This window comes from Carassius auratus, chromosome 22 (genome assembly GCF_003368295.1).
Source record: "Carassius auratus strain Wakin chromosome 22, ASM336829v1, whole genome shotgun sequence".
Lineage (NCBI taxonomy): Eukaryota > Metazoa > Chordata > Actinopteri > Cypriniformes > Cyprinidae > Carassius > Carassius auratus.
The window spans coordinates 34126967-34199055 of NC_039264.1; the positions used below are offsets into that span (position 1 = coordinate 34126967).

Below are 72089 nucleotides of genomic sequence, written 5' to 3' on the forward strand. Positions count from 1 at the left end.
CCGGATCAATAAGCCTTTATATCTGATCTTTAATAATGATAAAAAAAGAGTTATTAATGTATAACATCACTCACTTAATTTTCTCCAGTTTGCTATGAGAGTCTGTCAAAAGAGCAGATAGTTTCTCCGAATCCAGATCTCCAATTTTATCTTTGCTCAGATCCAGTTCTTTCAGTAGTAATGGACTTGTACCTAGAACTTTAATGAGATAATCACATGCTTCCTGTGCAGCAGGATTTTTTAGAAACCTACAGGAAGAAAATAATAATGAAGATGATTTATGTTTTTGCATAATGTAGTCACAGCTTCTGTTGTGTGCCTGTTGAATATCTCTGAATTGCAATTTAATTCAATGTATGATATTCCTATTAAATAAAAATACCTCATGCAACATTGTTTGAAATAGTTCACTGTTTATTACCTGATGATCTTTAATTTACAGGAATCATCCTGTAGTAAGTCATTGAGTTCCTTCACTCCTGATTGTCCAGGATCATTTCCTCTGAGATCCAGCTCTATCAGGTGTGAAGGGTTTGATCTCAGAGCTGAAGCCAGAGCTTTATAACCTTCTTCAGAGATACTGCAGTCTGAAAGACTACCAATATATAAAAAAATAATAATAATTAAAATAAATAAATTTGAATTAATATTATGGTTCAAATTCATGACTGTTTTATAGTTTCAACTTATATGTGTGTGTGTGTTTTTAGTACTTTAGGGCTAGATCACATATCAACAGATTATTAATATGTTTCAGGAATTACAATTATTATTATTATTATTATTATTATTATTATTATTATTATTATTATTTTAATATTATTTTAATATTATCCATATAACCTTCTTCACTGCAGTTTGAAAGTCTACCAATATAAAAAATTATGCTTCAAATTCATGACTGTGTTATAGACCGATTATTATGTTATAATAACAGATTATTAAATGTTTCAGAATTACAATTTGTATTATTTTATAAATTTGTATATTAAATTGATCTCCCTTGTTATTTTATTAAGAGATAAAAAGAAAACAGGTTATTTACTATATACAGCCTAATACTGTATATTACCTACTTTAATAACTTTACATTTGTATTGCATTAAACACACTTTTGTATTATTCTTCATGTTTAATTGAAGCAAGATGCTCAAAACTCAGCATCACAAATTTGTCTTTGCAGTGCAGAGGAGACTGTATTTAAAGTGACATTTACATATTTACAAAATAAATAACGTATAATAATAGAGTGTAGGCCTTCTAATAGTGTGATGAATTAATAGACATATAATACTATAATGCAATAAAGATATTAGAAAACAGCATGCAAATAGTTTAATCTTTTCTAGAAATTGTGTATATAGACCTTAAAACATAAAAAAACCTTTACTTTAGAGTGTTCAAGAGACTAAGTATTTTAATTCTTGTATTTGTATGTTTCTCACCTCAATCTCTTCAGTTTACAGTGTGAATCCTTCAGTACGTCACATAAGTGATTCACTCCTGTGTTTTTTAGTTCATTCTCACTCAGGTTCAGTTCTCTCAGATGTGATGGGTTTAATTTCAAAGCTGAAGTCAGGATGTGACACTGTTTCTCTGTAATACTGCATCTACACAAACTGAAGGGAGAAAGAAAAAGAAAATAGGTAAGTTTAATGATAATCATTCAAGTTTTTGGAGGATTTGCCTGTCATGTCCTACAGTGATTTGGCATTTTAAATTGACTCAGAAATTACTACTAGATGTGCATTATATACCACAAAGTTTACATTTACATAAAAACTGTACCTATACATAACTAACCAACTGACAACTATGAATATACTAGATATAAATGTTTACCTATACATAAACTGAAAAATACAGACTATACGAATGCTTCACATAATACTGTACATGTGCAAAGAGAAACATCATAAGTCAAGCAGCTGGCTGGGCAACAGTGCAGGATGATTTGTAGTGCATGAGCATGTAAACACATTACTTTTGAGTCTTTTGTCAGATTATGTACACAGCAGTGTGTGTGTGAAAAGTGTCTAAACCTGGATTTTGTTTAAAAAAATCATCTCTAGTAGACATTAATTATTCTTTCTTGTTATTGTAAAAAATATTGACATTATCTAAATATAATTAGTTGTTTGAACTTTTCAGACGAAATTTTGAATTGCAGTTATTATGTCAAGTAGAGATAGCTTAACATGATGAGATTTTGCAAGGGGAGGAGCCCCGTTTGAACATGTTTGAGCAGTGAGCGCGCGATCTTTTGAAGATTCCGGCTGATGATGTACACAATGGACTGGAAAGCAGTATGTAATGGTGAGTGTGTTAACTTATATATCTTTATCTTTCTGGGAAAATTGATGATCCAAAAGACCGGCTTGATGACAGCGTTACTGTAGTAAAATCTAAAGTAGTCTTAATGTGCAGATCGACAGCTTCCCCTGTCGGTTCACAGTTTAGCTGTAATGCTAATATTCAAATCGGTGTTTCTTTTGATTCACAGTTTAGCTATAATGCTAATATTCAAATAGATGTTTCTTTCGGTTCACAGTTAAGATAAGTTCAGCAAATGTGTTTGCATGTTCATTTTAGATGTAACATTTACATTTCATTACCATTAGCTTCAACATTAGCATGTGTGCATCAATTAGCTTTTTGTTAAAACTAAGTTAGCTTGTCTTTTGATATATTATCGTGTCTAGTATTTATAGTAACTGCAACTGAGTTGTTGAGCTTAAAGGATTATGCTTTGATGCTAAAAGTTTATGCTGAAAGTTTCAGTTAACGTTAGTCTTGTAACGTAACACTTCTCCCCCCTCTGTTTTAGGTGTTTGTCTGCAAGAATCTAAAGCATGAAATCATTGACTGACTTAGTCTAACTGAGATATTTCAGTCTAGGAGAAATTGGGCAGCTGCTGACAGCTTTCACATAAAATCAAGGTTGGTCCATATTCATGAAAGACTTGCATTGCATAGTTTTTAACAGCATAAGTACTGAAAATGTATCACAAAACGTTTACAATTGGTTGTGTAATGCAATGTAATGCAAAATTGTGCTTAATTGGTTCTGCTTTCTTGTAATAATTTCTTTCTTTTTATGATTAATTTTACTCCCTAACAGACTAAAGAGCCAACTGATGTCTCTGGTGCTCAGAGGACTCCCGATCGTCTTTGGCCACAAACCTACAGATATCTACAAAGTATTCTTTGTAAGTAACCTCTTTTTTTTCTCTCAGAATATCTAAAAGAACATAAAAACACAATCATTTAGTCCCTGTGTTTTATAAAACCTCTGAAATGTAAACTTTAAAGTTTTTTGCTGAAACTGTGGTCCTTGTAGTTACAGTAACATCATAAGTTTCTATTCCTGCATTAAAGGTCCATGTTACCAAAATTGTAAAAAATCGTGAAGACATAACTCCAGCAGTCGTGACAAATTGCTTAACATTATTGATGGTTATGTAATGAGAAATTCCATGATTGTGCTCTGTTTTTAGGACTCTGATGACATTGGAATCCTCCTCATTGAGCATAAAGGCTCTCATCTTCTCTCCATCTCAATCCAGCCTTATTGAAGACCATCACTGAAGGAGAAGCTGTGATGGAAAATATTGACGATTTGCCAAAAGCTACGAGCATTCTGTATGGACTTGAATACACACTGCATCTCAACTTCCCTAAATCTGTACAAAACTCATTCCAGTTCATCCAACAGGTACTTTTCATGAAAAATCACCTTACAATGTAAGTAAATGCGTGAAGCTGCCATGAGAATCCACTTGTGTTTGTTGTATAAGACATTAATTGTGTTCTGTCACTGCATATTAGTGCTGTTAGTGCTCAGTTAATGTGTCACACAATTTTTCAAAGGATATAGCATATTTTGTTGAATACTGTGTGCTCACGTTTCTTCCACAAACAAGTTACAATTTTTTAGTAAATGCTTTCAAAGCTTATTTTTACTTGTCCTGTGGCTGAGTTTAATGCATTGTCATGTTACCATTTATTTGGTAAACAAAAAAACAAACAAAAAAAATGTGCATTGAAATCTGTTTTCCTTTATTGTTTTTCAATTTATTTAAAAAAATGTTTCATAGAAAAAAAATCTCAATCTATGTCTAATTACATTGACATTACATAAATATAACATTTATCATTACTTAAAAACATTTGTTAAAGTTATTTGCTAATATATATTTTTGTATTTGTAACTTAAAATAGTTATTTATGCAACCTACAATATACTCCAAATAATAATTGATATGAACTTAAGATTTTGAGTAATGACTACTAATGTAAACTTGATTTGTCTACTGCATAAACTTAAAGTTCTATGTTATTTCAACAAAGGGCTGTTTAGTTTCAATTTGGGTCAAAACTTAAAAAGTTTCGTGCAACGGGTTTCCGCGCAATGATCTAGTAAAGTCAACTAATTTGGGCTAAGAGTGTAGTGCACATAGAGGAGAGTGTATTACTACTACAGGATGTTTGTACAGTCATTGATGAGTCATGTTCTCATTGATGGAATATGACCACCTCAGAGTTACGGACCAGGCTTCACTTCCTCAAAAGAGGCAGTGTTCCAGTGCCTCTGCTTTGATCGAGTTCTAGCTATGCTTGCCTGGGTTGTCAAGAGGGTAGGGCTCCAGTGGAAACCTCCACCATGTCCTGAGCCCTCGAGGTTGGACAACTGGTTTCTCGGGGTGGCTCGTGCTGGTTCTCAGCACCCTGCGCCAATGCCTTTCTTCCCAGAGGTGCATAAGGAGTTCACTAGATTGTGGACAGCACCTTTTACTGCCAGAAACCGGCCTGTGTTCTCCTACTCCCTCAACACTCTCGACATTGGTGCAGCTTGGGGGTATACAGAGATCCCCTGTAGTGGAGCGGTTTGTAGAGATGCAGTTGTGTCATAATACCACCACCATCTCCCCTCCTGGGCCTGTAGATACTCGTCTAATCTGACTGGCACTGCTTATGCGGCTTGTGGAGAAGCTGCCTCCACCCTACATGCTATGGCGTTAGTGCAGGTCCACCAGGCTAAAGTACTGAATGACCTGCATGAGTGGGTGGTCATGATCCAGAAGTTTTGAAAGAGCTCCAAACTGCAACTGACCTTGCGCTTCAAGCAACGAAGGTCACCATGAGTTCTCTGGGTCATGCAACGTCCACGTTTGTGGTCCAGGAGCGCCATCTCTGGCTGTGTCTGGGTCCCAAGAGAGCACAGAGAGTTGTGGACATTCTGAGAGAATAAAAAAGAGAATAACATTACAGAGGAACGTGCTCAGTCAGTGTTGAACTGCTTAAATTCATTCAAAGGCAGGACAGCAGTCCCTCTAAAACAAAGGCTCCTGGGTGATATGGAAGCTGCGGCGGTGATCACACCACTGGGGCTGCTTCATCTAAAACCCCTTTAGCACTGGCTCCATGGCCGAGTCCCATAGGGGGTGTAGTAGCACGGCACTGGCTTGTCACACAGGGCCCCTGGAGTAGGTAAGCCATGTTGTGTAACACATGGATTCCTCCACCACTGGCTGGGATGCCTTGTACAATGGGCATGTAGTCTTAGGGTGTTGACAGACCCTTAACTGCAGCAGCATATCAATTGCCTAGGGTTGTTAGCAGTGTGCCTTGCCTTGAACTGTTTGAAAGGGTGCATATGAGGCAAACACGGTCCATATGGACAACACTGTGACCATTGTGTACATCAACCTGCAAGGTGGTATGCACTCCAGTCGCATGTCGCAACTCGGTCACCACCTCCTCCTTTGGAGTCAAGTTTTCTTTATCTACTCCCCGAATGAGTGAACACTCAGCATGGATGCACTGGCACACAGCTGGCAGGGGGCCTGCGCAAATATGTGTTTCCCCCAGTAAGGGGGGAAATAAACTGTGCAATGTCAGGGAGGGTGACAAGGAAGTCTTGCTCTGGCACAACTGGACCTGGTTCCTGGAACTGATGCTCCTCATGACAGCCCCCACTTGGCGGATTCCTCTGAGGAGAAACTTAGCTGGTAAAATAAATGTTGTAAATTCAAATTAGAGCGTCTTCCGTGACTGGAATGGATGTATTCTTTAGTCTATAAAGTAACAATAATATAATAAGATATACTTGTTTGAAATGGGTTTGGCTAAAATGAAAATTTTGGTTCGGTCAATACCACTAGGTATTTATACTATATTGACTGGTTTAATAATGATATTTTACTGGGTTAAATATAATTTCATTACTAAAAAGAGACTTAAATACAATCTTCATTGACAAACTAGACTAAAATATCATCAGTTTTCGTCGACTAAAACTAGACAAAAATAGTCATGGATAATTCTGACTAAAATAAGACTAAAATGCTCAGACTTTTAGTTGACTGAAACTTGACTAGACTAAAAAGAGTATGAATGTGATTAAATCGAATAAAAACTAAAATGACAGGTTCACACAAAGACTAGACTTGTAACTAGCAACGTACTACAAAAAAGACCTATCTGACCTGTAGTAAATCACAATGAGCAATACAAGCTTTACAATTTGACACTGTTATTTTGCATGTTAAAAGTAAGTTTAGCACGTCAATGTTTTCTACTTATTAAATTTGCAGCAAAAATACACCTATGTGGTTTTTAACTCCTTTATGTCAATTTAAAATAGTTACATACTGTTAAACTACACTCTAAAACTTGTTGGGGTAACCCGTTTAATCCCCAAATTTTCCAAGACACGTTAATATCCAAATGATGTGCCATTAGTAACCCTTTTAAATAAACGTTGCGAGCTCTGCCCCGCAGAGCGGGTATTATAAGAAGCAGCGCGAGCAACTCGCACTCAAGCTTTTGCTTCGGAACCGAGCACATCGCTTGCTGCTTTCACTGGAGTGTTTTCAAGCCAGTCAGCTGGTGTTGGTGTGACAGCTGTGTCATGTGTCTGCTTAACAAAAACAAATTAAGTTTTTAAGGTGATCTACAGGTGCTTCTCAAGAAATTAGAATGTTGTGGAAAAGTTAATTTATTTCAGTAATTCAACTCATATTGTGAAACTTGTGTATTAAATAAATTCAATGCAGACAGACTGAAGTCTTTGTTTCTTTTAATTGTGATGATTTTGGCTCACATTAAAAAAAAACACCAATATCTACACATAAACATACACATACTACACATAAACACCTATCTCAACAAATTTGAATACTATATATATATACATTTTTTAGTGAATTGTTCACCTTCTGGAAAGTACGTTAATTTACTGTACATGTACTGAATACTCTGTAGGGGCTTATTTTGCTTTAATTACTGCCTCAATTCGGCATGGCATGGAGGTGATCAGTTTGTGGCACTGCTGAGGTGGTATGGAAGCCCAGGCTTCTTTGCCAATGCCTTCAGCTCATCTGTAATTTTTGGTCTGTTGTTTCTCATTTTCCTCTTGACAATACCCCATAGAGTTTGCTGGCCAGTCAAGCACACCAACACCAAGGTCATTTAACCAACTTTTGGTGCTTTTGGCAGTGTGGGCAGGTGCCAAATCCTGCTGGAAAATGAAATCAGCATCTTCAAAAAGCTGGTCAGGAGAAGGAAGCATGAAGTGCTCCACAAATCTTGGTAAACGGGTGCAGTGACTTTGGTTTTCAAAAAACACAACGGACCAACACCAGCAGATGATATTGCACCCCAAATCATCACAGACTGTGGCAGCTTAACACTGGACTTCATTCAAATTGGGCTATGAGCTTCTCAACCCTTACTCCAAAGTCTAGTACCTTGGTTTCCAAATGAAATACAAAACTTGTTCTCTTCTGAAAAGAGGACTTTGGACCACTGGGCAACAGTCCAGTTCTTATTCTCCTTAGCCCAGGTAAGACGCCTCAGGACTGGTGGCTCTTGATGCCTTGAACCCAGCCACAGTCCATTCCTTGTGAAGTTCACTCAAACTCTTCAATCGATTTTGGTTGACAATCCTCACAAGGCTGCGTTTCTCTCGGTTGGTTGTGCATCTTTTTCTTCCACCCTTTTTCATTCCACTTAACTTTCTGTTAACATGCTTGGATACAGCAGTGAAGGGTGTTAATGATTGCCTTCTGGACAATTGTAAGATTAGTAGTCTTCCCCATTATTGCGTAGCCTAGTGAACCAACCTGATAGACCATTTTGAAGGCTCAGGAAACCATTGCAGGTGTTTTGAGTTGATTAGCTGATTGGCATGTAACCAAATTCTAATTTGCTGAGATAATGAATTGGTGGGTTTTTGTTAAATGTGACTTAACGTAAATGACTTAAACTACTTCAGTCTGTGTGCATTGAATTTATTTAATAAACGAGTTTCACAATTTGAGTTGAATTACTGAAATAAATGAACTTTTCCACAACATTCTAATTTATTGAAAAGCACCTGTATTTCACTTTCATACTAGTTATTTGAGTTTAGTTCAAATTTTTGAGTTGTGTTTACTTTTATTTTAGTGCAGTTAACAAATGATCTTCTTTCATTTTAGTTTTACTTATAAAACTGGTAATTTCACATTCTGCCAACGTCTACAGGAGATTTAAAAAAAAAAAAATTAATATTCACATAATCAGCCAATGTGCAACATTAATATCATTGCTGTGGCATTTGATGTAGCTTTTGGTGAAATGTACTTACTTGAGTATCTTCAGCTCACACACAGGAGTCAAAGAGATCTGTGAGGGACTGAAGAATCCTGAGTCCAGCAGACAACTGTTGTTCAGGTTTATCTCTTTCAGGGTGGTTTTGGAGGAGAGAACAGTAGCTAGAACTGAACAGCTTTTCTCCGTCAGCCTATAATTATTCAGCCTGAACAGAATAAAGTAGCATTAGTTAATTTTCAGCATATATTTAACACACATCAGATAAACAGCTCTTCATATCTGAAGAATCCTTATCCGGATTGATGTCGCCAAAGATGTCGCCATGTTGCCAGTTCTGTCACAACATTGCACTACTTTGTTTTGTCACAATTGTTTTTGTTTTTCACACTGGAATTTGTCAGGCTCATTACTTACAACAGACAAACACTTCTGGACATTCTGGACTTACAACAGACAAACACTTCTGGACATTCTGGCCTGGTTCCTACATCGCAAGTCATCGTAAACCGGATTTTGAGTTCTTCAACACCGATGCTCTGTTTACCGACGCAGCATCTGAGCCCTTTGTCGGGAACGCACAGTCGCACAAATGCAAATGGAAAAGAGGAAGGAGAGCTGGCATCCTAGTCAGACTTAAGGCCCTTTCACACACGATGAAGTGCATGAACAGCTGTGTGTGTGTGTGTGTGTGTGGGGGGGGGGGGGGATTTCCTAAGCTAAACAATGCAACGTTTGCATTTTTACAAGCCATTTTTCCTCCTCCACTATTTCGATGGAATAAAGCTCTGTTGTTATTGAAAAATGTGATGTTATAAATACACATTGAAAACCATTATAACAGTTTGTAATGTGGTGAGCTGCAAAGTAAACATGAAACTGCAAAATAAGCATGAATTGTACGGTCCACACAGACTTATTTCATATTACAACATCACATGATAGGAACAACTGTCCCATAGACAGAGAGAGATTTACATTCTTTAGGTGCTGCGTAAATTGACGGCCACTCCCAAGCATTTTACTGGTAAATGTACAGCCGTTGGACAACAAATTTTGTGAACTGAGGGCACAAATCTCCTTCCAATGAGAGATGCGGAACTGCTGCATTATCCGCCTTACAGAGACATGGATGTTGGCTGAGGTTCCTAATTCAGCTATTGAGCCAAACAGGTTCTCCGCTTAAAAGTAGAGGTTGAGGTGTAATGTTTTATGATTAACAATGCCTGGTGTGATCAAAGAAAAAGTGCACTCTATCAAGACTTTCTGCTTCCCCAACCTGGAATACCTCAGGCTCCTGTGTCGACCATTCTGGCTACCAAGGGAGTTCACTGCAGTCATTATTACAGCTGTGCACATTACCCCTCAAGCTGACACATAAAAGGCAGTCATTGATCTGTATACAAACATAAGTGAACAGGAAACGACACATCCCCAATTTCCACACTCATTGTTACTGGGGACTTCAACAAAGCCAACTTCTGGACAATAACACCACGATAATTTCGTGTGATAATGATAATGTGTTCTTGAACACTGCTACTCCCCCTTCAGCAATGCCTTCAAATCCCTCCCCTGCCCACCTTTTGGCAAATCAGACTACTATTCTGTTCTGTTTCTGCCAGCTTACAGGCAGAAACTCAAACATGAAGCTCCCTCCATCCAAACGATCCAGTGCTGGTTAGACCAATTGGATTTTATGCTTCAAGACTGGTTTGATCACGTGGACTGGGAGAGGTTCCGGTTCGCCTCCGACGATGAAATAAAGATCTATGCAGACACATGAAATGCTTCATCAGGAAGTGTTTAGAGGACTTGGTGCCGACCAAAACAATTAGGATCTTCCCCAACCATAAACCATGGATTAACGGCGATGTTCACACATTGCTCAATGCCTGAATCACCACTTTTAAATCCGTAAATGCAGAGTAGCAAAAACATTCCTGCTACCTCCTCCATAAAGCTCTCAGAACAGCCAAACGCCAGTATGAAATTAAAGTGGAATCATAAGTCAACTCCACTGACACCAGAAGCTTATGCCAGGGAATTAACAACACCACAGAAGAAAACGAACATCAATTTTAACACCCCTGTCTCTCTTCTGGACGAGCTAAATAAATTTGTCGCTTGTTTTTAGGGTAACAACACTGCTCTCGTGAAGAAAGCTACCGGATGATGCTATAGAGGCTAGTTTACTCTCTGTCTTTGTTGCAAATGTAACCCGATCCCTCAAACGTGTGAATATTCCGGAGAGATCCAGATGGCATCCTGGGCCGCGTTCTCAAAACATGCGAAACCCAACTTGTGGGTGTTTTCACATACATTTTCGATCTCTCCCTCTCCCTGTCTACAGTCCTCACATGCTTCAAAATGTCCACCATAGTACCTATACCAAAGCAACCAAAACTATCCTGCTTCAATGTCTGGTACCCCATTGCCCTGACACCAATCATTAAGAAATGTTTTGAAAGAATCATTAGAGATAACATCTGCTCTGTACTGCCTGCCTCCCTAGACCCAATGCAGTTTGCTTACAAAGGCAACCGATTCACTGATGACGTAATTTCACACACATTACAGACTGCTCTCTCTCATCTAGAAAAAAAAAAACATATATATGAGAATGCTGTTTGTAGACTTCAGTTCAGATTCAATACCATAGTGCCATCCAAGCTTGTTGTGAAACTTTAGGTTCTGGGTCTGAACAGTTCATTGTGCAGCTGGATACTGGACTTTGTCAGGTGGATATCAAATGGTCAAAATGGGAAATATTATCTCCTCTTCACTGATCCCATGACTGTGTACCTGTCCGTGCTCATTACCCACATTGGTGACCCAATTGCAGTCCCAGCTGCAGCTCCTGCCAGTTTTTAGACCACCTAGGGGGAAGTCATGACTTAGTGGTCAGAGAATTTGACTCCTAACCCTAAGGTTGTGTGTTTGAGTCGGCATACCTCCAACTGCTCCCCGGGCGCCACAGCATAAATGGCAGCCCACTGCTCCGGGTGTGTGTGTGTGTGTGTGTGTGTGTGTACACTTTGGATGGGTTATAAAAGAGCACATATTCTGAGTATGGGTCACCATAATTGGCTGTACGTCATGTCACTTTCACTTTTTTGTCACTTTCATCTGCAGACAACCCAACAGTGTTAGGTCTGATCATGAATGATGACGAGACAGCTTACAGAGAAGAAGTGAACTCCCTAACACATTGGTGCCAGGAGAAAATCCTCTCTATCAAAGTCTTTAAGATCAAGGAGATCGTTGTGGACTTCGGGAGGCAGAATAGAGAACACATCCCAATCACCATCAATGGAACTCCAGTAGAGCCAAAAGTTTTACATTTCTTGGCGTCCACATCAGCAATGACCTCACATGGTCAGAACAAACCCGAGTATTTGTAAAGAAAGCCCAGCAGCGCCTATTCTTCTTGAGACGACTGAGGAAATTTGGAATGGGCTCCAGCACCCTCAGATTATTCTACCCAATGCACTGTAGAAAGCATACTGTCTGGCTCCATCACCACCTGGTTCGGAAACAGCACTGCTAAGAGTAATACGAACGGCCCAACACATTACTGGAGATGAGCTTCCCTCCCCACAGGCGATCTACAACATTTGTTGTGTGAGGAAAGCCCGGAAGATAATCAAAGACCTTAGCCACCCCATTCACAGTCTCCTCTAATGCCATCAGGCAGACGCTACAAAAGTATCAGGGCCTGCGCCAGTCGACTGCAGGACAGCTTCTTCCCTCAGGCCATAAGACTGCTAAACTACAACTGACGCATTACAACTGTTACAGAAATATATCATTAATATAACAATACAACACACATATACACATTATATATATATTATGTATATGCCTACCATAACTAAATTTCCAGTTGTTATGTATATTATATTTTATGTATTGTATTGTCGGCACTAATGACAGTACTGTCTGTGTATCTGTTTATATATACACACAACACTGCATATTTAGTGGTGGAGTTAACGAATTACAACTGCTCACGTTACTGTAAGTAGCTTTTTCGGTTACTTGTACTTTTTGAGTATATTTTTAAAGCTGTAATTTTTCTTGTACTTAAGTACAAATTAAGCAAAATAATCTCCTTCATTATTTTTAAATCATAGTTTGTAACCGAGTACTACATTCAATTTGAATTACTATTCAAGCCTTTGACGGCACTTCAGTAATCAATAAAAAAGGGACCAATAAAAGCCCTGATATCTGGACCAGGAAAAGCGCCGCTGCAGCAGGTGAAGAGCTGATTAGACAGTGATGGAGCTTAGCGCAGGGACGTCACTAGGATTGGAAGACAGAGGGGGCTTAGCCCCCAGAGTATTTGTAACTTGCGTTTGCAAAATCTTTGCACTCACATACAAGCATGTGTGTGTATTTATGTATATATAATAATTATACACAGTGAAAGTACACACACATTATGTAAATACAAACTTTTATTTTGGATGTGATTAATCACGATTACAATCGTCCCAGCCCTAGAGATTATAGCTAACATATATAATAAATATAATGAAATAATTTAGTTTAGTTTAGGCTATACATAGTGTCTAGACCTGCCAACAAATGCTTATTGTTAGAAGAAAACAAAACAATCCTTAGACCATTACTGACCTCAATCACACCGGCTCCCTCAGAATCAACTGGCCTGCCAATCTCCTGCGGCTGCTTCTCTTTCGCTCTGCTAAAATATCTTTGAATATCCATCTCATCTGCTCAATGAATTGAAGGATACAACGGTAATAACATTAACAGGGACCCTATGACATTTAGATTTTAGTGACAATAACAATCTATGGGGATTGATATTGTTTTAGAATATGCCTATTATAGAGATAGGTTATATTATTGGCAAAGAACAAAGAGTTGTGATAAGCTTACTAAGTTAACCATTTCTTCTATTTTGCTTGTTCACTCTAGCTAGACTACAGTTATGGCCAACCGCAAGAACTCCTCGTCTGTGCGTCCTGAGCACAGCAGCCAAAAGGTGAGGAAACGGACACACAGCACAATTTCAATGACAACACAAAATCTACTGACAACAAGGGACAGACACAGCAGGGAATATAAGGGAGAATGGGAACAAGCGACAGGTGAGGGCAATCAGCTCGCGATCTGCATACACCAGCGCCAATGTATCAGCGCTGATTGCCTAGGTCACGAGCTGCAGAAATTGACAGGACACAGACAACAGGGAAGTCGGTGAAGCACCCTGAACCATGACAAGTTTTCCATAGCAAACCAAAATATCCCCTTTCCTTTACCTCAAGAAAACGTATCTAAAGGTAAGCAGGTAATTAAAAACAACGTACAATTTCACTCTATATTAGCATATTCATGACGTAAGTGCATCACATTGTATGGCCTCCCTGTGCTCACATACTGCATTTTAATGCATCCAAATTCTCAATAAAAATGTTTTTAATTCTATATTTTAATGTTTCTGTTGTCAGACAATGGAATGAATATAATAATGATTGAAATGCTGTCTTTTTTTAACTGAGAGTGCTGCTCTTCTCTGCCCTCGCTGAGCAGATGCAGATAGGTGTGTGCGCTGGGAGAGAGAGAGTACTGAAGAGTCTCAGAGACTAAATAATGTTTGTCCAAGAAAGTTGCTAATAACTATTTTGGAAAAAAGTCGCTAAAGGGGTCTCAAAAGTCACTAAATCTAGTGTAAAATTAAGTTTCTAAGTTGGCAACACTGGGCGGGAGGGTGCATAGCGAGTTTAGACCAAACTAGAGTAACAATGAGACGAGAGGTTACTTGCTGGAATCCTCCAGTTACTTGCAACGCTCCGGTCTGCAATGCTCTGAAAGCTGCCAGTTCACACCAATGCAACGAGACGCTGCGGTGCATTATCTTGATAGCACAACAACTCTTTGTACTTCTGTCCAACCTCCGACTTTTTGGCTATTTTTTGTAGCTGAATATATTTAATTTGTTGCATCTAAATATGAGTGAGGGTATGGTTATTGAAAAACGGAATTGTTATTGACTGTTGTTCTTATTATCATTTAGGGTGGCTTCAGCCACCCTAAAATAGACCTAACGACATCCCTGGCTTAATTTATTGACTCAAAGTTTGGAGAAACAAACTACATGGTAGTGTTATCATAAATATCTATATTTTGATACCGATACTGAAATATCTGACGGTTCCATTATTCATTTTCCACAGAATACACTGATATAAGCTGCGTCTCTCTCTTCTCTCCGACAGTGAGTTTGACACGCATCCGCCTTCTGTCAATTACAGAGTGTATGTCTGCACTGGATTGCAGGTATTCCACATAATTTAAATCAAAGCGCTTTACAGTAACATGAGAACACAGTCATGTAATCACAGAAACTTGATGCAATCCCTCAAATAGACCTAACTAAAACAAATGAACTGCATGTCCTCTCACTACGATATTGCTTGTGTGCAGACTGTGTGCAATTACAATTTCTCCATACTTTTAATGTAGAAATTATGTATCTTTGCTCATGGATTAAATTTTGTCAAAAGTTATCAACCATTCAGAATAGATCCACAACTGACCACTGAAAATCCTACTGGAAATGTTATTGGGTTTAAGTGAAATGCACCAGGAAGTCTTTAAAAATCAAAGATGGAACTTTTATTTCTTTACAAAGTATGCTAGAAATGTTTAAGAATGGGATATTTATATGATTTGTACATATAAATATCCTAGTTTGTAGGGCTGTAGTACTCGAGTCCGGTCTTGGACTCGAGTCCGGACTCGAGACATTTTTCTGTCGTCTCGGACTTGTCTCGGACTCGTTGAATTTGCACTCGGACTTGTCTCGGACTTGGCCATTGGACTCGCCAAGTCTTCTAGTTGGTCTCGACCGAGTCCAGCAAAAAAATAAAATAAAAAATGTCTCCTTCAAAACAAAACCACATTTGCATGATGTCGCGACTGAAAACGTGTGGAAAACACTAGGCGCGCCGCTCTCCTTATTTCCGAAGCACTGTAGCCTGCGCTTCCGCTCCAGTGGCGTCTGCTGTTGCTGGGCAACCATGACCCGCTCTCCATGATGACGCAGAAGTTTCAGCAAAGAATAAATGGATTTCCAGCACTAAACATCCCTTGCAGTAGCTCTGCTAATAGATTCATTTAAAAAATGGCTATCCTTGAACAACTATGATCATCTGTTTCTCCATCTTAGCTTTCAGTATTGTTCCGGGAAAGGATGTGCATGACCAGTGGTGCATTTACTGCGACCTGAAAAGTTTAGATGTTTCTAATTTAATTTTCTACCTGTTAGATTGTGTTTTACCTACACCTAGATAGCCTTTTTTTTAATCAATAAACGCGTATTAATGTATAGCCTTATGCAACAATTAGTACATATGTACATTTTAAAAACTTTATATATGACATTACATATTTACATTTTCATGTAACAGCCAGTATTTGTATCTGTAACAATCACAATTTTTTTCCTATCTGCATTCGGATACAACATCGTACAGTTACTTGATAAGACTGTTATGACTTTTTATATATTTTTTCGTAGTTATCACTGAACAAGTATGTCGTGTTAAACTGAAATAATTATTAATTTCATGACATGTCATGACAAACGTTTAGTGATCATTTGAACACGACTGAATCCATTCAATGCACACATTCTCATTACGCAGAACACTTTGAGCGAGTCTTAATGTTAATGAACTTCACTAAACAGATGTGTGTGTTCCGCGCAAACCAGCAAAAGGTAAATATGCAAACATGTAGGACAAGTAGACAATGTATCCGTATCGAAGCTGATTATTAGCCTACTCTTGAGAGAGAACTGATTTGGTTTTTGAGAGACTGAGATGCGCAGCGCGGCTGTTTGATTGGCGAGCGCGCTGTGCTTATTCCATTCATTCGTATCATGGAAGCCTAAGCTTTCAATATTTGCCTTTTAAATATATACAAATAATATAACGTGTAGCTATGATGTATTATTATAGGTAAAATTACTCTTGCAACGCTCTGATTTCTGAGAGATAAACAGAGAGGTGACAACAATGCGGTGTTTGATTTGCACTCTTTTCACTCATAAAGTTTACATTCATTCACTTCTGGCGCTGATGCCCTGGCTCACCTGTTATCTAGCAAACACCAGACTCTGTCAGCTTTAGCCGAGTATTCAGGCAGAATTATTCCTTGAGCGTTATTCGTTTTTTAAGCCATTATCCGTGCCATTCCGAATAAGGTATTCGGCTTCAGGCACAACCCTAATTATTACATTACATATTTTATTTTTACATGCAACATAAATAAGGTCATATAGTAACAGCTCCACGCAATATTGTAATTCTAAAATTCACGTGGTACTTGCAATCACTTTGTATTCATTATGGTTAATGCATGCTGGAGTAGTCGATTGTTTCCGACAGTGCTCGACTAGTCTATGCAAGCACTAGTATAGTATGACAAAAATTTCGCTGTATTTATGTGCGCATGTCCAGTAGAGCCAAACGTATCCCTTCTAGCCTTGCTGCGCGCATTTGTCATATCCCGAGCTTTGCGTGTGTCTGTGCACTGTGCCAAGGCATCTGTCATATACATTTTTGACCACAGATATAATGTCAACAAAAAATAAAGTAGCCTACATAAAAATTATTTGACCTTACAGTTCCAAACTTTGTTCTTTTATCCAAGTTTAGCTCCCAGGGTCAGACTGGGGGTAAAACCAGTACTCATTAGCAAGGCCCCAAAGGAAGAGAGGGCCCTTGAAAAGTATGAATCTGAAATATATATTTTTTACCTGGATATTTTCATGGGTGGGGGCCATGGGGGCCCATCAGGACTGCCTATGCATAGGGCCCAGGATCTTGTTTAACGCCCCTGTTAGCTTTAACCCTAATTATACACACTTGAACCTAATCAAGCTCTTACTAGACACACTAATCTTCCAGGTGTTTTAAGGCCAGTTGGAGCTAAACTTTTCAGGACATTGGCCATCCAGGATGTAGTTTGGAGACCCCTGTCCTACAGAGTTGTTACTTTGCACATGCTTTTTGATCATTACAAATAATAATGTAAAATTATTTTCTTAGAATAGGAGATATGCTTTCTCTCGCATCACAAACATTATCAGTAGTTAAGTATGTGGTCTTGAAGAGGACCCTTTTTTCTTTCATTTGGACTCGGTCTTGGACTTGGACTCGAAACTTTTGGACTTGGACTTGACTTGGACTCGAACCTCTTTGGACTCGGTCTTGACTCGGTCTCGACTAGTCCTGGACTTGGACTTGACTTGGACTCGACAAAGCCGGACTTGACTACAGCTCTACTAGTTTGTCTAACTGCATCACTACATTGTACAGACACAGGTCAAAGCCATCCTACTTTCCATTAATCTAAACAAACAACATGTATGGCTCTTAAAACACTGCCTATGAAAATTATGTATTGTCATATTTCGAGTATCTCAGCTGAATTGAGGTAATTTGTTTTAGAATTTTATTACTGACTGTATACATGTCCCTTTTTTGTAAATTCAATTCCATTTGAAATCAATTTTGACATCATGCTTACAAAAGGTTACCCTATTTTAAAAACATAAATAGACAGAATGACCAAATGTTTAAAACTGAGATTTTTATAATGGTAATTGATCAGTGTGATGTGACATACAGCCAAGTATGGTGACCCTTACTCAGAATTCGTGCTCTGCATTTAACCCTTCCAAGTGCACACACACAGCAGTAAACACACACACACCATGAACACACAACCTTCGCAGTGGGCAGCCATTTATGATGTGCTGCCCGGGAGCAGTTGGGGGTTCGGTGCCTTGCTCAAGGGCACCTAAGTCGAACCCACAACCTTAGGGTTAGGAGTCAAACTCTCTAACCATTAGGCCACGACTATCCCTCAATGTTTATATGTACGTACATAAAAAGCCTACATTATCTGTTCATCATATAAAGTGAACATTTTTAGAAGACTTGGATTAAACCACTTAAAGCTTGAAATAATGATTGCCCTTGAAAAAAAATGGAAGAAAAAAATAATATTAAAATATCAATATGGCAGTATACAGCATGTGTTATTGAACATGATTCATCAGTCGTCATGAAATCAAAAATAACCCTACTCACTTTTTTACTGCACATTACTAGTCTTGTGGTGAACAATTAAACTGTGACGTCACTTCTTGTTTGCTGCTCCTGTGTGTATTGAGTTTGATCTCTGTCACATAATTTTTTATAGACTATTTTTTATCTTAAAAATCTATTTTATACACCATCATTTTCGTTCTATAACGTGAATATATCCTCTATTCTACAAAAAAAAAAAAAAAAAAATCAGAGTGCCTATCCGCTATTTAGCTTATAGCCTGTTACCATCGCCAGTGTGGTTGCCGCTAATCCCGCTTGCATTGCTAATCTCCTTCACTCCGGCGCCGGGACACCATGGACTCTGTGCTTCACGCCGGGGTTAACGACACCACACTGCGGCAGATGGAGATACTGAAGAGGGACTTCGGGAGCTTTATCGAGACGGTGCGCAGCACGATGCCCGCGGCGACGATCATCGTGTCAGGACCACTGCCCACGTATCGACGAGGACACAAAAGGTTCGGTAGAATTTTTGCTTTAAATAAATGGTTATTGGTGTCATGGTGTAAAGGACAGAAACTGCCATTTGTTAATAATTGGAATCTTTTCTGGGAGTGTCCTAGACTTTTTCGCACTGACGGCCTGCACCCCAGCAGAGTCAGGGTGGAACTCCTCTCGGACAACATCTCCAGGACACTTCACTCCATTTGACTAGTAAGCCAATTCTCAAATATCTACTATGAAGGCTTTTGTTCTACCCGTTTAAATGATAGAAGTACTTGCACTGTCCAATCTATTAAGACTGTGTCTGTTCCCCGAATAGTGGGGTCAAAATATAAATTTAATGTAGGATCTAGAAAAAAAATCTTATCTTGGTCATAACAGAAAAATGTCAAATAAATGAACAAAAACTATTTTTTAAGTTTTGGCTCATAAACATTAGATCACTCACTCCCAAAGCAGTTATTGTAAATTAAATGATCACAGATAATAGCTTTGATGTACTCTGCTTGACTGAAACTTGGCTAAAACCAAATGATTATATTGGTCTAAATGAGTCTACTCCACCAAACTACTGTTATAAGCATGAGCCCCGTCAGACTGGTCATGGGGGAGGTGTTGCAACAATATATAGTGATATTTGTCAATGTTACCCAAAAAACAGGATACAGGTTTAACTCATTCAAAGTACTTCTGCTTAATGTTTCTATTGTATCTCTTGCTCTGGCTAATGTGTATAGACCACCAGGGCCGTATACAGAATTCCTAAAATAATATGAAGATTTCCTCTCAGACCTTTTGGTTACCGTTGATAAAGCGCTAATCGTCTGAGATTTTAATTTTCACGTTGATAATCCAAATGATGCATTTGGACTTGCGTTTACTGACCTAATAAACTCTTTTGGAGTCAAGCAAAATGTCACTGGGCCCACTCATCATTTTAATCATACACTAGATTTAATTATATCGCATGGAATCAATCTTACTGATATAGATATCGTACCTCAAAGTGATGATGTTACTGACCATTTCCTTGTATCGTGCATGCTGCGTATCACTGATATTAACTATATGGCTCAGCGTTACCGTCTGGGCAGAACTATTGTTCCAGCCAGCAAAGACAGATTCGCAAATAACCTGCCTGATTTATCTGAACTGCTATGTGTACCCAAAAATTCAAATGAACTAGACGAAATAACTGGCAACATGGGCACTATTTTCTCTTATACATTAGAAGCTGTTGCCCCCATCAGATTTAAAAAGGTTAGAGAAAAACGTACTGTGCCAATGTACAACAGCAATACCCACTCTCTCAAGAAAGAAACTCATAGTGTGGAGTGCAAATGAAGAAAAACTAACTTGAAAGTTTTTAGAATTGCTTGGGAAAACAGTATGTCCAGCTATAGACAGGCCCTAAAAACTGCCAGGGCCGAGCATATCCACAAATTCATTGAATTTACCAAAACAATCAAAGGTTTTTATTTAGTTGCTAGATTAACAAATAACCAGACGCCACCTGATTTAAATATTCCATCAACATTTAATAGTAATGACTTTATGAATTTCTTCACTGATAAAATCGATAACATCAGAAATACAATAACAAATGTAGATTCTACAGTATCTAATACTTCAGTTTCATCCATCGCACCCAAAGATAAACTGCAGTGCTTTACAACTATAGGACAGGAAGAGCTAAATAAACTTATGACTGCATCTAAACCAACAAGTTTATTAGATCCTGTACCCACTAAATTACTGAAATAGTTGTTACCTGTAGCCGAAGAAACGCTTATCAACATTATTAACTCGTTATCTTTAGTTCACGTCCCAAAACCATTCAAGCTGGCGGTTATTAAGCCTCTTATTAAGAAACCACAACTAGATCCTAGTGAACTGGCAAATTATAAGCCCATTTCAAATCTTCCACTTATGTCTAAAATTTTTTACAAATTTGTGTATGCTCAATTGTGCTCCTTCCTGCAAAAATATTATCTGTATGAAGAATTTCAGTCAGGTGTCAGGCCACACCGCACAGAAACTGCACTTGTTAAAATGACAAATTACTTGCTTCTTGCATTATATCAAGGCTGCGTCTCATTGCTAGTTTTACTTGATCTTAGTGCTGCGTTTGACACCATAGATCATGACATACTCCTAGATCGATTACGAAACTATACAGGTATTCAAGGGCAGGTTCTAAGATGGTTTAGATCCTACATGCACGATTGCCACCATTTTGTTTATTTAAATGGGGAGTCATATTTTTTTTTCATTTATCACCAGTAAAATATGGAGTGCCACAAGGATCTGTCCTAGGTCCTCTTCTATTTTCAATATACATGTTGCCCCTTGGTGATATTATTAGAAAATATAGGATTTGCTTCGACTGTTATGCTGATGATACTCAACTATATATCTCAACGAGACTAGATGATACTTCTAAATTATCTAAGCTAACAGAGTGTATAGAAAATGTAAACGATTGGATGATCAATAATTTTCTCCTATAAAATTTGGATAAGACAGAGATAATACTTATTGGTCCAAAATACAGTACACAGAATCTAGAAGACTACAGTTTCCAACTAGACGGATGTACTGTTACTTCCTCTACAGTCAAAAATCTGGGTGTTATATTAGACAGCAACTTGTCTTTTGAAAATTGCATTTCCCATGTTACAGAAACAGCATTCTTCCATCTTAGAAACATTGCAAAGCTACGAAACATGTTACCTGTTTCTGATGCAGAAAAGCTAGTTCATGCATTCATGATCTCTAGACTGGACTGTTGTAATGCACTGCTAGGTGGTTGTCCTGCATCTTCAATAAACAAGCCATAGGTAGTCAAAAATGCAGTGGCTAGAGTTCTTACCAGGTCAAGAAAATATTATCATATTACCCCAATTTCTGCACTGTCTATTAAGTTACCTGTCAGTTACAAATTATTATTACTTACATATAAGGCCCTAAATGGTTTAGCTCCTGCATACCTAACTAGCCTTATACCATGCTACAATCCATCACGCTTCTGTGACGACTGGGTGAAGGAGGAACTGGAAACAGTGAGACAAACAAACAAGAGTACAGTGACAATGCTGGGAAGACGACAATCCAAGATGGTGGGGAGACGGTGAGTAATCCAGGTGTTGATGGTGAGATGGCAGCAGGAGAGGACGGCACAGGAACTGCGGGGAATAGAGCCGAAGGTAAGTCTGATGCTGAGTGATAGTGCGGAGAGTGGATGAGGTTCCAGGGAAGACACGGACATCCAAACGCATACAACACAGAAGCAAACAGACAGAGGTAGCAACATATAACAACGTTCTCACAAACACAAGACGTGAGACAAGCCAATATACTGAAGCTGCTGATGACCATTAACGGAGACGCCCACAAACTAATTAGTGTAGACGCGAAACACACAGACTTCTCCACAAAGTGCAAAAACCCAGAGATCACGGTTTACCAACCGTGACAGCTTCCTAAGGTCACAAAACACTGGACTTTTGGTAGTTTTGCACACTACAGTCTCCGTGCTTACAGTGTCTCAGACATTAATATTTTAGCTGTATCACTGTCTGGCCATCTGAAATTTCAGTATGGAGATAAAGGGGTTATAATTGTTCAGTATTACATGACATCCTGGGTGTATATTAGCACAGTTTGGTGTTTTCTGGGGCGTCTGGCAGAGCGTTAGGACCCAGAAGTGGTGAAGCATGATGTCAGACATAACAACATAGCAGATATTCTTAACCCATATCTAACTGTGAATCTGTTACGAGCAAGAGGTGGAGTGGAGGTGCAACACAAAGCCTTGCCCTTTATTCAATTTTCTGTTTCAATTGGGTTCAAGCTAGAAGGGATACATATGTCGCTACTGGGCATGCGCACACTGTACAACAAAAATAATATATATATTTTTTTTGCATTATTGTAAGGGGTAGGTTTAGGGTTGGGGTAGGTGTAGGTGTAGATCTTAATAAAAATTAAGTATAGAAATAAAAATTAGTTTATCATTGTTAGTTTCCTGTAGGAGCAGTTTTCCTTCTAGTCACAACCTATAACTTGGAAATGTATCATAACACTGAAGTCAGAGGCAGCTTCTGATTCACGGGTACTTTTCCATTGATAATTTTCAAGGCATTGAAGTTAGAGATGCCTGTATCATGATCACTAATTCAAGTATTTTGTCAATTAAATAAAACAGTGTTTTATTCAAAGTAGCTATTATCCACAGATCTTTGATGTGAATTCATATTTTTAGATAATTCATTAAATATCACTTGCTAAAACGTAACTAGTACTCTTAAGTAGTTTTTGAGAAGAGTACTTTGTAATTTTACTTAAGTACTGTTTTGGCACCAGTACTTTTACTTGTAATTGAGTATTATTTCAGCAATGTAATAGTACTTGTATTTAAGTAAAAATTTTCAGTACTCTTTCCACCACTGTGCATATCTGTACACGTGTACATTGTGTATATGTATACTGTATACCACTGTTAATTGTTTTGTTCTCATATGTGCAATGTCTGGAACATGTACCTAAGCTTTTCATGTCATTTACTTGTAAATGCTGCAGTGACAATAAAAGTTGAGTTGAGTTGCTCACACATATGACTAACAGTCTTTTATCATTATAAACAAGAGTTATACATGTATAATATCACTCACTTAATTTTCTCCAGTTTGCTATGTGAGTCTAGCAAAAGAGCAGAGAATTTCCCCCCATCCAGGTCTCCAAATTTATCTTCACTCAGATCCAGTTCTTTCAGTAATAATGGACTTGTACCTAGAACTTCGGTGAGATAATCACATGCTTCCTGTGCAGCAGGACTTTTCAGAAATCTACAGGAAGTAGATTAGAATTTTAGACCATGTATGTTTTTTGCATTATTTTTGCCACAAAATCTGTTGCCTGTTGAATTTCTCTGATTTGCAATTTAATCAGTTTATGTCATTCCTATTCCACACTGGTCCAATTTCTGTTGATATACAACTGATTTCACATCTGTGGTTCAGTTTGAAATATTTCAAGGTTTATTACCTGATGACCTTTAATTTACAGGAATCATCCAGTAGTAAATCACTGAGCTGCTTCACTCCTGATTGTCCAGGATCATTTCCTCTGAGATCCAGCTCTATCAGGTGTGAAGGGTTTGATCTCAGAGCTGACGCCAGAGCTGTATAACCTTCTTCAGTGATACTGCAGTCTGAAAGTCTAGAAAATATGTTATTCTTGCTTATAACATTAGTTATAATACAAATACACACACACACGAAAGAAAAAAATCTCAAATGAATTACATTGTTTTGGAATCTCTGTGGTTTCCAGAGGTTTTAATATCAAGCAGCCAGTTAGATGACTAGTTAAAAATCTATGCAACTATTGTAAAAACAAGATGCAACCACTGCAGCAACTTCAGTATGCAAACAAGATATATACAGTGAGTGATGTAACCACACAAAGGCAAATGATGCCAAATTGTCATTTACTGCAAAATTCAACCTGACAGCTCAATTTATAAATCACTATTAGAAGACTACTAGTGTGGATCAAGGTAAGACACAGTTCATGTACTTGCTGACATTTTTACATACTTGCTCAATAACGTTTGTCATTACTTAAAATGTACCTTTACAAATTATTATTAACTTGTATTTTTAGTTATCTACGTTTCTACACTTCAGTTTTTACACCCTGCATTGTGAATTTTCCAACAGGAAACAGATATTCCCTATTCCTGTCCTGTCCTATCTACAATTCTTATACCTTCTCTATATTCCTGAGTTTCTTAGTTTATCCAAACTCAATAAACTTAGTACCAGTACAGTCAAATACTCACATCAGTGTGTTAATTGTACAATGCTTATCCTGCAGTAGTGGAACAAGCTGTTTCAGGTCTCCTAGTTCAAGTTCACTCAGATTCAGCTCTTTCAGGAATAATGGGTTTTTACCCACAATTCCAGTCACATACTGAAAGGCTTTATTAGCAGCAGGACCCAAAAACCTGCAGATGTAAAGATCTAGTGAGATTCAATATAGATTTGAACAAAACATGATGATTCTCAAACTATGTTAAATAATTTTTCTTGAATTAACTTTATTGCAACAGTGAAATACAATTTCGATAAACAATTTAACTGCATATAACTTATTTTGAATTGTCTCACCTCAGTGTCTTTAGCTGACAGTTTGGATTCTGTAGTAAATCACTGAGCTGCTTCACTCCTGATTTTCCAGGATCATTTCCTGTGAGATCCAGCTCTATCAGGTGTGAAGGGTTTGATCTCAGAGCTGAAGCCAGAGATTTATAACCTTCTTCATTGATACTGCAGTCTGAAAGTCTAGAAAAGGAATGAAACAGTCTGATTATTCTAGAAATTACTTCTACATTATTTGCCCATAAAGTAAATCATATTTTTGTTACTTGAACAGTAAATTGCAAAGCAAACTGAGAACTGAATAGAAAAGTAACCTTTAATATTTTAATATCAACACACATGATAATCTGTATTATCTGGACTGTAATACATTTTTTTAAATATTTTTATTTGACAAATTTGTCTATGAAACTGGTTTATATGGGTTTGTATCTAATATGGACTTGTATCTTCTATTCTTGTTTGACTCCTCAAGCATAGCTCTTTTGTCTTTCAAATATAAAGATATAAAAAACTACTATCAAAACACACCAATTAATGATAATGATATACTCAAAATATGAAAGGCTAATAATTTCTTCCTGAGAGAAAACCAGTGCCTTATCATCAGCATACTTTATGATGGTGAAATTATCATCATCACACTGCAGTTCATTGATGTATACAGATAATAATATTGGAGATAATACACATCCCTGAGGTAGCCCCGTATTTAAAACCAAGCAGTCAGACATGACATTGTTGATACAAACACGCTGTGCTCATTTTATTTTATTTTTTATTTATTTTATTTATTTCACCTAAATTGTGAAGACGCTTTAAAAGAAGGTTAGGTTGGACAGTATTAAAAGCAGATGAGAAATCCATGAAAATTATTCTAACATACATATTTGACAATTCTAAATGATGTTGAACTTTATAAAAAAAAAGAAAAAAAAAGTAAGAGAGGCATGCACAGTGCTCCGATCGGCCGGGTAACCAAACTTCAGGGGATCAATAAACCTTGCGTTATACACACTATGCGTTGCAAACATTTGCAGAGAACTGATGGGAGTGCAATTGGACAAAAGTCATTTAACAATTTTGCATGAGGAATTTTGGGTACAGGGATAACAATAGAATTCTTCCTGGCCAATGGTACAAAGCCATTTTCTAGAAAGACTTGAAACATTTTCTTTTGAAAACATATCTCCTGGGCCGGGAATTAACTCTCTGTATGGACCGCACGCCCCTGCAGCGGCTCCACCACATGAAAGATATCAACGCGTGTATCACTTGTTCATATTCATGTGAAGATGAGTTGGGTGGTGGGGTTTGTGTCGAGGGGGGCATGGTTTAGTAGGGTTTGTAGTGGGAGAAAGCGATCGGAAACGAGCAGTGAGTAAGTAGTTGAAGTGCAAGTACATTCACTTGTTTCTCTTTACAGTGATTGACGTGGGGAGACTGTAAAAGGCCGCTGGGAAATGGAAGTGGCACAGAGAGAGACAGACCGAGGACTCATGGCTGGTGGTCTGTGGAGCGGTAGAAAATATTGCCTTAGTGCTGTGAATTTATGTTTACTTTATGCGTGTGGATGCATCGTTGTTTGAAACAGTGAATTCCTGATTAAATTATCATGAGCCTCAGTCCCGCCGTCTCCGACTTTTTTCTTTTTCTTAAATAACTTTATCACAACTATATAAAGCCTAATATTGTATATTACCTACTTTTTTATCGTTTCATTTGTATTGCTTTAAACACGTTTGTACATTCTTCACATTTAATTGAAGTAAGATAAATATTTTAAATAATTATACTATACTGCTTAGGAAAAACAAATTATTATTATTATTTTTTTTTTTTACTTGTTTTTAAGTCATCCATATATATTTCACTTTCATACTATTTATTGGAATTTAGTTCAGTTTTTCGATGTGTTTGCATTTATTTAAGTATAGTTAATGAATTTCCATTTTAATTTTAGTTATAAACTGCTTATCTTAAATGTTCCTATTTCGGAGGTGAAAATAAAAAAAATATTTATTATTTCCATAATCTGCCAATGTGCAATACTGATCACACTGCTGTGGTGTTGAGAGTAGCTGATGGTAAAATGTACTCACTTGAGTATCTTCAGCTCACACACAGGATTCTTCAGTCCCTCACAGATCTCTTTGATTCCTGAGTCCAGCAGATAGCTGTTGTTCAGGTTTATCTCTTTCAGGGTGGTTTTGGAGGAGAGAACAGTAGCTAGAACTGAACAGCTTTTCTCTGTTTGCTTACAACTACTCACCCTGAACAGAATAACATAGAATTAATTACTATTCAGGACATATTCAACACACACCGGATCAATAGGCCTTTATATCTGATCTTTAATAATGATAAACAAGAGTTATTAATGTATAACATCACTCACTTAATTTTCTCCAGTTTGCTATGAGAGTCTATCAAAAGAGCAGAGAGTTTCTCCCAATCCAGATCTCCAATTTTATCTTCACTCAGATCCAGTTCTTTCAGTACTAATGGACTTGTACCTTGAACTTTAATGAGATAATCACATGCTTCCTGTGCAGCAGGACTTTTTAGAAACCTACAGGAAGAAGATAATAATGTAGATAATTTATGCTTTTACATAATGTAGTCACAACTTCAGTTGTGTGTCTGTTGAATTTCTCTGAATTGCATTTTAATTCAATTCATGATATTCTGTCACAGTTCATGAATTCACTGTCTCTCTCTCTTGTCTATGTTTGTGTTGATGTGGGTGGAGCCGCCAATCACCGGGCTGATCAGCTCTGCAATCAGGACTAATCAGTACACCAGCTGCAGAGGATCTGCGCTGACTATTTAGTCTCTCTGTTTTCACCTTGTCTCTTGTCAGATCGTTGTTTGGATGTTCCTGTCTGTTCCCGCCTGTCCAGTTTCCTCACTGCCTGTTCGTTTGTTCCTGCACGTCTGCCTTCAGGTCATCTTCGTCTCTCGGATTATCACCGCCGTCTACTTCCGGATTGTCATTTGTCTTCACTCACTTCACTGGATCGTCACGCCGGACTGGGCTGTACCACAGCATCCCTGTGTCACTAAGTGTTGGCTTCCTTGGACTTTGTTTACATCATCATCATCATCATCATCATCATCATCCCTGTTCCACATTTATTAATAAACTCTCTTTACTTGCATTTGAATCCATCTCATCAATTCATTACATATTCTTATTCCACATGGTCTATTTGACCCCTCTATTGTCATACAGCTGATTTCACATCTGTGGTTCAGTTTTAAATATTTCACTGTTTATTACCTGATGATCTTTAATTTACAGGAATCATCCTGTATTAAGTCATTGAGCTCCTTCACTCCTGATTGTCCAGGATCATTTCCTCTGAGATCCAGCTCTATCAGGTGTGAAGGGTTTGATCTCAGAGCTGAAGCCAGAGCTTTATAACCTTCTTCAGTGATACTGCAGTTTGAAAGTCTAACAACATTAATAAAAAAAAACATTTGGATTAATATTATGGTTCAAATTCATGACTGTTTTATAGTTTCAACTAATGGTTTTTTGTTGTTGTTGTTGTTGTTGTTTTTTTAGTACTTTAGTGCTACAGAAATTGTTTATGAATTTGATCTCCCTTGTTATTTTATTAAGAGATAAACAGGATAAAAAGAAAACAGGTTATTTACTATATACAGCCTAATATTGTATATTACCTACTTTAATAACTTTACATTTGTATTGCATTAAACACACTTTTGTATTATTTTTCATGTTTAATGGAAGCAAGATGCTCAGAACTCAGCACTCAGCATCACAAATTTGTCTTTGCAGTGCAGAGAAGACTGTATTTAAAGTGACATTTACATATTTACAGGCCTGCTAATAGTGTGATGCATTAATAGACATATAATATTATAATGCAATAAAGATATTAGAAAACAGCATGTAAATAGTTTAATCTTTTCTATAAATTGTGTATATAAATATTAAAACATCAAAAAAAAAAAAAGTTCAAGTTCATGTTCAAGTTACTAAGTATGTTGATTCTTGTATTTGAAGGTTCCTCACCTCAATCTCTCCAGTTTACAGTGTGAATCCTTCAGTACGTCACATAAGTGATCCACTCCTGCGTTTTTTAGTTCATTCTCACTCAGGTTCAGTTCTCTTAGGTGTGATGGGTTTAATTTCAGAGCTGAAGTTAGGATGTGACACTGTTTCCCTGTAATACTGCATCTACACAGACTGAAAGGAGAAAGAAAAAGAAAATAGGTAAATTTTATAATAATCATTCAGTTTTTAGAGGATTTGCCCTGTCATGTCAGACAGTAATTGGGCATTTTAAATTGACTCAGAAATTACCACTAGAAATTCATTACAAATACCACAAAGTTTACATTTACATAAAAACTGTACCTATACATAACTAAACAACTGACAGCTTTTGACTATGAATATACTAGATATAAATGATTACCTATAAATAAATTGAAAACTACAGACTATACGAATGCTTCACATAATACTGTACATGTGCAAAGAGAAACATCGTAAGTTAAGCAGCTGCAAGGGGAACAGTGCAGGTTGATTTTTAGTGCATGAGTCTTTTGTCGGATTATGTTCACACAACAATTGTGTGTGAAAAGTGTCTAGTGCACATAGAGGAGAGAGTGTTACTACTACAAGTTGTTTGTACATGCCCTGTAGCACATTTCAAATTGCACAAAAAAGAGAGAAAATTTCTGATGGTCTTTCTGTGATGTGGTAAGGTTGGGGGGTGAAGAAGTGAGATGGTCCATATTTCATATTTGTATAAATATTGTTCCACCCATATGTTTCTGGATGCGTTTGTTACCTTGTCCCGGGTGATGGTCATGATTGCTGCCTCACGTGCCTGAGCATTAACGTCTGTTTCACACATACTCCGTCTGCAGTGCGTATGCAGTCCGTGTGCATTACTTATGTGGTGCAGAAGCAGCACGGACTCATTGTGCTTTCACACAGGACGCGTTTGCAGTCTGCTACTGATCCGTGGCTGTTTAAGCCACAAACACAACATTTGTTAATTGTTTAGATTTAAAATAATGTAAAATTTAAAAAAAAATAATAATAAAAAATAAACGTTTTAAGCATTTTGACTCTTTTATCAAAGTACATTAACAATCTTTCATAGACAGTTTAAACTCAATAAATATAAACAACGTATTATTCATGCATTTGACTTCTAGGTTTGTATAATAAGCTGCTCAAGCAAGTGGCAAAACATTTAAACACAACATTTAGCCTTTTCTTGTTAGGTTATCGCAAATATTTAAAATTAAAACACCACTGACACAAACAATTGACTCTGGTATATTTTGCACTGCACTGCTGCAGATGCACCGCTCCTGGACCGCAGCCGCGTACAGTGTGAACACTGGAATCTGTGAATATAGGTGCGAGTAAAACAATACGCAATGCATACGCACTGCAGACGGAGTATATGTGAAACAGGCGTAGTGAAGAACACAGCACTGTAACTGGCGAGCGCACTCCAGCACAAGTTTATTGAACACTGCGGTCAAGCAAGCCGCGCTTTGAAAATACACGGTTAAAGGGGGGGTGAAATGCTTGTTTTCACTCAATATCCTGTTAATCTTGAGTACCTATAGAGTAGTACTGCATCCTTCATAACTCCAAAAAGTCTTTAGTTTTATTATATTCATAAGAGAAAGATAGTCTGTACCGATTTTTCCCGGAAAAACACGAGCGCCTGGAGGCGTGACGTGTGGGCGGAGCTAAAGAATCATGAGCGCGAGTAGGCTTTTGCGTTGAGAGCGTTTGGAAGCTGTGACATTACCATGAGGAAAAAAACATCCAAAACAAACCATGGCTAACAGTCAGATTCAGCGTATATTTATGATCCAGAATCAGATCCAGAGGCTGAAATTTAACAAGAGCAGCATCACCTCTATGTGGTATGTACTGAAACTGTGTATATTTGCTTAGCGGTTTTGGAAAATGACTAAGTTCCACTTTATGTCGTCTATTTTCTTTTAAGCTGTACATGTGGAAAGTGCAGTTTGATGACAGCATCGCATGTTGTTTACTTGATGTGCTTACGCGCCGACAGCTAAGTTAACAACACAGAGATATTTGAAGCAGTTTTACTCACCACATGCGGTTCCAACACACGATCGTGACCCTTTTTCGTTGGGACTGCATTATCCTTAAGAAATAAACGATGTGCAAATCCGGCGTCAAACTGGGCCTTGTTTGTAAAACAAGCATCTTTGAAATGCAGGGAACAAACAAAAACACTTGCACAACTCCGTTGATGCTCTGTAAAAATAAACTCCTTCCACTGGTCCCTTAATGCTGTTTTTTCTTTGGTAATCTGTGCAGGGTTGTCTTGCCCTGGCAACCAAAAACACACTTCTTTTGTGACAATTCGGTCTCTCGCTCTGATCAGTGAATGTCTGTTGTGCTCTCAGTGCTCTGCTTTACGGGAGCGCGCTTTCCGAAACTTGTGACAAACCGGAAGGAGTATTTTTGGAACAAAAATACTCCTTCAAACGTACAACTTAATTTTTTAAACTTTGTCCATGTTTAGCATGAGAATCCAACTCTTTAACAGTGTAAAAAACTCAGTATGCATGAAATAGCATTTCACCCCCCCTTTAAGCCAGTCACACTTTTTTTTCCTCTTGCGCGTGTAATCATGCACTTATGGTATGGGTGCTGAGAGCAGTCAAAATGCATGTAAAGAAGCTGTCACACACGTTTCCTTTATACTTTTGCTTATTTTAACTAATTAAAATTTTTTTGTTTTTAAATACATAATTTTTGTATTTAAACGTTTGTATTGTACATTAATACGTTTCTTAATGTTTATAAATGTTAATAATTATTATTTTCATTGTTTTTTTATTTCAAGTTTGAGTGTGTATGTGTGTGTATGTATGTGTATATATATATATATATATATATATATATATATATATATATATATATATATATTATGTGTGTTTGTGTGTGTGTATAACAAAAAAAAATGCATCCTTGCAATTGCACTGTCCCATTTTCCTACACACATAAGAGGTGTTCCTTTATATGTTAGCTCATTCTTTCAATGGACGTGTATTCAGAGTGACCCTGACTATCACTGTATTCATTTTCAAGGCATTTTACTGTATAGTTTTTGAGAAAACTAAAAGCAAATTCACCCAAACCAACAAAATGCATCTTAGCAAGTGCACTGTGTCCCATTTTCCAACACTCATAATCAGAAGATCAGAATCAGAATGAGCTTTATTGCCAGGTATGTTTACACATACTAGGAATTTGTTTTCATGACAGAAGCTCCACAGTACAACAGAATGACAGCGACAGAACAAAAAAAAAAAAGAATTTACAGGTATATTATGTGTAAAAAATAAGTGTACACTAAGTATGTGTGTTAGATAAATAAGTGTAGGTGTATATGAATATAAAGTGTAGTGTGTTCCACAGTTATTATCAAGTGTTCATTAGATGGATTGCCTGAGGGAAGAAACTGTTCCTGTGTCTGGTCATTCTGGTGCTCAGAGCTCTGTAGCGTCGACCAGATGGCAACAGTTCAAAGAGGCAGTGTGCTGGATGTGAGAGGTCCAGAGTGATTTTGCCAGCCCTTTTGCTCACTCAATAAGTACAGTTCTTGAAAAGAAGGGAAGGTTGTACCGATTATTCGTTCAGCAGTTCGGACTACCCTTTGTAGTCTCCTGAGGTCAGATTTAGAAGCTGAGCTGAACCAGACAGTTACTGAAGTGCAGAGGATGGATTTAATGATGGTGGAGTAGAACTGTTTCAGCAGCTCCTGTGGCAGGTTAAACTTCCGCAGCTGTAGAAGGAAGTAAAACCACTGCTTTCAGTGCTTTCAGATCCTCTTCTGACTGTTATTAATTCCTCATTGTCATTAGGATATGTCCCCAAAACCTTCAAACTGGCTGTTATTAAGCCTCTCATCAAAAAATACACAACTTGACCCCAAAGAACTAGTTAATTATAGACCGATCTCGAATCTCCCTTTTCTGTCCAAGATACTAGAAAAGGTAGTAGCCTCACAATTATATTCCTTCTTAGAGAATGGTTTAGCAACTCAGTATTTGAATGAGCTCTTGTTACATTATAATTAGGGTTGTAACGGTATGAGATTTTCACGGTATGATAATCGTCTCAGAAAATCCCACAGTATTATGGTTTCACGGTATACGGTATTAAACAATCAAAACGGGTTTTGTTTTAGTTTTTTTTTTTTTTGGGGGGGGGGGGGGTGGTGACCAAATGTTTGAAAGCATGTGTTTATTCAAATTTCATTAATCAAAAACAAGAAAATTTTACCATTGATTATTTATTAGTTGAATAACTTATATTTATCATTAATAATTCATACAAATTCATAAATTATGGTTTGATTTAATTTTTCAGGAATCTGTACTTATATGATTTAATAAAAGTGAAAAAAAAGTAATACATGTGAGATTCTGTTATTTTCTCTCAATACCGTAGATAAGCAAATGTACACGGTATGATAATCATACATGTCTATATCACGGTATATCGTCATACCGGTATATCGTTACAACCCTAATTCTAATCCTCCACGTCTGCTGCGTTCTCAAAACTCAGGCAATTTGATAATAGCTAGAATATCAAAATCAACGGCAGGCGGCAGATCCTTTTCCTATTTGGCGCCTAACCTCTGGCATAACCTATCTAACATTGTTCGGGAGGCAAACACACTCTTGCAGTTTAAATCTAGATTAAAGACCCATCTCTTTAACCTGGCTTACACATAACATACTTATATTCTCTAATATCCAAATCTGTTAAAGGATTTTTAGGCTGCATTAATTAGGTAAACCGGAACCGGGAACACTTCCCATAACACCCGATGTACTATAAATGCTACATCATTAGAAGAATGGCATCTACGCGAATTAATATACATTGTATTAATATACATTTACATTGTATTAATATACAAATATACTACCAAAAAGGTGGTAATGAAAATATATACAAATGTAACAATTTAATTGATGTTTTAAAACCTTTATTCTTTTATGTTTTCACAACAGAGATTTACTAAAATAAGCATTCGTCTTTTCTATACAAAAAGTATTCCCATACCAGTGCCAATTTTAACTCATATTTTGACGTGGGATATAGATTAGAGATAACAGCATCTGTCTCTGATGTTGTCTCTGCTGTACGTGTGGGTGGAGCAAGAGAACAGTTAGAGGCCGTTCACATATTGCGTCTTTTGCACGCTCAAGTTTGTTATTTCAAATGTAGGTGCGCGGTATGCACGCTCATAATGGAAGCGACGCATTCGCGATACGCTCGTTTTTTCCAGACGCGTCCACACCACATCGAGTTAAAACCACACCACATAGAGTTAAAAACATCTCAACTTTCAGAATGCCGCAAGCGCACCAGGTCATGTAGCATCCTCATATTTTCTGCTGTGTTCTCAAAACTCAGGCAATTTGATAATACCTAGAATATCAAAATCAACTGCGTGCAGCAGATCCTTTTCCTATTTGGCGTCTAAACTCTGGAATAACCTGAATAACATTGTTCGGGAGGCAAACACACTCGCAGTTTAAATCTAGATTAAAGACCCATCACATAACATACTAATATGCTTCTAATATCCAAATCCGTTAAAGGGTTTTTAGGCTGCATTAATTAGGTAAACCGGAACCGGGAACACTTCCCATAACACCTGATGTACTTGCTACATCATTAGAAGAATGGCATCTACGCTAATATTAGTCTGTTTCTCTCTTATTCTGAGGTCACCGTAGCCACCAGATCCATTCTGTATCCCTCTACAGCCCTAAAAGAATGCGGAGACCAGGACAACTAGAGCCGCAGAAACACAGATCCCCTGTAAATGTAAAGACCTTGTCTCAGACGACCACAGGGACAAGACCACAGGAAACAGATGATGCACAATCTTACTTTGCTGCAGCCTGGAATTGAACTGCTGGTTTCGTCTGGTCAGAGGAGAACTGGCCCCCCGACTGAGCCTTGTTTCTCCCAAGTTTTTTTTTTTCTCCATTATGTCACCGATGGAGTTTTGGTTCCTTGCCGCTGTCGCCTCTGGCTTGCTTAGTTGGGGTCACTTCATCTACAGCGATATCGTTGACTTAATTGCAAATGAATGCACAGACACTATTTAAACTGAACATAGATGACATTACTGAATTCAATGATGAACTGCCTTTAACTATCATTTAGCATTACTGAGACACTGTTTTCCTAATGAATGTTGTTCAGTTGCTTTGACGCAATGTATTTTGTTTAAAACGCTATATAAATGAAGGTGACTTGACTTGAACACGCACACAAAAAATATTGAGGGCATGATTCGAAAAAGCTAATTGTTTGTAAAAAAAAAAAAAAAGTCACACTCATGGTCTTCGGTCAAAAATGACCGACCATAGAAAATTAATGGCAAAGGCTAAAGAAAAATTGAAAATATAGAATTTTATTACAAATCCCCCACAATGTAGAAAAAAATTACACAGCAATGAAGGGGTGAAATTCTAAAACTTCCAGAGTGAAAAATCAACACACCAACTCACACACGCAGGGATACACACTTTTGTGTACACAGACACACACACACCTATGAACTGGTGTGACTGTAAAATTGCAACTATGTAAGATAAAATCAATAACTCCACTACAAGGCAGAAAAAAAGTGGACAGCAAGGAAGGGGTTACAGTCTAAAACATCAAGAGTGTAAAACAGATATATCCACTCACACACACACACTCACACTCACACTCTCACAGACACACACATACAGAATTATACATGCTCAAATGATTTGTATGGCTATAACCATATAACCAAAAATTAGTCAGAAGACTAATCAGATCAGACACAGAAGGTTTTGTGTAACAAACTGATTTCTGTGTTCAGGTTTGAATGTAGTAATAATAATGTAAAAACCTACACTTCAAATCAACATTTAAAACAACAAAAAATATAAACCTTGACAAAAAGTAGTCTTTGAGGATGCCTTAATATACATTTAAACCCCAACCTAATACAAGTAAACACTTATATATAAAAACAACTAGGGAATTCACAAACCTCTCTATAGTGTCCTAAAGATGAAAAACATAATTGTAAAACATTAGAAAAAAAAAATATTGTACAGTTTCAATGGGACAAATTTATCATAATTATAATTAATTATTGCATAATATTAATTAGTACCATGAAATTATCTCAAAATACAAAATAAAAATATTATTGAACAACACTATTTTAAATTGATTTTACTGTAAAAAAAAAAGTTACATTTCAGGTGCCACTTTTGACCCTGAAGACCATGAGTGTGACTCCCAAATGAGGAGCACACAAGGATTAAATGTATAATGCAATATTGTTGATGAATAAAAACCAGACTAAATGTGGTTTACAAAATAAAAACTATGCTAAAATGTCTCCAAAACAAGACAAAACTAAATGTTATAAGGTTATTTTGTCTCTAGTCGCGTCATTATTATTATTATTATTTGCAGTATTTCTGTTTCCTGAGTCTCACTTCAGGGGCTGCATCAGGTCACACTGCACAGATGCAGGTGATGTCAGTTCCTCAAGCCCCACTCGTGGCATTATTAAGAAGAAAACAAAGTTAAGTCTGACACAGAGAAAGGGACTGATGGCCGGCCAGCCGGGGTTCGTCTTTGGGAGAAAAAGAAGAAAAGAAATTTGGAAAAACTTTCATTACACAGAAGTGGAAAAGAATATGGAATGTGTTGTGGTAAAAGATGGGGAGAAATACGGCCATAAAAAAAATCAAAGGAAAAAACACCTCGAACCTTAAACTCCATTAACTCCATTATGGCAAATCTGAGCAGTACGCAGTCGGGATACGCTCTTATGTGTCAGCCGCGCTGCTCTGATGCGCTGTTTTCTTTCAGACCAAAGAATAAATGCATGTGAAAAACCTATCCTTGTGGCCACCTGCATACTGCTCAAATTTGCCAAAATGGTGCTACGCTGATTTGGAGAGACAGAGTAGAGGAATTGTTGAATAGTCATTAGAAGTCATTATTTTTGTTTTCTTCGTGTACCCCATGCGTGTTTCACACCATACAGCTTGTAGTGAATATGGTGCAAAAGGAACCCCCAATCCGAAGGCTGTTGGAGAAAGTGAAGCACTTAGTGAACAAACTTAGGAAGTCATCTTTCGCCACAGAGCGGCTGCTGCAGAAGTGTGCTCTGGTTCTGATGAAAGACTGTCCCACCAGGTTGTCATGTTGCTTTGCTATGATTCTGCGCTGACTTGATGTCAAAGGAGCACCTCACAGCTTTGGCTGAGTCCATGGGCTGGGATAGTCTGCAGCCCAGTGAGTGGCTGAAGACAGGGATTCTGAGAGACCTTCTGCCATCTGTGGAGCACATTAATTTGCTTGAAAGTGACACTCAATCACTTTCTCTTGTTGTGCCAGCACTCCTGGATCTCAAAAACCACCTATCGGAAAGTTCTTGCGTCCACATGGGCGAACCTATAAAGATGCAGCTACTCTGGCTCAGAAGATGTTGTCCAGCATGGAAAGACATTTTAGTGTGTTTCTTGACATAGCTGCTGACAACTTCTCACCCCTTCCTGCAGCAGCATTCTTTTTTGTGTAGCTGAAACCCTTCTGGAAAATGATGACAACAAAGTACAGAATCTTGTAAGAAAGGCAGAGGACTACATCGCTCATCTTGTTCCACAAAGAGTGCAAGTAAGAGAAGAGCAGTTGGTCGATGATGAGCAAGTTGCAAATGATAGTACAGAGGTTCCAGAGTTAACTCTCTCAAAATGGCGTAGATTTAAGTTCTTCTGTGCTAATCATCCATCGAGGCCCTAGACAGCCAAGACAACAAACATTAGGCAGGAGATTTGAAAATATAAAGAGGGGCTGTCTGAGTCACCCCAGACTGTTGCTACTGGTGCTGAGGTTGAGGAATCCGCCATATGTGCCCCTGTGACCCTGTCTGTAGTAGAGAGGTGACAGAAGCTTCTAAACACTTACACACAGAGTTTATTTGGAGATTTTAATGAATTAAAGATTCTGCACAAAGGGGTTTGAATAATTTTGAACATGAATGTTTAGAGCCAATTCAAATTTTATCATGATTCATCAATGTTCCATTCTCAAAATCACTCAAAAGTGTATTAACAAACTTTCTCTAATACTTTACTGATGCCTTTGTTAAATTGATTTCATAAAATGTTATCCTCCACAGCAAATTGTCTTGCAAGTCAAGGGAGTTGAATAATTTTGATTGCAACTGTAGGTCAATGGAAAACTAAGGAAGGAGAACAGGAACACAAACACAAACAAAAATCAATAACTGTGACACTGATAGGAACACTGAAATAAATAAATAAATCAACCATCAACACATTTCAAAATTGTTACTTTTTTGTAAAATATAAGATCAAATCTTTATATTAGTGCTATCAGTATTACAACATCAATGTTGTACATTTTCGCAACATTTAATTGCATACTGTAATTGGATTTATATTGTAAACCTAAGTTCAGTGTTATCCCAGAGGTCACTATTGTGACCACCAACATGTTTACTCATTCTATGACCACACTCAACAAAACTGAATATATGTTGGAAATTCTGGGGCGACTTATGAGGGGAAACCCTGTATTAGAGCACAGCATCACACAAGCCATGATACAAAGTTACAGAAACTAAGCAACTGAAAGCAATAAATGTCTTCCTCAGATGTAATGTTAGTTTTGTGCTTCTCCATTGGGTAAAATAGCATTAGAATCTTCTTTGTTGTAGAAAAAGCTGCTTACATGTAAGCTACGGGAACAGCGAAGGTGTTAAATTAGACAAACTCGATCAGCTTTTCCACATGTTTAATTTTTTTAAATTTAAGCTTTATTTAACCAGGAAAGTCCCATCGAGGTTAAAAACCTCTTTTTCAAGGGAGTCCTGGCCAAGAGGCATCAAAAACACAGTCAATTACATTTATAAAAGTTATACAATACAAATAATTAAAAACATTTACAATTTAAACAGGCCATTTCAGGTTCTCTCAATCTGGACTTAAAAGCATTTAAGGAAATAAGTTCAGATAATTTCAAGTCTTTTTGCAAAAAGTTCCATGCAGAAGGAGCTGAGTAGACAAAAGCCCTTTTTCCCAGTTCTGATGGAACAAATGGCAAATGGAACAACGAGCAGCAAGTGATCATTTGATCGCAATGAATAAGATCTAACACTTCTCCATGTGATTAAACTACAGATGTAGGATGGCAAAAGACCTTATAGATAAAAGTATGCCAGTGCCCTGATCTCCTGTTTATACTGACTCCGATAATCAAAACTTCTACGTAGCACTTGCTACATTTCTGCAAATCAGATTTTGTGAATGAATGACTAAATCTGCCTGATGCATTGGTCTTCATCAACGGTTCTTGTGGTACCTGCTGGTGAACAATTGACAGCAGCTGGAGATCATGCATCGGTGCTCTACTGCAATTCCTGCAGCTCCCGGATGTGCAATGGTGAATTTTCTGTCGAATTTTAACAAATTAACTGGTGGAAGCAAATTTAGAAAGTGAAATAAATGGACCAAAATTTGCCTGTTGAATATTATACATCTTGTTTTTAAACAGACTGGATATTTTGCAAGAACTGCAAGATTATCAAGATTGTACATTGTTGTTACTCCTCTATGTCCCTCCTTTTGAAACACGTCAATTTTTATAAAGCTCATCGCTCTGAAAAGCGAGGTGCGCTCTAATTGACCAGCTATCCAGTGCATTGTGATTGGCCGAATGCATCAAGCATGTGACAACATATTGTGAGGCCCTGTCTGGCTGGAGCAATGAAACATAAACATAAAAACCATTATAAACGTGATATAAACATGAATTCTAGTTTTGTCCTCTTTTGGAAGGCAAAAACAAAGTAGTTTCACTTTCTCAATGAAACCGCACCCCACACTGCGGCCTTGAGTGAGTGGAGGCCGGAGGCCTAGAGTGAGCTGCAGCCTAGAGTAAGTGGAGGCCAGCTTGAGTGAGCGGAGGTGGGGGCGGGCTTGAGAATGGTGCGGCCGGTGGATTCGATGAAGTAGCTTACGGCAACCACATATGACGACACCGGGCTGGACTTTGCTTCATCCATGGTGAAAGCCGATCCGGCGATCCACAGTGCAAAGTTAATGTTTTTCCTTAGTGACCAGCACAGATCAGCTCCAGGCATGACAAAGCGGATATCATGCTCTTTTGGAAGGCCAAACAAAGTAGTTTTGCTTTCACAGTAAAACACACAGCGTCTATACGACATGGCAGCGGCGGCAACAACAATACTACAATGAGAATAAAATTTACACCTTCTTTCTTTGTGTGAACATCTGGGTGGCATTATGTAAATCTTCCCACATACTGACGTAGAGATGTGGGGCATTTTAGAACGAGCCGTTCCAGGGAGTTGTGGTAGAGTATTGACTTTTATAAAGAAAATCTCTTTGGATTTGAGACTTTAGTCTTTGCAACTTTATAGAACTGCTTTATGCGCAAAGATCTTGTAACACTCCAAAGAGAGGGGAAAAATTTAAATCACATCACATGACCCCTTTAAATAAACAACTATGCTAATTTTCAGGACCTAAAAATGCAAGCCCTGGAAATACAAGGCATTAAAATGAAAGCACTGTTAATGCAATGCAATGCATTTTTTTTTTTCAGTTAGTGCTACTCAACATGCTTTTTTGTTTCAAAGACACATGGCATAATTTTTCTTCAATTCAGAAAAGCTGGACTATTCTTTTAATGGCAGTGAAGCTTTGTCTCACAAAGTAAGTCAGGTGGAACACTGTAAAACCCGACAAGTTAACTTAACTCAAACCGTTTGAGTAAACCGATTTCCTTGACTGTAAAACCCGAGAAGTAAACTTAACTCAAACGGTTTGAGTAAACAGATATTCTTAAGTTATGTTAACTCAAACCGTTTGAGGAAACTGATTGATTTAAACCATTTAAGTTGAAAAAACTAACAGTTATGAGTACTCTGAACTTAATTCAGTTGAGTTCACTGAAAGAAGATATACATTGCAATTAAGTAATTAAGTGATTAACTAAGTGATAATTGTGAATTAGTGATGAACAGCTGCTGTTAACAAACAGAATTAGAGAAGAAAAGATAAACACAGGAACTACTACAACTGACTTCAGACACAGCCTTAGATGAAATCAACTGAAATAAAATACATGAAATCTCTCAAGATCTGATTAAACAACCCCACAAACAGCATCACCAGCTCCACTTATTAATAACCAGAATGACTTTATTTCTGTCAGATGTCTACAGGAGATCTTATTGAGAATGAACTAAGGTTTAGATGTTGATTTGTTTCATTTGAAGTAACCATGTTAGAGATCAGTGTTTGTAAAAAAAAAGTTAACAGCTTAAGTCATTTGTGGATTAATGCTTATTGGAGAAGCAAACCATTTCAAACGATTCAGTTCGATTTGGTGAACTGGTTCAAGAAGATCCGGTTACATAGAGTGATTCATTTGAGAAACAGATATCACTAAACTGCAGTGTTTTGAAACAGTGTTCTGGTCACAACAGACCGGAAGAGTAGACAATGCTGAATAAAGATTTTGCTATTTTAGGACCAAAATATATTTTCGATGCTTCAGAAAATTCTAACTGACCCTCTGATGTCACATGGACTACTTTGATGATGTTTTTCTTACCTTTCTGGACATGGACAGTATACCGTACACACAGTTTTGATGGAGGGACTAAGAGCTCTCGGACTAAATCCAAAATATCTTAAACTGTGTTCTGAAGATGAACGAAGGACTCACAGGTTTGGAACGACATGAGGGTGAGTTTTTGATTTCAATTTTGATTATTGGGTGAACTAACCCTTTAAACTACTTCAGTCTGTGTGCACTGAATTTATTTAATAAACAAGTTTCACAATTTGAGTTGAATTACTGCAATAAATGAACTTTTCCACAACATTCTAATTTATTTAGAAGCACCTGTGTTTCACTTTCAAACTAGTTATTTGAGTTTAGTTCAAATTTTTGAGTATTTTAGTGCAGTTAACAAATTATATTCTTTTTAATGTTAGTTTTACTTATAAAACTGGTAATCTCACATTCTTCCAACGTCTGCAGGAGATTGAAAAATATATAATATTCACATAATCAGCCAATGTGCAACATTAATATCATTGCTGTGGCATTTGATGTAGCTGTTGGTGAAATGTACTCACTTGAGTATCTTCAGCTCACACACAGGATTCTTCAGTCCCTCACAGATCTCTTTGACTCCTGAGTCCAGCAGACGACTGTTGTTCAGGTTTATCTCTTTCAGGGTGGTTTTGGAGGAGAGAACAGTAGCTAGAACTGAACAGCTTTTCTCCATCAGCCTGTAATTATTCAGCCTGAACAGAATAAAGTAGAATTAGTTAATTTTCAGCATATATTTAACACACATCAGATCAACAGCTCTACATATCTGAAGAATCCTTATCCGGATTGATTGTTGCCAGTTCTGTCACAACATTGCACTACTTTGTTTTGTCACAATTTTTTTTGTTTTTCACACTGGAAGTTGTCAGTCTCATTACTTACAACAGACAAACACTTCTGGACATTGGTTCCTACATCGCAAGTCATCGTAAACCAGATTTTGAGTTCTTCAATACCGATGCTCTGTTTACCGACATGGCATCTGAGCCCTTTGTATGGAACGCACAACCGCACAAACACAAATGGAAAAGAGGAAGGAGGGCTGGCATCCTAGACAGACTTAAGGCCCTTTCACACATGACGAAGTGGATGAACAGCTGTGTGTGTGTGTGTTTGTGTGTGTCGGAATTTCCGAAGCTAAGCAATGCAATGTTTGCATTTTTACAAGCCATTTTTTTCTCCTCCACTATTCCGATGAAATAAAGCTCTGTTATTAATGAAAAATGTGATGCTATAAATACACAGTGAAAACCATAATAACAGTTTGTAATGTGGTGAGGTGCAAAGTAAACATGCAACTGCAAAATAAGCATGAATTGTACGGTCCACACAGACTTATTTCATATTACAACATCACATGATAGGAACAATTGTCCCATAGACAGAGATAGATTTACATTCAAAGTAGTAGTTCTGAAAACTCTGCCTACTTCACTCTTCCAAGCGTAGCACAAATTGCTTTGTATCTGAAGGGCTATGCTGAACTGTGTGAAAGGGCCTTTAGGTGCTGCGTAAACAGATGGCCACTCCCAAGCATTTTACTGGCAAATGTACAGTCGTTGAACAGCAAATTTTGTGAACTGAGGCCACAAATCTCCTTCCAACGAGAGATGCGGTATTGCTGCATTATCTGCCTTACAGAGACATGGATGTTGGCTGAGGTTCCTAACTCAGCTATTGAGCCAAACAGGTTCTCTGCTTATCGAACAGATAGAGCTAAAGATCAGGGAAAAGTAGAGGTGGAAGTGTATGTTTTATGATTAACAACGCCTGGTGTGATCAAAGGAAAGTGCACTCTTTAAAGATTTTCTGCTTCCCCAACCTGGAATACATCAGGCTACTGTATCGACCATTTTGGCTACCAAGAGAATTCGCTGCGGTCATTATTACAGCTGTGTACATCAGTGTTAATTTCGTTGACTAAATATTTTCGTCATTATTTTCGTCACAAATATATTTTTGCGGACGAAAACGAAACGAAAACTAAAAAAGAAGGCATTGATGGAGACTAAAACTATGACTAAATTGATTGACATTATCGTCAACGAATAAAGGACGAGACGAAAATAGACTGTGACGAAAATCAAATCAGCAGACAGGAGAGATGCGAGGAATGAACAAAAGAACCGGCAAAACGGAACAGGCAAGACTGCATGAGAGAAGAGAACCAATCAGAGCCTGACTTACTGAGACGTGAAGCGAAGGTTTTCAGTTTTTGACTGAGCTCCCGGGAAGACGGCATTCGAAGAGGTGATGTCTAAAAGAGCGACAAAATGTCCACAGCTCACTTCACGTTTGACGACGAACAAAACAAAACAAAGTGTAAAGCACGCGGAGCGCTCATTCGTGGCAAGAACACAACCAATTTGAAAAGACATTTACAGAAAAGCCACCCGGACATTTTCTCAAATGTAATTTCACAACGATGTTCTTTTGTTTATTGAGCTAAGCAAAATTATAAGACTGCAGTGCTTAGATGTTGTAGCATTAAATATTACGAACTGAAAAGTACTGTAAAATAGCCCCTTCTTCAAGTTAGATGAGAGCACAATACTAATACGTAATATTATGATACATACATTTGATTAATACTAATGTTTAGTATATTTTATAATGTTCTACTTGTTGACAATATCACAAATATTTATATATTAGTCATGTGAAACATGAATGTTCACATCCTATCATTATACATACTAATCTAGCAATATTGTAGTATTTAAAACATACAACATTGCTAGACAAATGAATACCTTATAAAATCTTGTTACTTTTTTTATCCACCCAACTTATTAAATATTTACTTTAAATGTATGCACTTATTGTTCAGCTCAGCTGTAAGCTTTAAGGTCCTGGACCTAACTTTATTTTTCTTTTATTGATGGTCAATTGGCAGCTAGTTATTGTTTACATTATCATGACAGTGTTTGTTGCTTCATAAAAGCTTTTGAATCGAAATAAAGACACAGTTGTGTTGAAATAAAGTTGAATTTGTGTTTTATATATTTTGGTTAAGTTTGTTTCCTATACCAGCTGTAAAAAATTGTCTAGTAAATCTGTTATTGATTTTAGTCTTATTTTAGTCGACTAAAATACCAAGCAATTTTAGTCGACTAAAATAAGACTAAAATTAAAACAAATTAGATGACTAAAACTTGACTAAAACTAAAAAGAATTATAGTCAAAAGACTAAGACTAAAACTAAATTAAAATTTTGTGTCAAAATTAACACTGGTGTACATTCCCCTTCAAGCTGACATATGAAAGGCATTTATGGATCTGTATGCAAACATAAGCGAACAGGAAACGACACATCCCCAATGCGCTCATTGTTGCTGGGGACTTCAACAAAGCCAACTTCCGGACAATAACACAATACTTTCAACATGTTACTTGCAAGACACGAGGTGAATATGTTCTTGAACACTGCTACTCCCCCTTCTGCAGCGCCTTCAAATCCCTCCCCTGCCCACGTTTTGGCAAATCAGACCACTCTTCTGTTCTGCTTCTGCCAGCTTACAGGAAAAAACTCATACAGGAAGCTCCCTCCCTCCAAATGATCCAGTGTTGGTTGGACCAATTGGATTCTATGCTTCAAGACTGTTTTGATCATGTGGACTGGGAGATGTTCCGGTCCGCCTCAGACGATGAGGTAAAGGTCTACGCAGACACGTGACATGCTTCATCAGGAAGTGTTTAGAGGACGTGGTGGCGACCAAAACAATTAGGATCTTCCCCAACCATAAACCATGGATTAACGGCAATGTTCACACATTGCTCAATGCACAAACCACCACTTTTAAATCCGTAAATCCAGAGGAGCAAAAACATTTCTGCTACCTCCTCCTTAAAACTCTCAGAACACCCAAACACCAGTTTAAAATTAAAGTGGAATCACAAGTCAACTCCACTGACACCGGAAGCTTATGGCAGGGAATAAACAAAATCACAGACTTTAAAAAGAAAATGAACATCACTGTTAAAACCCCTGCCTCTCTTCCCGATGAGCTAAATACCTTTGTCGCTCGCTTCGAGGCTAACAACACTGCTCTCGTGAAGAAAGCTATCGGGCCTGATGCTGTAGAGGCTAGTTTACTCACTGTCTCTGTTGTAAATGTAACCTGATCCCTCAAATGTGTGAATATTCGCAAAGCTGTGGGTCCAGATGGCATCCTGGGCTGTGTTCTCAAATCATGAGCAACCCAACAACTCATGGGCGCTGTATAGGGGGGAAAAGTTAGGACAATTCCAAGGGCCCCTGACTGACAGGGGGCCCAACAAATAGGTAAAAACTCATTTAAAATTTTTATTATATTATACACTATATAAACCATCATAGAGTATATTTCAAATAATAATAAAATGAATGATGTCTTTGATTTTAATTATTTTGGCAATAAAAGTTAAATATCACCATTGACCAAAAAATAAACATCCATATTGAACGACCACCCCCCTGTATCTGCATGGAATGATTTGGTCCTGCCTACCTCATCAGTGATGTGTAATTTTAACCAACAAAAGACATTAAATAAATGTATACATGTTAAGTAAAACCTACAGTATCTGAAAAATTAGTTTAATTTGTATCTTTATTGTATTTGTATTATTGTGCTTCTTTAAATAAATAAATATAATATATATATATAATATTTTTTTTATAAGTTGCTCCTTTTTCACTCCTGTTAAATTGATTGTTCACCTAAAAATGAAAAGAATTTATTCAAAATTTTCCAAATTTATTCATTGATTCAAATTTGTCATAAGCATAATTGATTTGGTCTAAAGAGAGAAGAATTAATGATTATTTTAATTTGAAAACTACATATAAATTAGCTAACACTGTGTTAATGACTTGGCATCATTCCAGGGACTCCAGGGAGGCATAAGTGCCTTTCCCCCGTTACGACTTGATGAACCTCTGAAATGATTTTGGAAACATTATTTTAAGGTAAAAAGTTTTTACATAGTGTTGCTTTAAGGATATTTTTATGGTGGCTTTTAATCTTGCATAAAATAGTGAACTGCATACTGTATGCAGAGTTGCATTTACAAATCACCAGCAGTAAATATTGTGTAGAGTTATGTAAAGCTTTTGATGGGACATTTAGGTCCTAGAGTTGTGGTGACAACAGCTGCGCAGAGGGGGGCCAATTCAAAAAAAAAAATTTCTCATTGGGCCCAAAATTCCTGGCAGTGCCCCTGACCCAACTTGTGGGTGTTTTTACAGACATTTTCAATCTTTCCCTCTCCCTGTCTACAGTCCCCACATGCTTCAAAACGTCCACCGTAGTACCTATACCAAAGCAACCAAAAATAACCCGCTTTAATGTCTGGCACTCCATTGCCCTGACACCAATCTTCAGCAAATGTTTTGAGAGAATCATTAGAGATAACATCTGCTCTTTACTGACTGCCTCCCTAGACCCATTGCAGTTTACTTACAAAGGCAACTGATTCACTGATGACATCATTTCACACACATTACAGACTGCTTTCTCTCATCTAGAAAAGAAAAAACACATATGTGAGAATGCTGTTTGTAAACTTCAGTTCAGATTCATTGCCATCCAAGCTTGATGTGAAACTTCAGGTTCTGGGTCTGAACAGTTCACTGTGCAGCTGGATACTGGACTTTCTGTCAGGCGGATATCAAATGGTCAAAATGGGAAATATTATCTCCTCTTCACTGATCCCATGACTGCGTACCTGTCCGTGGCCTTTACCTACATTGGTGACCCAGGCTGCAGTCCCAGCTGCAGCTCCCACCAGTTTTTTGACCACCTAGGGGGAAGTCGTGGCTTAGTGGTCAGAGAATTTGACTCCTAACCATAAGGTTGTGGGTTTGAGTCTCGGGCCGGCAATCACACTACTGAGGTGCCCTTGAGCAAGGCACCAAACCTCCAACTGCTCCCCGGGTGCCACAGCATAAATGGCTGCCCACTGCTCCAAGTGTGTGTTGATGGTGTGTGTGTGCACTTTGGATGGGTTAAACTGCAGAGCTTTACAACTATAGGACAGGAAGAGCTAAATAAACTTTTCACTGCATCTAAACCAACAACATGTTTATTAGATCCTGTACCCACTAAATTACTGAAAGAGTTGTTACTTGTAGCCGAAGAACCACTTCTCAATATTATTAATTCATCGTTATCTTTAGGTCACGTCCCAAAACCATTCAAGCTGGCGGTTATTAAGAAACCAAAACTAGATCCTAGTGAACTGGCAAATTATCGGCCCATTTCAAATCTTCCATTTTTGTCTACAGTTTTAGAAAAAGTTGTGTCTGCTCAATTGAACACCTTGCTGCAAAAAAAATCTGTATGAAGAATTTCAGTCAGGTTTCAGGCCCCACAACAGCACAGAAAATGCACTTGTTAAAATTACAAATGACCTGCTTCTTGTGTCAGATCAAGGCTGCATATCATTGCTAGTTTTACTTGATCTTAGTACTGCATTCAACACCATAGATTGTGCAACACTCATAGATATATTACAAAACTATACAGGTATTCAAGGGCAGGCTCTAAGATGTGTTTAGATCCTACCTGTCTGATCGCTATCTCATTTATCACCAGTAAAATATGGAGTGCCACAAGGATCTGTCCTAGGTCCCCTTCTATTTTCAATGTACATGTTGCCCCTTGGTAATATTATTAGAACATGCAGGATTAGTTTCCACTGTTATGCTGATGATACTCAGATATGTATCTCAATGAGACCAGATGAAATTTCTAAATTATCTAAGCTAACAGAGTGTGTTAAAAATGTAAAAGATTGGTGAACAATAATTTTCTTCTATTAAATTCGGATAAGACAGAGATATTAATTATTGGACCAAAAAACAGTACACAGAATCTAGTAGACTACGGTTTGCCACTAGACGAATGTACGGTTACTTCCTCTACAGTCAAAAATCTGGGTGTTATATTAGACAGCAACTTGTCTTTTGAAAATCATATTTCCCATGTTACAAAAACTGCATTCTTCCATCTTAGAAACATTGCCAAGCTACGAAACATGTTACCTGTTTCTGATACAGAAAAGCTAGTTCATGCATTCATGACCTCTGGACTGGACTATTGTAACGCACTTCTAGGTGGTTGTCCTGCATCTAAAATAAACAAGCTATAGGGTAGTCCAAAATACAGCAGCTAGAGTCCTTACTAGGTAAAGAAAATATGACCATCTTACCCCAATTTTACTGTCTCTGCACTGGCTACCTATTAACATTTTCAGTGGTGAGTTTAAAATATTCTAGCGGTCCCCCAAGAGTGAGTTTATTTAAGAGACTGTTATTTTAGAACGTTCCCTTTACTGTTTCCATGGCGACGCGTCAGGCTTGTCACGTGACACATCGCATCTACAATAACACTGAATGACAGATGAATCGCTTTTTTTTTTCCTTATTTTATTTAAAATATTAACAAACTTGCATACCATGTCATGAACAATCTGATATTTCGATTTATAAATGTGTCTAAATTAGTGTGTTTGGTTGTTTAAAACCTTTCTAAGTGATATTGAGCGCGATTTGTAATGTGAGATGGGCGCCGCCATGTTTTTTCGCGCTGCAGTCCTGTCAGTCGGATTTACAGCACGTGAATTGATCAATCTCTCCCGATATACAAGTAATAAGTGGCGAATGAACTGGGTGATGAATAGAGTGAAATACAGACAGTGCACGTCTGTATCTGGCTCAGCGCCAGACAACGTGCGAAAACTCATTTTTTGCAATTTGACATTTACGTGACGTCACCGAACGTTCTAAATCCCATATGTGGGACCATACTCCCAGGGGCACGGAAATAAGAATCCCATATGTGGGACCGTACCGCTCAAAAGGTTTAGTTCCTTATCAATTATATATTATCATTACTTACCTGTAAGGCCCTAAATGGTTTAGCTCCTGCGTACCCAACTAGTATTCTACCACGTTCAATCCATCACGCTCCCGAAGATCACAAAACACATCTCTTTCGAACGGCATTAAAATTATGTATCTCTTAAATTGTGAATGCAGTTGCATCTGATCAAATGCGCATTCTTATTCTTTAGCTTGGGTTAAACTAATTCATTTTACTTAGTTGGAACTGCAGCTATGCTAATGATGTCTCTATTTGTTTCTCTGTTTTGCCACGGGATGTAGGATATACACAAGCTCCAGTCTGGATCCAGAACACTTGAGAAGAGATGATGCCGACCCCCAAGAGGACCCCAGATGATGCTAACCCTGAATCAACAAACATAACTAACAAATATTGCTACAAGTGTGACTGCATCATATAATAATTGCTGTTAATAATGTTCATCGTCTGGCTGACTATGTCTTGTATTAATTTGTATTATGTGCACAAACTGACAGTCACCACTTATAAGCTACTACTAAATATTGTAGAAACTTAATTTTCTGTAAATTTGCTTTGTAATGATTTGTATCGTAAAAAGCGCTATACAAATAAACTTGAATTGAATTAAAAAAAAAGAGCAAGAATTCTGAGTATGGGTCACCATACTTGGCTGTACGTTATCTCACTTTCACTTTTTCTCACTTTCATTTGGAGACGACACAACAATGTTAGGTCTGATCACGAATGATGACGAGACAGCTTACAGAGAAGAAGTGAACACATTGGTGCCAGGAGAAAAGCCTCTATCTCAAAGTCTATAAGATCAAGGAGATCATTGTGGACTTCGGGAGACAATAGAGAACACAGCCCAATCACCATCAATGTAACTCCAGTAGAGTCAAAAGTTTTACATTTCTTGGCGTCCACATCAGCGATGACTTCACATGGTTAGAACAAACCTGAGCAGTTGTAAAGAAAGCCCAGCTGTGCCTATTCTTCAAGGAACTGTACGGGAATATAAGTGAGCAGGAAACCGCATACCCAGTTGCAGAATTTATTGTTACTGGGAACTTTAACAAGGGCATCTTCAGAACAATAGCACCAAAATATTTTCAACACATCACCATTAACACGCGTGGTGATCGTGCACTGGACCACTGTATCTCTTCTTTCCAGGACGCCTAAAAATCTCTCCCCCTCTCGCCTCTCTACCGGATGGGCTAAATAACTTTTATGCTTGTTTTGAGGCTCACAACCCCGCCCACACAGAGGGCGCTCCCGTGGCAGCTCCAGAAGATGTGAGTGCACTCTCCGTCTCTGTCTCAGATGTAACCCAATCCTTCCGACGGGTAAATATCCGTAAGGCTGCAGGTCCCAATGGCATCCCAGGCCGTGTGCTCAGAGCATGCGCATTTCAACTGGCTGGTGTTTTCGACCTCTCCCTCTGTCCGTCTGTGGTTCCTTCATGCTTCAAAAAATCTACCATTGTGCCCATACCAAGGCCCGTTGCTCTCACACCCATCTTCAGTAAGTGTTTTGAGAGACTCGTGAGAGACTACATCTGCTCTGTGCTGCCTGCCTCACTGGATCCGCAACAATTTGCATATCGAAGCAACCGTTACAACCATACAGATAATGCTATTACTTTCATCCTACACACTGCTCTCTCCCATCTGGAAAATAAGAACACCTATGTGAGAATGCTGTTTGTGGACTACAGCTCAGCATTTAACACCATAGTGCCTGCCACACTTGTTGCGAAGCTCCAGACTCTGGGACTAAACAGATCTCTGTGCAGCTGGATCCTGGACTTCATGACAGGCAGAAGTCAGGTGGTCAGAATGGGCAACAATACTTCATCCCCGTTGACCCTTAACACTGGTGCTCCTCAGGGCTGTGTCCTCAGCCCACTCCAGTACTCCCTGTACACACATGACTGTACAGCCACACACAGCTCCAACGTTATCGTCAAATTCGCTGTGGCCTGTGATCACATAGGCCTGATCACCGACAATGATGAGACGACCTACAGAGAGGAGGCACCCTTACAAAATGGTGTCAGGAGAACCATCTCTCACTCAATATAGACAAGACCAAGGAGCTGGTGGTGGATTTCAAGAGACAGAGCAGAGAACACACACCCAGCCGCGTAAGCAGCTTCAAGTTCCTCGGCATTAACATCATTTAGGATCTCACCTGGTCTAAACACACTGATGCAGTGCTGAAGAAGGCACACCAGCGCCTCTTCTTCCTGAGACGGCTGAGGAAGTTTGGAATTAGCCCCAGCATCCTCAGAACATTCTACACATGCACTATAGAGAGCATCCTGACAGGCTTCATCACGGCCTGTTTTGGAAACAGCAATGCTGGCAACCATAAAGCTCTGAAAAGGGTTGTGCGAACTGCCAGCCATATTGTTGGAGGTGAGCTTCCCTCCCTCCAGGACATCTACCACAGGTGGAGTATAAGGAAAGTCTGGAGGATCATCAGTGACTCCAGCCACCCATCCCACGGACTGCTCTCTCTGCTGCCCTTAGGAAGACGTCACCGCAGCATCTGATCCCGCACTAGCAGACTGAGGGATAGCTTTTTCCCTCAGGACATCAGACTGATGAACAGTCAGACCTAATACACCCTACAGCATACTCCCACAATATGGTATGCCACACTCTGCACTTTAATGCCAACAGTTCAACACTGGGCTATACATACACACTGCATTTAATACAATCCCTGTTACCGCTGGATACCACCCAATGCACATACATGACATTTCTGTATCCAGTTCACGTACACTCTGCTGCACCTTAGCATATTTTTATGCTTATATATGTTTACATAATGGAGAACATGTACATTCTGTGTATAGTGTATAATGTGTAGTGCTAACTGTATGTATGTACATATTGTGCATAATGTGTAGTGTTAACTGTAATTATGTCTGATAGTACACTGTGTCTACTGACTATATGTATGTGCATATTGCACATTTTCACCTGTTGAAGTCTGTATGTTTATATGTTAATTGTTTCTGCAATTTCTGGAGCAAGCTCAAAAGTATTTCACTCACCAAGGCACATGGTGATGTGACAATAAAAGTCACTTGACTTGGATTAAACCACTTAAAGCTTGAAATAATGATTGCCTTAAAAAATGGATGAAAATAAATGAGATTAAAATATCTATATGGCAGTACATGATATGTAAAAGTTGATAGCCTGAATGCACTATAAGTCGCTTTGGATAAAAGCGTCTGCTAAATGCATACATTTTTATATAGTATGTGGTATTGAACATGATTCATCAATCATCATGAAATCAAAAATGACCCTACTTACTTTTTTAGTGCACATTACAAGTATTGAGGTGAACAATTAAAGGGTTAGTTCACCCAATAATCAAAATTATGTAATTAATAACTCACCCTCATGTCATTCCAAACCTGTAAGACCTCCGTTTATCTTCGGAACACAGTTTAAGATATTTTAGATTTAGTCTAGAGAGCTCTCAGTCCCTCCATTGAAACTGTGTGCACGGTATACTCTCCATGTCCAGAAAGGTAAGAAAAACATCATCAAAGTTGTCCATGAGACATCAGAGGGTCAGTTAGAATTTGTTGAAGCATCGAAAATAAATTTGGGACCAAAAATAGCAAAAACTATGACTTTATTCAGCACTGTCTTCTCTTCCGGTCTGTTGTGAGATTTCAAAACACAACAGTTTATATGGCAAGCCAAATTAACTTTTATTCATTCGCAGGATATGTGTTCTTGATATCAACAATTCAATTTTCACTAGTAACAATTATACTTTTTGATATCAACAATTCCATTTCCACTAGTAACAATTATACTTTTTGATATCAACAATTACATTTCCACTAGTAACAATGTTAATTCTTGATATCAACAATTACATTTCCACTAGTAACAATTATACTTTTTGATATCAACAATTACATTTCCACTAGTAACAATGTTAATTCTTGATATCAATTATTTTTAACCTGGGAATGCCAATAGGCAAGCCAAATTAACTTTTATTCATTCGCAGGATATGTATTTTTGATATCAACAATTCAATTTTCACTAGTCAAAATGTTAATTCTTGATATCAGGAATTAGATTTCTACTAGTAACAATTGCTATTTTTGATATCAACAATTCAATTTCCACTAGTAACAATGTTAATTTTTGATATCAGGAATTAGATTTCTACTAGTAACAATTGCTGTCCTGATATCAACAATTCAATTTTCACTAGTAACAATGTTAATTCTTGATATCAGGAATTGTATTTTCACTAGTTAAATGTCACCATAGGCTGCCATTCAAATTTAATTGTTGATATCAAGAATTGCTTACTTACTAGTTAAAATTCCAACTTCACATATCTGAAATACAATTCTTACTAGTAAAGACCTTTATTTTTGATATCAGTAATCGTATGGTTACTAGTAAAGACGTCTATTCTTGATATCAACAATTTAATTCTTGATATCAACAATTTAATTCTTGATATCAACAATTTAATTGTCACTAGTGACAATGTTCATTTCTGATATCATGAATGTGATTGTTACTAGTAAGAAAGCCATTTTACATATCAGAAATTATATTGATATCAGAAATTATTTTTCAGATATCAAAAATAACAATTGTAACATGTTGAAATACATTTACTGATATCAAGAATTAACATTTCAACTAGTAACAACTAAATTGTTGATATCAAGAATTCACATTGTTACTAGTAACAAAGTAATTATTGATATCAACAAAGGCAGTTGATATCTGAAATTGTCCTTGCAACTAGTGAAAATAGAATTACTGATATCTTAAATAACATTTTAACTAGTAAAAATACTTTTACAGATATGTAGAAATGCTATTTTTACATGTAAGAATAGCTATGGTAATGAGATCATGAATATTAATGAGATTTTCGACACTCCTCCTTTTTCAGCATTTGCCAAAGATGGCAGAAGAACGTCCACGTGCAGAAACGGCTCCTCCTTTATTTATTTTTGTCAGTGAAACTTGAAAAATTATATTATGGCTGGATTCATTTGTAAAAAATGTTGTTAATTGTAAAAAAAAAAAAAAGAAAAAAAAAGAAAAAATAATTACGTTTATGCTGTTTCCTTTTATTGGCCACCAAGTCCTTCGTATAATTAAAGGAAAAGTGAACAAGGCATTAATTTAGTTTTTAAAATAACTTCATGTCGCTTTTTCAGGTGTTTATTTTTGTTTTTATTACACATTCTTCTAATACATCAAATAAAAAATACATCTAAAGTAAAAATATAACAGATAACAATGCATCATACAAACGGTTTACTGGACTTTTTTTTTATTTATTTTTTTTATATCGTTGGCTACATGAATGAGTCGTGTCCTAAAAGGAATATTTTTTTATATAACATGTTATCTGGTTCTTCAAGCATCGGTGGACAAGAGGAATGGTATATATATGTACGCTGTTATACAAGCTGTATACTCACTACTTTATATTGTAGCAAAGTGTCATTTCTTCAGTGCTGTCATATGAAAAGGTATAATAAAAATACGAGACATGAGATGTACTCAAAGCCAGCCAGTCCAACAATCACTACAATCTGTAATGTAAGACTTTAGATAGAAAAAGCTAAGTACTTATTTTTATAACATCGACAACCTATACAAGTGTTCCAGTAATACCCTGAAGTTACAGTAATGCACAGAACCGATTAAACAAGGTACAATTCACAATGACGGTGAAAAAAAACAAAAACAAACATGTTTTATTAAAATAATCATTCTGAATAATTCATACATGACAAACAGCTGAAAACGATAATAAATACAAACACAACTGTATAAATAAAAGCGGAAAAAGATTAGAAACATGCACATCAGCACCACACTCTATTTAGCATAACACCGCCTGGAATGTAGTAACATATTCCTAGTACACAGATTCCACATAGCCATTTCTCTCTAAATTGCTTTCGATATATAATCCAAAAAGTGTCTTAAATAAATGTTAAGTAATATAACGTCATAAGTCTGGTTGCAAATTTTAATCGATGTATTTCTAATGTATGCAATGCACACTAGTGCTATTTAATTTGAAATTAAATGCCATGCAAACGGTAATTTTCCGGAGCTCCTACAACTAGCCCTAACCTTACACAATATCCATGTTATTTTTCACTTTTCGATAATTTAGTTGAGTTTTATTGAAAATACATGCCTTTCCGATGAGATACGGGACGTGAAAAGGATAAAGAAAGAGCTCGGCAAAAGGCGGAATCGAACCCGGGTCCGTCGGGTCGAAACGCACATGTTTGACGCTTAATAGTCTGCGCCACAGAAAACGACAGTATACTAATGTTTTTTGGCATCCTTGACAAACACTACCCTACGTTTGTAGGCGGAGTTATATAGTCCCTGTCGAAATAAAAGCAAAATAATTATTAAAAATAGCCTACAGGAGCGTTTTATTTTCATGAGAGGGCAATCGAATGTGCCCGTTCTCTTTTGTGCTCTGAATCTTGAAGTTTATCCGCCATAAACATTCATAAAAGGTTGCACTCGTCATTAAATTATGCACATATCCAAAAAGGAGTTCATTGCTATGCACATATCCAAAAAGGAATTCATGATAACTAAAATAACAATTTTTACTAGTGAAAATGTAATTTTAACATGTAACAATTAAGTTAAAGATATCAAGAATTATGTGTATTACTAGTTGTAATTTCATTTTTGATATGATAAACACATTTTTGCATTTCTGATGACGTCATTTGTGATATCAAGAATACGTCTCGTTACTAGTGGAAATGTAATTGTTGATATCAACAATTCAATTGTTGATATCAAGAATTGACGTCGGTACTAGTAACGTGTCATTACTGATATCAAAAATAAAGTTCTTTACTAGTAAGAATTGTATTTCTGATATGTGAAGTCGGAATTTCAACTAGTAAGAAAGCAATTCTTGATATCAACAATTAAATTTGAATGGAAGCCTATGGTGACATTTAACTAGTGAAAATACAATTCCTGATATCAAGAATTAACATTGTTACTAGTGGAAATTGAATTGTTGATATCAAGAATTAACATTGTTACTAGTGAAAATTGAATTGTTGATATCAAGAATTAACATTGTTACTAGTGGAAATTATATTGTTGATATCAAAAATAGCAGTTGTTACTAGTAGAAATCTAATTCCTGATATCAAGAATCAACATTTTAACTAGTGAAAATCGAATTGTTGATATCAAGAATTAAGATTGTTACTAGTGACAAATAAATTGTTGATATCAAGAATTAAATTGTTGATATCAAGAATTAAATTGTTGATATCAAGAATCGACGTCTGTACTAGTAACCACGTGATTACTGATATCAAAAATAAAGGAGATCATGAATATTAATGAGATTTTCCTACACCCCTTGTTCAAGCGTCACCATTGGCCAAAGATGGCAGAAGAACTTCCACGTGCAGAAACGGCTCCTCCTTTATTTAATTTATTTTTTCGTTGAAACTTCAAAATTATATTTTGGCTGGATTATTATTATTATTATTATTATTATTAGTTATTATTTGTTTGTTTGTTTGTTAATTGTAAAAAAGTAAGTTGATGCTGTTTCTTTTTATTGGCCACCAAGTCCTTCGGATACTTAAAAGGAAAATTGAACAAGGCATTCATTTAGTTTTAAAAGTGACTTCATGTCGTTTTTTCAGGCGTTTATTTTTGGTTTTATTACACTTTCTTTTAATACATCAAATAAAAAATAAACAACAACCAAAAGGAAAAACATTAAAGGGGATAATGCATCATACAAACGTTTTACTGGACCTTTTTTTTTCTTTTTAATATCGCTGGCTACCTGAATGAGTCATGTCCTAATATGCATTATGAAGCAGCGGTGGACAAGAGGAATGATAAAGTCTATTGAACCTCTTTCTCATGTCTGTCTCAGCCATTTCAATGTTATGAAAGCCCATGAAACCTTGGGCTTGGATTTCACCAGAGCATCACATGTTGCCACTGGAGTCCTCTTCCAGATCTTAGAGACCTTGTGCTCCTCCACCGTCCATTTGATGATGCCCATGCTTGACCAATCCATCACCTTTCACCTCAGCTTCTTTAGCAATGCAGTGGTCGTCTTGAAGGTGTGTTTGAGGTCGTTATCATGTTGGAATACTTCCCTGTGGCCCAGTCTCTAAAGGGAGGGGATCATGCTCTGCTTCAGTATTTCACAGTACATGTTGGTATTCATGGTTCCCTCAGTGAACTGTATCTCCCTAGTGCCGGCAGCACTCATGCAGCCCCAGACCATGACACTTCCACCACCATGCTTGACTGAAGGCAAGACACATTGTCTTTGTACTCCTCACCTGGTCGCCGCCACACGCTTGACACTATCTGAAGGGAATACGTTTATTTTGGTCTCATCAGATCACAGGACATGGTTCCAGTAATCTATGTCTTTAGTCTGCTTGTCTTCAGCAAACTGTTTGCAGGCTTTCTTGTGCATCATCTTCAGAAGAGGCTTCCTTCTGGGACGACAGCCCTGCAGACCAATCTGATTCAGTCTGAGCACTGACAGGCTGACCCCCCACCCCTTCAACCTCTGCAGCAATGCTGACAGCACTCATACGTCTATTTCCCAAACATGACATCTTGAAATGATGCTGAGCACGTGCACTCAACTTCTTTGATTGACCATGGCGAGGCCTGCTTTGAGTGAAACCTATCCTGTTAAACCACCATGCTGCAGCTCAGTTTCAGTGTCTTGGCGATGTTCTTAAAGCCTACATCATCTTTATGTAGAGCAACAATTCTTTTTTTCAGATCCTCAGAGAGTTCTTTGCAATGAGGTGTCGTGTTGAACTTCCAGTGACCAGTATGAGAGAGTGAGAGCTATAACACCAGATTAACACACCTGCTCCCCATTCACACCTGAGATCTTGAAACACTAACGAGTCACATGACACCAGGGAGAGAAAATGGCTAATGGGCCCAATTTGAACATTTTCACTCAGGGGTGTACTCACTTTTGTGGCCAGCGCTTTATTAATGGGTATGTGTTGAGTTATTTTGAGGGCACAGTAAATTTACACTGTTATACAAGCTGTACACTCACTACTTTACATTGTAGCAAAGTGTCATTTCTTCAGTGTTGTCACATGAAAAGATATAATAAAAGGTTTACACAAATGTGAGGAGTGTACTCACTTCTGTGAGATACTGTATATTTAATCAAGTGTGTTTTATTGGGGTAAATTATCTAAAAGCTTTAAACATATTTCTAAGCACACCAATAATATTAAACTACTGTCGCTACACTACGGTTATACACATTTATTGCATTTATTTTCAGTTCAGCCAGAAACCTATGAGTTATGATGGATCATCAGTTAAACTTCACAGACCACATTGCTACAACGAGCTGGTCCTGCAGATTTGCCCTATACAACATTAGGAAGATTAGACCCTTCCTGTCAGAGCAAGCCACACAACTTCTTGTCCAAGCTCTTGTTCTCTCCAGACTGGACTATTGTAATGCTCTCCTGGCTCTTCCTGCATGTACTATCAAGCCTTTGCAACTGATCCAGAATGCAGCAGCAAGGGTTGTCTTTATTGAGTCAAAAAAAGCTTACGTTACTCCTCTCCTCATTAGGTTACACTGGCTACCAGTAGCCGCTCGCATCAAATACAAGGTACTGATGCTTTCCTACAAGACGACCACTGGCACGACACCAACATACCTAAACTCTGGTCAAATCTGGTTAAATCATATGTGCCCTCCAGAAGTTTGCACTCTGCAAGTGAACGACGCCTTGTGGTGCCATCCCAAAGAAGTTCAAAATCACTCTCACGGACCTTTTCCTGGACTGTGCCCAGCTGGTGGAATGACCTCCCAATCTCAATTCGTACAGCTTTATCAACAATTGATAAAAAATTAGTCTTTACTCATTTTCATGAAACATCTTAAGACTCATCTTTTTCGCCAGCACTTAACCAACTAATACTAGCACTTTTCTTTCTTTTCATATTTAATTTAAAAAAAAAACTGTCTATGCGTTCTGTACTAGACTAACTGAGACTTGTCATGACACTTGTATACTGTTGTTGTCGTCTTGTTGACCTGACTGCTTCTATTGTTCTCATTTGTAAGTCGCTTTGGATAAAAGCGTCTGCTAAATTATTAGATGTTAATGTAAATAAAACTGAAAAAGGCTTAGAAGAATCCTTATAATCTGAAAACTTAATACCACAGCCTTAATCTTCCAGTTGAATTGGCTGATAGTTTAGAATTTGATTTTGGCAGGGGCTATTTGATTACAATGAATTATATTTACACTAAGTGAAAATAGCATATTTTATTAGCAATATATTCTATTTACACTTTTTAATAAATATGAGTATTTTCTTACTGTAATGGTGTTCGTGCTACTTAGTGCAAGTAGTGACCAATATGTACCAATATGTATTATTGTAGTAGGCTACATTATAAAACAATATAGGCTACAATAATAACATAGCCTATTGAGTGTAAATTATAATTTTTATTTACAAATGATTAAATGGACACCGCTCCTACAACTAGCCCTAGCATTACACAATATCCACGTTATTTTCCACTTTTTGATAATTTCGTTGAGTTTTATTGAAAATATATGCCTTTCGATGTGATAGGGGAAGTGAAAAGGGTGAAGAAAGAACTCGACAGACGGTGGAATCGAACCCGGGTCTGTCGCCTCCAATAGTAAATGCTTTGAGCTCTACCATCTGCGCCACAGTAATCATTAGCCTACAGATGTCTTTTTGCAGTTTTCAGAAACACTACCACACTTTGGTAGGCGGAGTTAAATAGCCTCTGTCAAAATAAAATAAAAATAATTATTAAAAACAGCCTACAGGAACGTTTTATTTTCATGAGAGGGCAATCGAATGTGCGCATTCTCTTTTGGGCTCTTTATTTTGTCGTCTATCAGCAATAAACATTCATAAAGGGTTGCACTCGTCATTAAATTATGCACATATCCAAAAAGGAGTTCATTGATATGCACATATCCAAAAAGGAATTCATGATATCTAAAATAAAAATTTTTACTAGTGAAAATTTAGTTTTAACATGTAACAATTAAGATAAAGATATCAATAATTATGTGTATTACTAGTTGTAATTTAATTTTTGATATGATAAACGCTTTTCTGCATTTCTGATGACGTCATTTTTGATATCAAGAATACGTCTCGTTACTAGTGGAAATGTAATTGTTGATATCAAGAATTCAATTGTTGATATCATGAATCGACGTCGGTACTAGTAACCATGTGATTACTGATATCAAAAATAAAGGCCTTTACTAGTAAGAATTGTATTTCTGATATGTGAAGTTGGAATTTCAACTAGTAAGAAAGCAATTCTTGATATCAACAATTAAATTTGAATGGAAGCCTATGGTGACATTTAACTAGTGAAAATACAATTCCTGATATCAAGAATTAAAATTGTTACTAGTGGAAATTGAATTGTTGATATCAAAAATAGCAATTGTTACTAGTAGAAATCTAATTCCTGATATCAAAAATTTTGATTGTTACTAGTGGAAATTGAATTATTGATATCAAGAATTAACATTGTTACTAGTGGAAATTGAATTGTTGATATCAAAAATAGCAATTGTTACTAGTAGAAATCTAATTCTTGATATCAAGAATTAACATTGTTACTAGTGAAAATTGAATTATTGATATCAAGAATTAACATTGTTACTAGTGGAAATGTAATTGCTGATATCAAAAATAGCCATTTTTACTAGTATAAATTCAATTCCTGATATCAAGAATTAACATTTTAACTAGTGAAAATTTACATTTTCCCATAAGTCTATGCTCAATTTTGGCGCCTGCAACGTTAGTTGTTCGTTTAAGATGGAGGAAGAAACATCTACATTAGGGCAGGAAACGGTGGATTCGGCTGTTTCTGCCTTTGATAGAATTTTTAATGTCGCAAATAGAGCAAGAATGGAACTTATACAGAGTTCATCGAACGAGAACTTGCTTGCTGCGACAAGGAGGCTGTTTCGTCGGTCTCGAAATCGACATTCAGGTGACGTATCTTTTGGCGTTCTAAAAAGCTCTTTTTCCACCGAGATACCATTCCTATGCATGGGGATGCAATACATTGAACTTTTTCTTCATTCATTCAATCTCATTAAATTTGGATGTTTATTTTTATATATCGCTGGGAAAAAAATTACACTAAGACTAGTTATGTGTGCAATTTTTTTTTGTTAATTTTGATTTCATGTAGACTAGGGCTGTGCAAAAAATCAAATGAGATTTTCATGCACATCTCTTCAATAAAGAAGCTCCAGTAATTAGAAGTATATACCCAGCACGTGTGTTCAGATCAGGGTTGCCAGGTTTTCACAATAAATCCTGGTCAGTTTCTTAAAACTAGTCCAAAACTAGCCCAATCGCGCTTTCAAAAGGTTCCCCGATAAAACATTACTTCCCGGGGTAAAATATAAGTTTTTTAGCAGGGTTGCCTTGGTAAAATTCGCATTTTAGGGGCTAAATATCACGTTATTTGTATTGGGTCGCTTTGACCCGCGGACATACTTGACAGACTTGGCAACACTGGTTGGCATTTACTGCACACTACTAAACCGATAATTAACTGACAATCTACACAAAATCGATGTTAAAATCGCAGGCGATTCTTTGTCGATTTTGAAAACGATTTTCTGTTAGTTGTCGGTAGACTACGGCTCTGTGTAGTAACTGCCGTTCCACCTGAACCAGTGTTGCCAAGTCTGCGATTGTTTTTCATGTCCGCGGTTTGAAGCAACTCCAATACCAATAACGTAATATTTAGCCCCTAAAATGCGAATTTTACCAGGGAAACCCTTACAAAAAATTATATTTTAACCCCGGGAAGCAATTTTTATCGGGGAACCTCCCGGAAACGCGATTGGGTTTTGGACTAGTTTTAAGAAGAAACTGGGCAGGATTTGTTGTGAAAACCTGGCAACCATGATCTGAACACACGTGCTGGAGATATACTTCTAATTACAGGAGCATCTTTACTGATGAGATGTGCATGAAAATCGCATTCGATTTTTTGCACAGCCCTAATATTAGACTGTATGTGATGAACTAATTTTTAAACAACAAACAAAAACTGAGAAATTAAGCAGAAATATTGTTTTCCATCTTTTAAGCAACGATAAGCAAACTAATATTTAAATGAATGAATAAAAATAGTATAAAACAATTTCCTGGCTTTCAGTTTCTTGATACTCCTTTTCAGATAGGATGTCAAGCTGGTAAAATCTTGAACAGAGTGTCCTCTGATTTTATTCACACTTTTTATTTTCCGTTTTAAAGGTACAGCCGGAAGAAGAGAAAACATTTGTTGGAATGTTGGCCTGTTTTTGCTTCCTGGACCAGCCTTTACAAAGCTACCTACAGTAGCAGAACGAAGAAAAATGACACAAATTGGATTTGGTAATAGCACAGTGAATAACGAGTCTTAAAAAAAATACTCAGTTCATCAAAAATGTATAACAAATGTTTAGACAAGTTGTCTGTTTTATAATAAAATTACTGTTACAATTATTATTGTTTTTTGCTTTTTGTTTTAGGTAGCCCTGTGGATGACACTGGTAAACAAAAAGTGGCCAAAATCCAAATGAACTGGAGTTTGGCAGATATCAAACAGTTTATCTGTCAAAGTTTCCCAGATGTCAGCCTGAATTTGATTGGATATGAGTTAGCCAAAGCTGACAGAGGAAAGAACATAAAGAAAGTTCAGTTTGCTTCTGTCAAAGAATTAAAGCAAGCTCTTGGCCGGAGTAGGCTGTACATTTTGCCATTAGTAGAATTATACCAGGTTTGTAATAATTGTCTTTAATACTTAAAAGCAAAATTGTGTTGTGGTGTTAATGATAACAATTACCTGCACAGGAATCAGCACCTTCTTTGTACTCATCACAAAATGAACCTGAACCAGGAACCAACTCTGAGGCAACTCCATCTGAAGTCATTGACCTTACTGATTTTACAAACCAGGAGCTTATTGGCCACACAGAGGACACTGCAGACAGCACAGTGGTAACCAGGAATAAACCTATAACATTTTGAACTAGTGTGTACAGAGCCCGTGTTGATAATTTGTTTCTCATAATATTTAATTCAGATACGTTTTGATGTGTTAATAGGACTTGCAGCAGTGGCGATCTTTACGCCAAGAACAAGACAAAGAATTTGAACAATCTTTAATGGAAGACAGAGCAAAAGTAAGTAACTGTACATTTGTACAACATTAAGTAATATATACACTGCATTAGCTACTATTTTTAAATGTTGAGGTCCTCTTTCCTAATTTTGGGGAAATTGTGTTTTTGATCAGGTACAAAAAAATGAGTTCTGTGTGAAATACCTTTTTTAATTAAGAATGAACTAATTTGACCTTTAGTAAATGTGCCCTCATTTTTTTTTTCTCATTTTTCTTCACAATTTGTTATGTTGGAGCCTTATGTTAAACTGCTTTAAATTATCTACACTCCATACACATAATGACAAAGCAAAAACAGAATTGTCACAACTTTGCAACGTTATTAAAAATAAAAAACTGAAATAAGTGGCTCAGTGTGACTCAAGGACATTCACAGAGTTTTCCATATACCATTCTTGCTGTGTGCTTAGGGTCATAGTCCTGTTGGAAGATGAACCTTTTGCACAGTCTGATATTTTCATTAAAACTTTGAAAATATTTTGGTGCATTGAGCTTTTTTTCTACTCTGACAAGTCCCTCAGTCCCTGCAACTGAAAACAGCCCCTCAGCATGAGGCTGCTACCAGCACACCTTACTTTTAAAGACTACATGCTTCTGTGTACCTTCAATGCTTCAATACCTCTTCCCCAGATGTATGGATTGATGCAGTCCTGTTTTTGAGCTCTATAGGTAGTGTTTTGACCTCAGAGCTTGGTTTTTGCTGTGATATGCATTTTCAGCTGTATGTGCCTTTCCAAATCATACCCATTCAATAAAATTTGCCACAGTTTAACTCCCCTCAGAGTAACATCTATGACCGCTCTTGAGCTAAATTTGTCACAGATACAATCAAATCATTTAAGTTTTTTTTTTTTTATTATTTTGCATAGATGTTAAAAAACCTGTTTTTGCTTTGCCATTATGGTGTATGGAGTGTAGATTGATGAGGTAATAAAAAGTAATTTAAAGCAGTTTAATGTAAGGCGGCAGCAACATAACAAAATGTAAAAAAAATTAAGGGGTATGAATTCTTTCGCAAGGCACTGTACATTTTCTGAGTTGGCATTAAGGTCCAGATGGTGTAAGAAACATATATGGTTGAAATAGAAAAGAAAATTTGTATTTAAGAGTAAGGACACTTAACTGCCTTATAATTCTTTTCCTGAGCAAAGTAGTTACATGATATACACATTTCTATTTAAATAGAATTCTCAAATCTTTTGATCATTAACAGGAGATGAGACGTGAATATTTAGAGGCACAGGAAAAGAGTCGACTACAGGTAGATGTTATTTTTAAAAATATAACTAATGTTTTGTTTTGTTGAAGTAAAAAATGTTCTGCATTCTCGTAACCTTGGTCACAAAATAGGCAATTGAAGACAGACGGAAGAGGATTGCAAGTCACGAGGAGCCCATTGATGGTGTGCCAATCAAATTCAAGTTTCCTCATGGAACCGAAAAAATTCGAAAATTCATCTTGTCAGATACAATTCAGGTAAACAGCTGCTGATTTTTATTAAAAAGATAGACAATAAGGATAGAAAACACTAAGGAGCAGTTGGGGGTCTAACCACTAGGCCACAACTTCCTCTGAAAGATAATTGTATAATAAAATTAGTACGTGTAATCTATCTCTATTTCATGTGCTTATTTACAGATCTTATTTGACTTTGTTGGTCAGGATGACCTGTCCAGTGAAGTGTTTTATGTTCAAGATGCAACATCATCTGCACCTCTTGAAAATAACCTTATAGGAACACTGAATGATTACAACATCAAGGGTCATTCAACTCTTTATGTTGTTTGGATTTCACCGCCAGATTTTCATGTGAGTAACACTCTTATATGTATAGTTTCTGAAACAATTTCAGGTTTACATCATTTTATTTTATTTTATTTATTGGTCTATATTTACAGGAAAGTCAAGGTAAACAGAACGAAGCAAGCATTCAAGTGAATTCTGGTGAAGTCCATTTCACCTCATCCTTTTCCAACCAGCTTGCATTACCCCATGAACCAACTACCACTTTGCCACTGAATGATTGTCATTCCCCATCACCCCCAAACTGGTCACCTGCTCCTTCACCTGCACACTGGTCACCTGGTTCTTCATCTTCTCACACATATCCCTGGTCACCTGAACACTCTCTTCCCACTCAGCCATCCTCTGTAACAACTGACAATTGTGAAAATATTTCGGATCAGTATGTTATGTTATATTTAAAAGGAATTTTAAGCAGTTAACCTTTTCAGGCACATTCAGGTTAAAATGTTTTACTCTTTTGTGTTTTAGAGTTGATCTGCAGATGATTTTGAAGAAGCTTCATAGCAGAGTCGATCTCTCATGTTGTCCTACAAGTAATCAAATAAATGTATGTCGAGACAGCATATTACAAGGTAGCCTGCAAGCTTTCAAGCGAAGGCGATTTAATCCAGAAGCAAGGCTGGATGTGATTTTTGTGGACTCTGATGGGGTTGGAGAAGGAGCTGTGGATGAAGGTGGACCGACCAGGGAATTCCTACGCTTGCTAATGAGAGAAATCCAGAGGTCCAAAATTTTTGAAGGCCCTGAAGATAATAGACTACTGGCTCTTGATACTCATGGTTAGGATTATCGTATTTGCTTTTCTTTTTTTCTAATGAAATATAAAATATACATTATATATAATTTCTCTGTATTTTTTTCAGCTCTTGAGAATGGATTGTACAAGATCATTGCAAAAATGATTGCAGTGTGCATAGTTCATGGTGGAGTTGGCCCTCATTTTTTTTCTGATCATCTTTTTATGCAACTCTGTGGTCAGTGTACACTTCCTGTTTCCCTTGAGGAAATAGCAGACAGCAGCTTCAGAGAAAAACTCTCAAAGGTTTTTGTAACTTTAGACTCCACATGGATTTTTTATTGTATCATTTGTAATGGGTGCTTTGTGATTTCATTGCATAACAATTTTCTAATTATTTACTTGTAGATTAAAGAAGCAGACTCGGTTGAAAATGCAAATTCTGCAATCTCAGATGCTGGAGACAGTCTGTACATGATGGGAGCACTAAGGTACATCTCATCTCTTGAAGAGAGGGATTCCCTGGTCCAATCTGCAGCAGAATACTTTGTGAATGGGCGGACAAATTTGGCTCTCAGACAGTAAGTATCCATCATGAGAACCATTTAAATGCCTTACAAATGAAATCTTTAGTGAATGGAAAGTTGCTTGTGGCTAAAATCTCATTAAGACTAAATGTGCTGTGACAGGTTTGAAGAGGGTTTCAAAACACTTGGTCTGATTGACGAGCTCAAAAACCATCCTGAAATTTTTGAGGACTTGTTCATCAATGCAGTTAAACCACTTGTGGCAAAAGATCTTTCCACTCTTTTTGAGGTGGACTTTTCACCTCTTGGTAGCAACAAAAGACAGCTGGAAAATAAGACTGTCTGTTTCTGGAGAGACTGGTTAATTGATGTAGAAGGTAGTGTTTTCTACTAAAGTTACGTTTCTTTCCAATTAAAAAAAGTTTAATATTGAATCTGATATTGCTTTTAAATCTTATGTTTTGTGCTTCTGGCTTTAAAACCTTAAAACATCAAGCTATTAAAACTTCAAGATTTCTGGCCAGGCTTTATTAAGTTAAGATTAAAATGAGTATTGGTTAACTATCTAGTTATTATGTATTATTTGACTACATTTCTATTTTTATTTTGTTGTTGAAGCTTTATTAATGGCATCCCTAACGTTCTTTAATCTGTGTAATTACAGAAGGTGACTGCAATCCGTTGACACTGCCAATGGTCCTGGAGTTTGCTTCTGGAGCCTCATCTGTGCCTCCACTAGGATTCCCCCATCAACCAAAAATCGAATTTCTTCATACATCTGGTCAAGACACCAGAGTATTTCCAGAAGCCAATACATGCCTTATTGTTCTTAGACTTCCAATTCACAGTACTTACGAATCTTTTAGAACCTACATGGCCGAAGGTATTTTGCAGTCGCCAACTTTCGGCACCATGTAATACTTGTTCATGTAAGAATGATGAACGAAATACTTCAGGTTTCAGCAGTTTCACAAGTTAATGAAACGATCCTCTTAACACTTTTTCACTCTTATGCCATCTCAAACAAGTTTTACAGTTACTGTATTTACAGTTATTGTTGTACTATTCTTACCTTTAATGTCAGCTTTGTTTACAGTTGTAGATACACATTTTGTTTCATTTACTCGATTTATCAACATCAGTTATATTACTTGAAATTGAAAAAATACACAACAGTAACTAAAACCGTGATCCATCTGACATCTAAATATATACCTTCATAATTGTAACAATAAAACCTGAATCAGTTTTGGATTGCATTTGTCTGAATTCTTTATTTATATTCTAGTGTAGTAATCCATCTGAAAACATTTAGTCAAGAGCATGAGTCATACTAGTAGTCACCTAAAGGCACAATTTGTAAGTTTTCACCACTAGAGTTTGCATGTTCAAAATAAGCTTCAGGTTTTAAAGTTTTAGGCTTTACAGAGGAGTGGAAAGAGATATATATGGAATTCACGAATCATGTTCACGGTTGAGGTAATGAATGATTTTTTTATTACCTGTACCCTCCAGTTATTAAAACAGCGAATACAGAAAGCGAGCAAAGAACACTGAATGATTTCAATCTTACGTGATTTTAAGAACTTAAAAACAGGGCTCTGAACCGGTTCAAGAAACGAAAACCGGAAACGAATGAATTTTTGACAGAAACTGAAACGAAATCTAATTGTATAGTTCCGAACAAAATCGAAAATTTGAAATTTGATATCAATGAATCATGAATTCCAGAAGTAGGGCATGCAAATGTGAAAAAAGAGTGAAATGTCCTCTGAGCTGTGAACTCATCATAGGTCAGTCTCAATGGCAATGCACCGCCCTTAGAGTTTATCTGAGGATATATGAGATGAATTCAACAGATCACACATCTGCAGCACTTCTGTGAATGGAGAAAACTGAAAAACGAACCCCTAGGCTTACATAAAAAGGAATATAGGCATATACACTAAATATATTTCACTTAAATCATATTAAATCATATGACACGTTCCAAAGTTTTCGGAAAGGAAAACGAAAATGCAGAGATAAGTTTTCTTTATTTTGCAAAAGCTGAAGCTTTGAACAGCCTAATGTCTTGCTTAAACCATTCAGCTTTGGTGAGACCTTCGCGCTGACATATCAATTTGCTTTATTAAAGCCTGTACATTAACAAAATAAAATAGAGTTAAAGAAACAAATAAAAGGTTTGACTGCTCCGTTGTTCAACATGTTGCATTCCCGCGCCTCACTGTGCTGATAAAGCCGATGTGAAGGATGATATTTTATGTAGATAAAAGTACAAACACTATATAATAAATAATATTTTAGTATCCAGATACGTCTGAAACATGGAAACATTTGGATTCGTGCCGGATGAGAGATGCAGGCATCAGCTTCAGCTTCAATTAATTTGTTTTTGGATCGAGGTTTTTATAGCCTAAACTTGTTTTGTTTTTGAGAGAAACTAATGGCTGTTTTTATAATGTTTGTAAACATTTTTCTTTAGACTACAGGCATTTTAGCCTTCATTATTTCGTAAAGTAATAGGGCTAATAAAATGCAATGCCGCAAGTTTTTTTCACTTTCAAAACGCAATCTTTCGTCCTTGTGTGTGTGTGTTTTTTTTTACAATGCAGCAAAGATTTTAAATAATATCTTTTATGTCTTTAAAGTGTTGATAGATTTTCTTTAGCCTACATTTGGCCAAAATCTAGAAAAGATGATTAACCACAGCGGTTTATTGACTAACGTTAGAGCTCTATTTTTTTCTTTTTGAGTAAATAAAACGCTGTACTTTATTATTATTACATTACTATTATTGTATGGACTGAACTCTATAACTTTAAATAAGATGCAATATCGTAATACAGTAATATCGCGAGAACAGAGAGTCAGAGACTCGCGAATAGTCTGCACCATAGACATCCTATATATGTCTATGGTCTGCGCGCAATTATGAGAGAGAGAGAGAGAGATGACGCACACAGTGTGTAATTAGATGTGGCTAATTCCTAATGTTCACCTCATCATGTTTAATAAATCAAGTGTTATGATCTGCTGAGCTCCCTGTCGGTGTCCTCCTTCCAACAAAGCCAACGAGCTAGCGCACGGTAAGAACTGTAAAGCCTGCAAACGACGCGCCTTACTTTATTATTAGGCAAATTATAGACACATAATATATATATATATATATTTTTTTTTAAATAACGTTATTAACCGGTATTTTTTCCACCCGAACCGGTTTCGGAAAGGTAATAATTCAGAGGAACGCATGAACAGAAACGTTAAAATATCGATTCTGCTTGGAGTGAACCGATTGAATTTTGTTTTCGTTTTCAAGCCCTGCTTAAAAAACTGCCACTGTAATCAACAAAAAAACTCTAAACACTGTTTGAGGAGTCTCTTGTGTTTGAATGATGAATCTGTTTGAATCTCTTACATCATCTGCACTTTGTTGTATGTTTATGATGGAAGAATTTGCGAGAGCACACGGAACACGCAACAAAATGACTCATCCAAACGCTTCCGATTGGTCATTGAAATCATTATCTAAACAGACTCGTGTGATTGACTATAATGTGCAACACTAAAAATGCGAAATAAGTATCATGACGCAACATTGAGCATATATAAATGTAATGCTCACTTTTAATTTCAGCCGTAATGGATTTACTCTTTACTGTGCAGCGGGATTTTTGAGTAAGCTTGTACTTTCTATAAGCGAAAACTGAGGATAGCGCAGATATTACGTTATTGAATGGCGACCATGATCATCGACGAACAGGGACGATACTATTTTTACTAGATAAAAAAATCATTGGGAACTTTTGGAATAACGGGATTAAGAAACTGAATGAAATATATCGCACTGTGCACATTTTGGATATTTTATTAGGAAAATCTTACATAATTCCTTTGAGATGATTAGCACGCCAGAATACATCAACCTTTTTCTGAAGCAATGTGGAAGGTGATGTTTAAACTACAAATGAATGCATGTTTGCCTGTCAGCTTATATACTACAAGAAGTTCTAAGTATGACATTAAGGAAAAGTTTGGGCTTAACATGAACTCTTGAGGGCGTGTAGCAAGAACAAACACACTGTACCAAAATGATGTGTATCAGCCATCTTGTAATATGTTTGCAATTTCTCTGCAACATGTCTGATACTTATTGTTAGCATCTGAGATGGTCTCAATTGTCTGCAAAATGTTTTGCTGCTGCTGATGGCTCAGATGGATTCTGGGTTGTTCCACAACTACAGCTGGAAAATGATCTTCTTCGTCATCAGTCACAGGGAAGTTGTCTATGCCATGTTGTGCCAAAAGCTCTTCTAGAGTGTGTGTGCTGTACGGATCTTCACCAAAAACATTGCTGATGGCTCTGCAGTTTGCCTCCATGTTGGAAAGCATTCCTGCAGTCCAGATTTGGACAGGTGTTTTGTTGTTTTCTGTTCTCATTTTGTGGTGATTCCATCCATTCCTAAATAGATCCAATCTCTTTTGTATCTCTGGCAGGAAAACGATTTGCAGGGACATCTTGTGGATGTCATCATCTGGATCAAGGACCTCAGAATCCTCTAGACTGTGGAACAAATTGTAGAAGTACTGAAGCACATGGAGGAAAACATCTCTCCAAAGGCGCTCTATGCGCTGATTGTGAACAGATTCTCCTGTTATGTGACTCCTCCGTTCCACCCCTTGAACGAGATTCATGAAGAGGGCAATTCGTGAATTTTCACCCCCATGGTCTGATCGCACTTGTGACGGA

General features: G+C 37.2%; 2 protein-coding genes and 1 long non-coding RNA gene across 3 annotated transcripts in view; all 3 read right to left on the reverse strand.

Annotated features, from left to right (window-relative positions):
• Window positions 1-25062: 25062 nt before the first annotated feature.
• On the reverse strand, window positions 25063-28840 carry LOC113040611 (ribonuclease inhibitor-like). Its single transcript, XM_026198909.1, has 6 exons — window positions 28641-28840; window positions 27756-27929; window positions 27460-27630; window positions 25527-25540; window positions 25151-25219; window positions 25063-25067 (listed from the first exon to the last, which is right to left on the reverse strand). The coding sequence occupies exons 1-6, from the start codon at window positions 28838-28840 to the stop codon at window positions 25063-25065; spliced, it is 633 nt and encodes a 210-aa protein (XP_026054694.1).
• Window positions 28841-29404: 564 nt separating this feature from the next.
• On the reverse strand, window positions 29405-53428 carry LOC113040458 (uncharacterized). The gene is made up of 3 exons (XR_003275233.1): window positions 53382-53428; window positions 42629-42799; window positions 29405-29576 (listed from the first exon to the last, which is right to left on the reverse strand). It is a non-coding gene; the product is annotated as an uncharacterized LOC113040458 (long non-coding RNA).
• Window positions 53429-71189: 17761 nt separating this feature from the next.
• Window positions 71190-72089, reverse strand: part of LOC113040443 (uncharacterized) — an 8360-nt gene continuing 7460 nt past the window's right edge. The window contains exon 4 of the mRNA XM_026198789.1: window positions 71190-71903. Coding sequence (XP_026054574.1) covers window positions 71441-71903 — 463 coding nt within the window. The 3' untranslated portion in view covers window positions 71190-71440. The remainder of the gene's footprint in view (window positions 71904-72089) is intronic.

Bases quoted from the DNA above. Each gene is read 5' to 3' on its own strand.
- LOC113040611 (XM_026198909.1), bottom strand. From the start codon at position 28,840: ATGTTTTTTTTTATTAATGTTGTTAGACTTTCAAACTGCAGTATCACT. The intron at 27,930-28,640 runs GTAATAAACAGT...TTCTTCCTGTAG, and splicing joins TGTAAATTAAAGATCATCAG to GTTTCTAAAAAGTCCTGCTG. The intron at 27,631-27,755 runs GTGAGTGATGTT...TATTCTGTTCAG, and splicing joins AGCAAACTGGAGAAAATTAA to GGTGAGTAGTTGTAAGCAAA.